Source organism: Benincasa hispida, chromosome 9 (assembly GCF_027475165.1).
Source record: "Benincasa hispida cultivar pf3 chromosome 9, pf3_genome.v1.1, whole genome shotgun sequence".
Taxonomy (NCBI): Eukaryota; Viridiplantae; Streptophyta; class Magnoliopsida; order Cucurbitales; family Cucurbitaceae; genus Benincasa; species Benincasa hispida.
Genome location: NC_143486.1, coordinates 65,663,988 through 65,736,076, shown reverse-complemented (window position 1 = coordinate 65,736,076; position 72,089 = coordinate 65,663,988). Strand labels below are relative to the sequence as shown.

The window sequence follows — 72,089 nt, the reverse complement described above, 5'->3', positions numbered from 1 at the left end:
CTCCAAAAGAGGAGGAAGTATAAAGACAGTAAATATGATTTATTGGTCTTGGATACGTGTTTGGTAGAAAATGATGATTCTGTTTGGATCCTTGATTCGGGTGCTACTAACTACGTCAGTTCCTCTTATCAAGGATTTAGTTCCTGGCAAACATTGCCACAAAGAGAGATGACTCTTCGAGTCGGTACTAGTGAGGTTGTTTCAGCTGTTGCTATAGGCAGGTTGAAGTTACTTTTGGACAAGAAACATTATCTGTTGTTGGATAATGTTTTTGTAGTTCCTCATATAAAGAGGAACTGAATCTCGGTTTCTTGTCTCATTGAACAAGGGTATACGTCTCCTTTTCTGAGAGTAAAGTGTTTATTTTCAAGAATGGAATGGATATTGGTTTTTGTTTTGGTTCAATGGAAAATAACTTGTATGAACTAAGGCCGTTAGTCATAAAAGCCTTGCTTAATACTGAAATGTTCAATACGGCGACAACAGCTAAAAGATCAAAGGTTTCTCCTAAAGAAAACTCCCATCTTTGGCATCTAAGGTTAGATCACATCAATCTCAATAGGATTGAGTTGTTAGTGAAATATGAACTTCTAAAGAGTTTAGAAGAAAACTCCTTGCCGGTATGTGAATCATGCTTCAAAGGCAAGATGACCAAACAACCTTTTACTGGAAAAGGTTATAGAGCCAAGAAAGCTTGAAGCTTGTACATTCAGACCTCTGCGGTCCGATGGGTGTTAGGGCTCAAAGTGGGTATGAATATTTCACCTCTTTCATAGATGATTATTCAAGGTACTAGTATCTTTACCTAATGCAATGTAAGTCTTAATTCCTTGACAAGTTCAAGGAGTAAAAGGCTGAAGTTGAATACTAGTTAGGTAAGAAGAGAAAAACACTACGATCTGATCGTGGTGGAGAGTATATGGACTTCAAATTCCAGGACTATATGATAGAACATGGAATTACGTCCCAACTCTCGGCCCCTGGTACACCTCAGCATAATGGTGTATCAAAAAGGAGAAACAGAACTCTGTTGGACACGATTCGGTCTATGATGAGTTATGCTCATCTTTCAGACTCGTTTTGGGGCTTTGCAGTAGAGACTACATGTTATATTCTAAACAACGTTCCCTCGAAAAATGTTTCTAAAACACCTTTTGGGTTGTGGAGAGGCCGTAATGGTAGTTTATGCCACTTCAGGATTTGGGGGTGTCCGGCCCATATGCTTGTGACTAACCCGAAGAAGTTGGAATTGCATTCGAAAGTTTGCCTCTTTATAGGCTACCCTAGGGAAACGAGGGGTGGATACTTCTGTGATCCGAGTGAGAATAATGTGTTTATTTCTACAAATGCTATATTTTTGGAAGAAGACCACATCAAGGATCATAAACCATGAAGCAAGCTTGTTTTACGTGAGACTTCCAGTGAGACAACTGAGGGTTCAACAAGAGTTGTTGAATAGACTGATAGATCAACAAGAGTTGTTGAGGTCGGTTCATCTAATCAACCATTTCAAGAGTTGAGACTACCTCGACGTAATGGGAGGGTTATGAACCCACCGAAATGCTACATGGGTTTGACTGAAGCCCAGAACATCATTTCTGATGATGGGGTCGAGGATCCGTTATCTTTTAAGCAAGCAATAGAGGATGTTGACAAAGATGAGTGGAATAAGGCCATCAACTAGGAAATGGAGTTTATGTACTTCAATAAAGTTTGGGAACTTATGGATCTACCTGATGGGGTAAAAGCTATAAGATGTAAGTGGATCTACAAGCGAAAACGAGGTGTAGATGGAAAGGTGCAAACCTTTAAGGCTAGACTCGTGGCAAAGGGTTATACCCAGGTCGAGGGAGTGGACTATGAGGAAACTTTCTCACCTGTTGTCATGTTGAAGTCCATCAGGATACTCCTACCTATAGCCACATTTTTTTGATTATGAGATATGGCAAATAAACGTCAAGACTGCCTTTCTTAATAATAATCTTAAGGAGACCATATACATGGTTGAACCAGAGGGGTTCATTGTTCCAGATCAAGAGCAAAGAGTTTGTAAGCTTAATAGGTCCATTTATGGGTTGAAACAAGTGTCTAGATCATGGAACATTAGATTTGATAGTACGGTCAAATCGTTTGGCTTTGATTAGAAGTTGATGAGCCTTTCGTTTACAAGAAGATCATCAACAACTCAGTAGCTTTCCTGGTACTGTATGTGGATGATATTCTACTCATTGGGAATGATGTAGGCTTTCTAACTGACATTAATAAATGGCTAGCCACCCAATTCCAAATAAAAGATTTGGGGGAGGCATAATATGTTCTAGGGATCCAGATCATTCGGGATCATAAGAACAAGAGGTTGGCCTAGTCTCAGGCATCATACATCGATCAAATGTTGGTCAGGTACAGGATGCAAGATTCCAAGAGGGGTTTATTACCCTTCAGGCATGGAATCGTTTTGTCTAAGGATCAATATCCTAAGGCACCTTAAGAGGTTGAGAAGATGAGACAGATTCCCTATGCTTCAGCTGTTGGAAGCTTAATATATGCAATGTTATGTACTAGACCTGACATTTGCTATGCAATAAGGATTGTCAATCGTTATCAGTCGAATCCAGGATTAAACCATTGGACGACGGTCAAAACGATCCTCAAGTATCTTTGGAGAACAGGGGACTACATGCTCCTGTATGAAAATAAGTATTTGATCCTTACAGAATACATAGAATCTAACTTTCAGATTGATAGAGATTCTCATAAATCGACATCGGGGTCAGTGTTCACTTTGAATGGAAGGGCTGTAGTATGGTGAAACATCAAGCAAGGATGCATCGCAGACTCCACTATGGAAGTCGAATACGTAGCCATTTGTGAAGCAGCTAAGGAGGTTGTTTGGCTGAGGAAATTCCTTACCGATTTGGAACTTGTTCCAAATATGTCTTTGCTGGTCACACCGTATTATGATAACAACAGGGGTGTGAAAAATTCGAAAGAACCTCAGAGTCATCGTAAAGGCAAGCATATAGAATGGAAATATCATCAGATGAGGGAGATTGTGCATCGCGGTGATGTGATAGTCACGAATATCGTGTCGGAACACAACGTTACTAATCCGTTTACAATGGCCCTCATGGCTAAAGTGTTCGAGGGTCATCTGAAGAGTTTAGGTCTACAAGACATACGACATCTTGACTAGGGTAAGTGGGAGATGATACTGTGGTATAGAGTATGCTCTAGTTTGTTGTATGTTGTACTTGTATTTTTCATGTATTGTACATTAGTCTCTCGAGGCATTAGGACAAGTAAGAGGTTGTAGGGATTGGTGTCCTAATTCTCTCGGAGTCTCGTGGTTTGTAAACACTATACACATTGTTATGAATAAAATAAGAGTTATTTTATTTTGCATTTACTCATAGCCAATAAACAAAGCTCCATGGTTTTTGTATGTAAACTTAAACATGTATATGAGATATATAAGTGGATCATGCCGTAAGTGATAACCTAAAAAGGTCCGTAGTATAAGGATTAAGGAGAGGTACCCGATCCTGGTGACACTACGGATACGACCCACTTTGTAGAGGTTTACAAATGTTGTGAACTACTATAGATGGTAGATCCTGACCATTCATGTGGAGACATGCAAGCAAGGGTGTCCTATACAAAGAGTTTGTATAAGACCAGACCACGAGATGACTAGTCTCTTTATATAACGCCATTGATACTTGAAACTTATATCTCACCTAAACGACCATAGGTGACATGACCTTAATCTTGAGTGTTTTGAAAACTCCTGCCTTTTTAAGCGATCCTTTGATTAGTATGAGTGAGAGTGGCCAAATTTCCAACTCAATAAACCTACCTTTTTGGGGATTTGTCTGATTTAGGAGCTGGGAACTTAGTTACACAAGATGGAATTCATCCTTCCCTGAAAAAGGGGTAAATAAATAGATTTCTCCCTTAAGGGATGATTTTGGGTCTTGAACATAGTGGCCTCAACTTCTCTTTGGAAAAGAGAACTCAATTATAATAGGACTATGACTTATGTTCATTAGAGGGATCAGTGGTACTTAAGAAGTTAGATGTAACTACAGGGGCATAACAGTAAATTGGTCCAGTTGTACTTACGAGCGATTTGTGAAGGGTTATCGCACTGTTGATTGGTTGATATGAACACAAAATATATCTGTAGTAAGAAGAGTGCAGCTGTCGATCTTTAGTGGAGTGCTCGACAGTTAATAGATGGTGGATCCCATGGCTAAAGAGTTTAGTCAGTTATTCACGTACCGTTGGAGCTTCAAGCTACAGGTTCATAAGATTAGCTTGGTAGCTCAATGGATTCAAGTTGAGAATCAGTTCTTGGGTTGATTTGAATTGTTCAAATTGACAAGAGGAAAATTCGATTATATATGATATAGACGGTGAAATGTATGAGATACATTAAGTGGAGGATTCATGTAAATATGATTTACATTAAGTACCATAAAAAAGAAAAAGAACTATGGTTTATATGTTTCATGAGATGAAATATTAAAACTATAGGTTATAAATATAATATGGTAAGTTGGTTATCATATTTATTTATAATAGTATTAATTATTTGATAATTATCTCTTTTACTCTAATAACCAATTGAGTGGGAGGTTATTGGTGGTTTTATGGTAACTGTGAGATAAAAGGAAAAATGTTTTCCTAATTTTGCAGAGTTGCTAGTTTCAGAAAGAAACTCATGACAAGGCTATCAAGTTAAATGGTTTCTCTAAGGATAGCTCATATAGAGACAAAATGATCAGGGAGTGCCACTATGTGATAGTTCACTTAGTTGGTCATAGCTAAACGATCGGGGGGCATTGTCTATACGATAGGCTATCATCTTCTACACGATTGACCATATCGTCTATACGATAGACTGTGTCATCTCACACTTGTTCAATCGTCTACATGATTGTTGTTCCTCCAGTCTCTTCCTCTAACCAAGTCCATACAGAGCCCACAACTCCTAGTTTCTCACACCGAGAATACCAAGGTAACCATTGTGGTGGTATCCTTACTCAACTCGATTAATTTCGAGGTTCTGAAGGCTGTTTGTTGGGTTCGTGATCGTTGAGTTCACTATGTTCGTGTTCGTTGTTGATCGTGCTATGTTGCGGTCGTTGTGTTTAAGCATTCGTGTATTGCTGTCTTGGACGCTTGGAACTCGATCGAGGGAGTTTGAAGAATGAGTCTTCAAACGTATGTATGATCTATCCCTTGATTATCTTGTCAACATGTTGTAATTTCTAGTTGTTGCATGACATGTTACTTTCCGTTTCTTGTACTGTAATTGTTTATATTCAATTTCGAATGGAATTTGGAACTTTCATTCCACTGCTCATGGAAATCCTCATGTCTGATTTCCTTCAAACTTGTCCTTCCTAAACAAAATAGTCAGAGCCCACCACTCCTGGGTTCTCACCATGAGAATACCAAGGACTCTTTATGGTTGTGTCCGGGTTTTGGTTCGAGAAAATCTTGAAAAAGGTCTTCAAGAAGTTGCTAATTTCATTCGAGAGAGGATACACGAAGAAAGGTTCTTCAAAGGTGATAATACTTGAACTATTTACTTGTAAAAGCATGCTATAGTTTAATGTAAATGCATATCAACTTGTATGTTTACTGTAAACTTAGTATTTGATAATTAATGGAATTTGGACGATCCGCTTCCACTCAAGGTTCTCCTTATACGAGTTCCTTCAATTACAAATTTAATTTTTTAATTAAGAATCCATTTAATCCTATTAACTGTTTAAAAGATTAAACTTTATTTCTAATCTTATTAAAAAAAGTGATCTTAGGTCTATATGAATCATATTTTAAAATTATTTAAAAAAAGATTTTACTCTAAGGTTTGCATACAATTCTGAATTATTAATTTTATTTTTTAGTTTCATTTAATTGTACTTTTATAAACAAATTAAATAAATTTAAATCATACAATTGCATTCATTGATATACTTAGTAAATTATAAAAATTATAAATTACCTAAAGTAATATCATGCTTCATGCAATTCAACATTTATATGATAAGGTAATGAAATATTTCATAACATTCATCTATCCATACATAAAAACTATATATTATAACATCTATAATATAAATGATGCATGACAATGTTATTAATGCATGGAAACATATAGTATAACATTTATATTATATGATGCATGAGCATGCAACATTAACTAAATCATGCACTATATATACTATACCACTTATATATAAATGATGCACGAAATTAAATGCATAAACTATGGTGGGATTTTATAATATATGACATACAATATGACATACATGTAAAAATTAAAATTCTATATCAAATGCATAATTAATAAAATAATTAATGGATCGGTATTGGACACCAAAAAAATTAATTAAATCAATATAACACTTATATTAATTTAATTAATCAAAGTAACTATCTATTACAAAATTAATGGTCAATGGTTCAAAACAAGCGAACCAGGCCCTGAGTCGCTCGAACCGAATCACCCAGCATCTGAACCCCTTGAACCGATCCAACTGCAAGCGAACCAAATGGATAAGAAACTGACCCGGGCGAGAATCAGTTTGTTCTTTCCGTCTTAGAGCATTGCAATGTTGTGCTCAGCGTTGGAACACTACGGAAAGAACAAATTGTTCTTCCCCAATGCTACAATACAGACAACACTGTACAATCGCAAACATGATTGGAAAATCTGCGATTTTGGTCCCGTCTTCTCCAGATTTCGACTGGAACTGTCGTGAACGACTCAAAACATTAAAATACAGACTTGATCACAAACAATTATGCCCAAAACAGGGGCTCTTACGAATTAAATTTGCAAAATTGAAAGCGATAATAAAAATGACCAATCCCGAAACATCCATTAATCATACATATTCATCAATAACAGATTCATCACATGAATAAAATGACAGAATGCATTCAACCACGAAACCGTAATTTTTTTTTTGGAAAATTTGGAAAAATTTGGGCAAAAAACACTGTTCTGATACCAATTGAAGGAACTGGTGAAGGTCCTTGAGCGGAAACGGGGATCGGACCCAAATCCCAATTTTACAAAAATGAACTTAACATAATGCATTTGATCACAAAAATGCAGCATGTTAAAATAAAATTAATAGAAATAGATAATTATTAGGAAAAATACTAACCCTTGAAGAATTTTTCTTCTTGTAAGATTTCTCCTCTACAAAATGACCACGAACTCGAAACCCTAATTTAACCCAAATGGCCACCACCACTAAGAGTCCTCTATATTCTCTGGGATGAGAATCGTAGGAGTTTTGTGGGCTTTGTAATTTTTGTGAGGGAAAGATTAGATTAGAGAGGAGAGGAGAAATTGGGAGAGAAAATTTCAGAACGCTTTTGTGTTCATTCCTCTGTCACAACCGATGAAGAAGGAGAAGATGCAACTCCTCCAACTACCCACATAATATGTGGGTTGAGAAAGAATAGGAGAGGGAAGTTATTTCATATATATATATATATATATATAACTATATTTTATATCATATATAACATATAACCTATGGTTTAATATTGCATTACATATAATATAACCTACTCTCAAAAATGTAATTTAGTATAAATTCTAGTTATATTAAATTTAAGCATATGAATCTAATTCACATAATTAATATTTGAATCATATTCAAATATTTATTTTCTTTTAAATAAACTTTATATTATAATGTGTCAAATACATTATAGTAATTATATCATATATATAATTAAATTAAATTAATTATATCACATAAAATTAATTCCCTCAATTAATTTGAATATTTAAAATTAATCCAAAACTGTTTCTCATTGAATCCCCATTGAACTATAGAGGAAACCTTATGGACTTGTAGCGTGAAGCTCCAATGGTACTTCAATAATTAATTAAACTCCTTTAATTATATTATTTAACATCTATTAATTGTTGGACACTCCACTAAAGACCGATAGCTGCACTCTTCGCAGATATATTTCTGTGTTCATTGGATAAAACTAATCAACAGTGCGATTGAAAGAACCATTGAAAGTTCGTGAGCGGAAACGGGATCGGACCCAAATCCTAATTTTTATAGAATTGAGAATTTTACAGAAACAAGAAACACAAACCATATGCATTTAATTGTTTTAAGCATGATAAGAGAAAAATACAGAAGAAAAAAAAAATGAGTTTTGAAAACCCTTACCTTTAAAGACCGATCTTTAAGAAAGAATCCCTCTAACCAATAGGACACTACCGTGAAAATTTTCTCAGTATTTTCTGGGTGAGAATCCATGAGTTTTGTGGCCTTTGGCTATTTTGAAAGAGAGAAATTTTTGAAATTTTTTACAGCAAGAATCCCTCTAATGATATGTAGCTTAAAAAAATAATTCCTCTAACGATAAATTTTTTATAGAACTATTTTGTAGCCTAAAAAACCATATGTGGAAGAAGATTAATAAAAAAAACCGATCACTACTACAAAAACAGTATTTCTTGACTTTTTTAACCGTTAAGAATGACTTTTCTTGACGTTTCTAAAAACATCAAGGAAGCTAGTGTCAAGAATGTTGATTTTCTTGATGTTTTAAAAACATCAAGAAAAGTGACACTTGACATTTAAAAAACGTCAAGAAATGCAGACACTTGACATGTTTGAAATGTCAAGAATATGGGCATTCTTGACAAGGAAAAAAAGTCAAGAAATTTTGTGAACTTGACATTTAAAAAACGTCAAGAAACATAGACACTGTCAAGAATATGGGCATTCTTGACAAGAAAAAAAAGTCAAGAAATTTTGTGTACTTGATATTTAAAAAACATCAAGAAATTTGCTTTTTGATTTTTTAAGAAAAATCTACAATGTCGATGTCTTTACCTATAATTGCTCCTGTATTTTGATCCAACAACCACATTTGGTATATATATGACATACACTCATCAATCAAGTAAACAATATATATGCATTGACAAGCTTATATATCAACAAAAAACCACCAATATCTCTTTATAAAAACTTAACTTCTTTAACATTGTCAATAGTACAACCTAAGGAACATAATTTTAACAATCAACCCATATGGATACTTCCAAAACAATATAAGAAACATAATTCTAACAGTCAACTCAATATGAACAGTTTTAAAAAATACATTTCCAAAACTTCTATCAAAACAATCCATCTACCCACATATGTACCAATCCAAAACTATCTACCCCTCCTCCCGTGCATATTTGAACAATACCAAAAGATATTTACACCTATATAGATATGAAATAAATACAGAAATTGATCAGATGGAACAAACACATCCAAAATGACCAACCACGATCACATGTAGCAACCTAAAAATTTAGCCAACTCTATCCACACCTCATCTAACTCGATTTGTGAGTACGGTTTCCTTGTAACAATCTATAAACATAAAAGGCAAATATTATAATGGATTCTATTTTTTCCTATGCTATTTGAAATGTCGAAATAACGATAACATACCATATCTGAGATGACAATGCTTCTTTTGGTCACAATATCTCTCATATACCTTATGACGTAGTATCCATATTCAGTGCTCCTAACATGTAGAGAACACTACAGAGAAAAAATCAGTAGTTAAGAATGAAGTAATCCTTACACACTAGATGTCTACTTAATATGATGAATAAGTAGTCATTGTTAATTTATACTTACCTTTAATATTCTCCATAATGTTTTCTTCCGACTTTTTTTAATATTCTTTTAAGATTGAAACATTGCAACTTCCCTATTTGTCAAGAAATAACCACAAATTTTAAAATAAAGTACACTTTAAAACAAACACTACAAATGAAAAAGGTTAACTTACGTGTTAGTTATATATCTTATATCTACCCATGATGTTGTCCTTATTGAGTCTAGGTAGTACACAGTATCATCGTATGCATTTATAGCAAGTATGACCACTAGTTAATAAAATATAATTAGTATTTTTATTGCTAATGAAAATTGATAAAAACAAAACGTGTTTTAACTCCGAGCAATAACTATTTGGCTTGCTTCTGAGACGATCAGTCTACTACACAAGTTTCAAGTTTTGAGTTCCTAAGAGTTATGTCCAGAGGAAATGAGAGATGGATGTACAAAAGTGTATTTTGAACTTTCCTTCGAATCAATAAAGGAGGAGTGCAAGTACCTACAAAAGATTTATAACATAAATATAGACAACCAAAATTGGAAAGAAATGTCAAAACTAAAGTTTACAAACGTAATAACATTATTTACCCCATGTAAGCCACTAAAGTCATTCTTGACTTCATCCGTGTTACAAAAGTTAATTATGTCCTCTCGTAGGGCACAACTCTTTCGACTGATGCCAAAAAGTCCAACTGGAAGTTGTAAAGAAATACTAGACTCTTTGGCAATTACCTTCTTAGCATATCTAAGAATGGATTTCAAAGATACCGGAAGAACCAATATTGAGTCACTAACTTCTTTTTTCTTAGCCATTTCCATTGAAGATTTCTCCTAATGCAGCAAAATCATAGCAACAAAAGTATATAAAGCAGAAAAATTAGACATTTGATGAACTTAATTGATTTTATTAGTGTCACTTATCTTAAATACTTTCAAATCTTCTACATTGCAATTTACATTCACCTTTATTTTGTCTCTTCGTTTCTCTGGGAACTTAATCTTCTCTTTCTATTTCTTTTTATATGCAGTCTTCATCTTGTCTTTTTGTTTATTTTGAGATCTGATCTCATCTGCTATAAATTGCTTGGAGCAACTTCCATGTCTAGAAAATGCTATAGAAGATGACATTTGAAGACGAGCTTCTAATTCTCTAACACGTTGATGAAGTACTTCATTCTCACTTACAATTTCCTTGTTTTCATCATTCCCATGTTTTGATTTTTGTTTCACTGTATGAAAGTAAGCCGTTGGAGTAGATCCACACACCGAGTTAAGTTGAGTGAGCAGACATGCACATGTAACAAGTGGCAAAGTTACGGAACCCCATGTTCCCATGCCATTGCAACATGTCTGTTGGTCTGGATTATTTGTACTACATAGAAGATTATTATAAGATTTCCACCTACTTGTCCTATTATTCACCTCAATTTGAGCCCATATAGAAGATGTTGGTCTGACCCAAACTTTTCCTTATTATCTGGATGAAACACGAGTAAGAAATGTTGGTAGACCATGTACTTCCTGGATACAAAATGAGATGGATTGGAGAGAGAAAGTAGTTAAGTCACATTGTATTGTTTGCAGACAAGAAGGGCATAATCGACGAAATTGTCCTTGATGATTTGTGAAAACCCTAGATGGAAGCAAGATCGTTCCCAATTTTTAATTTACATAGAAAGATAAAATTCATAAGCCTATTATGCATTGTACAAAGAAACTTACAGCATGTCCAAGAACAGTACATAGAGGATGGAATTAGGGTTCAAAGATACTGACCCTTGAAGTCCATAAATCTTCACGAAATCCTCTCCAATCGATTACAAACCCACCTTGGAACACAAACAAAATTAGTAACTCCACTGAATGCAAATACTACCACAAAAGAATCCTTGGTATTCTCTTTTGGGATTGAGAATCCAGAGGAGTTGTGGGCTCTGAATATTATTTTGGGAGAGGGAGAGAGTAATCTTTTGGGAGAAAAATTTTCAGTGAAAACTTAGGAGCAGAGAGATCGAGAAATCACACACACTATCTATTTTTTTTTGGAGAAGAAGAAGATCCAACTACCTTTCACATGTAAAAAAATTAGAGAGATCTGTGAAGGGAGTTACATAACTCCCTCCCAATTTTAATAAAAAAATATATATTAGCAATTAATATGTATATAACTAATCTTATGTTATATTAGAATATAACATATGTAACGTATCATTTATATAATATCACATATAATATAATATATAGTTTATTATCTCTCATTACATTATTTAATATAAATCAAATTTATATTAAAAATTAATTATATGAATCCAATTCATATAATTAATATTTGAATCATATTCAAAGATTTGTTCTCTCTCAAATAAATTTTATATTATAATGTATCAAATACATGGTAAGTATAACATACATAATTAATTTAAATTAATTATATACAAATAATTAATTTACTCAATTAATTTGAAAATTCAAATTAATCAAAAAATAATTTGATTTTCAACAACCTCAGTTGAGCTACCGAGGGGCCATTATGGACCTGTAGATTGAAGTTCCAATAGTATTTGGATAATTAATTAAACTCCTTTAATTAAATTACTCAACTTCCATTAACTATCGATCACTCCACTAAAGACTGACAGCTGCACTTTTCACACTACACATACATTTCTATGTCCATTGGATATAACCAGTCAACAGTGCGATGACCCTTCACAAATTACTCGTAAGTATAGCTAGACCAAAATTACCGTTTTTCCCCTATCATTACATCTAACTTCTTAAGTACCACTAATCTCTCTAATAAACAATAAGTCATAATCTAACTATTCCAAACCCCTCTCGGGCCAAGAGTGGATGTGGCGCCACAATATTCAAGCTCTGGAATCAGTCCTTAAGGGAGCAATTTATCTACTTACCCTGACGTTGGAGAAGGAGTGAATTTCGTCTTGTGTACCTGTGTTCTCAACTTCCCAATTAGACGAATCCCCAAAATGGTAGGCATATTGAGTCAGTGAACTAGCCAATCTCACCCATGCAAATCAAAGGACCGTCTTCATAGGCAGGAGTTCACAACTCACTCGGGATTCAGGTCATATCACCTATGGTCATCTGAGTGAAATGTAAGTCTCTACTATTAATGATGTTATATAATGAGACTATTCATTTCGTGGTCCGATCTTATACAAACCCTTTTGTAGAATTTTACAATAATTGTAACATCTATAAAGCGGATCGTATTTGTAATGTCACCAAGATAAGGTACTTGCCCTTATCCATCTACTATAGACCCTTCAGGTTATCACTTAAACACAACTCACCCGTATGTCTATACATATATCTTTAAGCTTCAAAAGATAACCTTAGATATTTGTTTATTGGTTTTGTGTGTTAATACTACTAAATGTCGAATAAAATATCCCAGATTTTATTAAATAAATAAATTGCTTGTACAATACAATTACAAACTACAGGACCCACAAGATTTAGGACATCAACCCCAACCGTCCTTATCGAGGTCATACTGCGACGTAATTAATGTTGATTGTAATTGTAATCTCATGTATCCAATGATTAAGATTGATTGTAATCTCATTCTAATTATTAATTTTCATTGTAATCTCTTACTACTTGCTAGTGTTAATTGTAATCTCGTGTACATGTATCGTTAGTGGTAGTTTGTACCTTATATTAGATAACTGAGGTAGTTTGTAGCTTATATTTGAATGAACGATTATTTGTCATTTTAGCCATTAAATCATAAAAAAATAACTAGTTAAACTAATATAAATTCAATAAATCCAAATAATAAAGAAAACATGAAATGTCTTGCTTCAGAAAGAAAGAAAATTATTTCAAAATGTTTACCAATTCTTCACTAAATAAAACATATTCAATACCTAAAACCAAAAGATCATTCTTTTATAATGTTTTGAACTAGTTATTTTAATATCATTTCTTAACTGAAAAAAAATATATATTAAAATAACTAGTTCAAAACATTATAAAAGAATGATCAATTGTAAATGTAATTTTAAAATTATATATATATATATATATATTTGGGTGAAAAATAAAAATAAAAAAATAAGAAAAAAAAAAACTAGAGAAAGAATAGAAGAGTAAAAAGATAAAGAAGATAATAACGAAAAACACGAAGAAAACAAAAATTAAAAAAATTGATTGAATGCGTCAAAAACACATTCATTAAACAAATGAAATGATTGAGTGCCCGGTTAAATTCTAAGTTGATCGATCAGCATTCCACTAAAAATTAGAAATATATATATATATATATATATATATATATATATATATATATATATTTATCCCTTTTGCCTAATTTTTTTTTCCAATCACCCTTTTTACGTTTTTTTTTTAATAACCCGAAAAGATACAATATAATGTTTAGAATCCCATAACAATGTAATCTTTGACCAAGGAGTGGAACTATGTTAGCGAAAATAATCTTCGTAAGCAAATTTAAATAACAAGTTAATTCTTAGATATTTTAAATTTGTTTTTATAAAATTCGCTCCCTAAATTTTTAAAAGGTTTGATATCAATATCAATTTTTTATCTAGTAGATCTTAAAACTTTAAAAATAGGTAATATCTCTATTTTCAATTCTGTGAATTATTTTGAACATTTATTAAAAAGTACGTAATAATGAAGTAATAGTGTTCAATATCTAATAATTCCTTAAACTAATAATTTTGACATCTTCTTAAAACTAGAATTCTATTAGATAGTTTTTTTTTTTTCTTTTGTCAAACAAACGTTTTTCTTTTCTTATATGCTAAGTATTGTAATTTTTATAAAATTTAAATGGCTTGAAGTTTGTATCAAGCATAAATAAACTGAAAGTTCAATAATTTAGGCTCCGTTTTGATAATATTTTTGTTTTGTGCTTTTTAGTTTCCTAATTTTTAAAAATTAGAAATAATAAATTCTTTAATATATGTTTCTATTTCTTATTTTTTGGAAGAGGAAAACAAATTTTGTTTGATAAGTATTTTTTATTTCTTTTTCCTTACATTTCCATTGCTTTAAGTATAAATATAACTTAATTAAAACAAAAAATATATGACAAACAATAAAATATTTACAAAAAAAAATTATATTATCAAATAAAATAAGTCCTTATGCAAAATTAACAGCAACATAATTATTTCTATTCTATAAATGTTGTTCAAATTTGATTTATAATATTATTTCTCATTCGAATGATTTGTTTTAAATGATATCGATTCAAATTCAACTCAATTAATAGTTGACTAACCAGGAATCAAACCGAGTGCCAAGTTGAAGATATGCTTGTATGTGCTTGCTAACAAACCAAAATACAGAGCTCTTTTTCTCCAATTTTGAAACCATATTTTATAAAATGGAAACATAGTTGGGAGAAACCATTTCTAGTAATTTCTAAATTTTAACTCAATTTTTAAAAATATTTTTCAAATTTTGAAAACAAGAAATATGATGGATTATCAAAGAACTCTGTTTTTCTTAAAAATGAAAACCAAAAATTGGAAAATGAAAACATTATCAGAACTCCTAATTGACACGCCAATGAAAGTTATTAAACGAATTAAAAGTTGGGACTTTTTTTTAGAATTAAATTATCAAAAACTGTGTTTTATAAAACTATTTGAAGCATTTAAAAATTCAAGAACTTCCTAGGTACACTTGTAATTTAACCGGTTGTTTAGATTAGGAGTGATCATCGGCCGGTCGGGGTCGATTTTCCGACCAGACCGACCCTAAACCGACCAGAATCTCCAAACCGGTCCCGGCCGGCAACTAAACGTAAACACGACCGACCGACCGGTCAGTCAGTTTTGATCGAGTTATGATTTTATTATTTTTTTAAAAAAAAATATTTAAAAACTTTTTTTGTTTTTGTTTTTTTTCTTCCTTTAAAAGAAATTATATTAATTTATTAAAATTCTAAGAAAAATTGATATTGAGTAGAAGTTATATTTAGTTATAAATCATTATTGTTATAAATAGTAATTTTTTAATACAAATAAAAAATCAACTATTTATTAACTTCCTTATCAATCATGTTTAGTTTTCTCTCTTAATTTGTGATTGTGAGTCAGAATTCAATATAATTCACATTTTATTATTTTAATACTTATGGAATAGAGCTAGCCTAGAGATATTAAAAATAAGATATTGATTTGATTTGATTTGATAACCCTTAATATTTAACAATTAACATGTCCATTGTTTGGGATTGTGTTACTGTTCGCTTCGCTTAATTGCTTAAAGAACCTCTAACACCTATTACATATATAATTGAAAACAAAACTAATATAAGAGTCGAGAGTGTACGTCACAAATAGAAATGTCACATGATACATACTCACCTACAATACAATCAAACTAGAAATTACAACATAAAGTCAATTGTCAAATACAACCCAATTACAATAAAACATCAAGTCAATTGCCAAATACAACAAAATTACAATAAAATCAAATGGTAAATGCTTAATTGCTAACTGACAACTTTGCAAAATATGGAAGGTCTTGAATGTTTTTTTAATTGTCCATAACCGCTCTGAATCCTATATAACTAAGATTAAGAAGAGAAAGACAACCTCATTAAGATTTTAATCTAACAAGTTATATCTACAAAATACAAATGATGAATAAATACCTTCTTCAAATAATGAAGCTTCTTCCATGTCATGCTGAACTTCAAGATCTATTGAACCAGAATTTAGCCAATTTTGAGTATAAATGAGAGCCTCCACTGTTTTTGGAGCCAATGAACAACATGATGAATCAACAACCTCTTATACTAAAAGCCGACTCAAATGTTACAGTAGATACTGGAATTGCCAAAATATCTCTAGCCATACGACTAAGAACCTCAAACCGATGATTGTTCCTCTTCCACTGGAATTGCCAAAATATCTCAAACAGTAGATACAGTAGATACTGGAATTGCCAAAATATCTCAAACCTTCATTCTTAACGTTCGCTTCCAACAAATAAATATCAATCTCTGACCCCTATTCGAAAGGTGTAGTCTTATCGCCTTCAAAATCAAGATCAATTGTATCATAGACAAAGTCATCACCCACCTTATCAGTTGGATCACAATCAATCATGATCTCCGAGGCTGAGACAATTGGTGTATTAGTAGTAGTACTCCCACTCCCACTCTCATTCTCACTCTGAGTATGAGTAATACTGTACTCATGAAAGAGACGTCTACGACATTGTTCCACTACATTTCCTATAGATTTGGCTACTTCTGGCCCAAAAAAATTTTTAAGGCAAAAAGATACAAACCTTAGCTTTTTTCGAGGATCTAGCACAATAGCAACATACACAATAGATTATTTTTTTCATTGTTCCCCCAATACTTCTGAAATTTGACCTTCATGTTATTGCCATTCCAACTAGCATTGAATTTGCACTACCAGAATTTAAACGTATATAATTCTGAACTATTGTAATCTAATGAAAAACTATATTCAAAGTGGTGTACAAAGACCCTGAAATTTTCAATGTCACATCATTAAAGGCTTTTAAAAACTTAATCAACATCTTAGCATTTGTCCAATCTTCCTTATTTGGTGACAAATCGTGTCTATAAGAAGCGTCTTCATCTTCTAATCTATCAAAAGCCTTTTCAAACTTCAAAGCTGCCTCAAACATCAAATATGTAGAGTTCCATCTAGTGGGAATATCAAGACACACATAACTCTTACAAGAAAGTTTTTCATTTTCAATGCACTTTTTAAATTTCAAAAAACGTGCAGGAGAAGATATTATAAACCGTAAAGCATATCGAATCCTTTCAATGCAATCATTATGTTCCTTACAAGTATTACATACTATGAGATTTAATACATGAGCACAACAACGAACATGCAGAAATTCTCTACCAAAAAATAATCCCCTATTGAATCTTTTGAAAAGATAAGCAGTGTCAGTGTCATTCGAACTTACATTATCAACAGTCAAAGTCATTACCCTTTCAATGCCCAAATTCTTCAAATTCTTTTCAATGGTTTTACCAATAGTATCACCTTTATGATTCTCAATTGGACAAAAACTAAGTATCCTTTTATGTAATCTCCAATCAGAATCTATGAAATGGGCAGTTAGTACCATGTAATTTATATTTTATCCCCATGTCCAACAATCCGTAGTGAGAGAAACTCTATATTTCTTGTTCACAAACATGTCTTTCAAACGCTTTTTTTCATTAACATACAACTTAAGCACATCTCTAGCCACAATAAATCGAGACGGAATAACAAATCTAGGTTGGCTTGCACATGTTAATCTATCAAAAAATTTCTTAAATCCTTTACCCTCCATAACTTGAATGGCGATTCGTCAACAATTACCATTTCAACCAACGCTTCCCAACAACTCTCTAAACTATATGACTCACATACAAGTTGTGACGTATTATCCCCAACATTGTCTTTGGCTTTAGTTTTGAAAGATAATGTCATTTGGGTTGGATCTCTCTTTTTCTGGTAAGGGTATTTTTTACAATTTTCTAAATGATTCTTCATAGTCCCAGTACCATTACGTTTGGAATGACATGCATAGACAACTCCACAGTACTTACATTGAGCATGAGGGTCTTTAGGATCACCTTTTAGCCTCTCAAAATGATCCCAAACCATAGATTTTTTCACCGCCTTCCTTCTTTTGGTGGATTTGGAACATCTGAGTCTCATTACTGAATCAACATCAATGATATTTGTATTGGCATCCGTTTCTTCTGTATCTAGTTCATTTTTTGAAGCATTAGTTGTAGTTCCAACAAACTCCATATTCGTTGAATCCATGTAGCTGAACCACAACATGACAGACGTCAGTATCACACAATTCACAAAAACTCAAAGGATTTCAGCTTTACATAAAATCAGCAAGATTGTTAAGTCAATCACAACCTACACATCCACAAATCAAACTAACCTCCATTGTTTTCAAACTCAAACTCCATATCCGTTGTTTTCAAACTAATTTCTATTTTTTTGGCCACTGTGTACAATCTACAATACATTATAATCAGTCATTCACTACCCACCACATCCATAAATCAAACTAATTTCCATTGAAACGGTTGGAATCTACAATCTACAATACATTAAAACGGTTGAAATAGAAGATATCAAGCTACGAATATACGGACCTGCGAAAGAAAGAAAAAAAATGACTTGAAGTCTATCGGGTGGACCACGTGCGTGCGGAGCGGAACGATGGCATTCGTGTGGAGCGGCTGGCGTAACGAAGAAAAGAAGATCGGCAAAGTGGCTAGCATAACCATAACGAAGAAAAGAAGATCGGTTGGCGTTCGTGCGGAGTGGCTGGAAGAACGAAGTCTACGATGCCGGCTGGAAGGATGGAGGCTCTAGATCGAGGACAAAACAATGAACTACGAAGAAAAGAAGAAAGAAGAAAGTTGGAACGATGTCCGGCTGGAAGCCCGAAGTCTGCAGTTGGAAGGAAGTCGTACAGAGCGGATGTGCGTTATGTGTGGTGACGACCTGCGGGTGTGGAAGAAAGAAGAAGCTAGAAAAGTAGAAAGAGTCAAAGATATAGACAATCCTAGGTCCCTAATAACTTATAATTTATATTATTATTTTTTAAAATATTTCGATCGAGTCGGGTCGATTCCTTAGGTTCGAAAAACCAAAAATCGACCCAGACTGTTTTGTTTAGATTTCCGACCGGCTGACTCTATTTCGGCCAGTTTGGGTCGGTCGTGTCGGTTTTTCGGTTGAACATACTCACCCCTAGTTTAGATCGTTGTTTTAGGGAGTTTATTAAAGGTTATTAAGTGTGAGGTTATTGATTTACTTATTAAGTTTTTTCTTTGATAAGAGATTCTAATTTATTAAAGAGGAATTCTTATAAATAAGAAAAAAATAAAAATAATTTCAATTTATAGCAAAAAAGAAATTCTAGTTTTCCTTTTTTTTAAATTATCAAAAATACCATTCTTCCTCACCGATTTTTCTTTTCTTGAAATTTCATTTGCCGCGCTCGCTCGCTGAACTCTGCTTCCTCGTCGATGTCGTGATTTTCCTCTTCGTCATTCTCAAATTACAAACACCGTATTGATGTTCTTCCTCGCTTATTCTCTTTCTCGACACCATGATTTTCCTCCTTGCCGATTTTCTTTTTCTTCAAATTTTATTTGTCGTGCTCATTAAACTCTATTCTTCTTTCTTCCTCGTCGAACGCATTGATCTTCTTTCTCGTTGAACGTTGTTTTCTTTTTCCTCGTCAAACGTCGTGACCTTCTTCCTCGCCCATTCTCCTTCTTGCCACCGTGATCTTCTTCCTCGCTAATCTTCTTCATCGAAATTCTTCCTTGACCACGGTATGATTTCTTTCTTCTATTTTTTTTGTGTAAGTGTACGTTTCTTCATCAAATTTATTTATAGTAATGGTTGGGTTTTTTTATCTGCATTGCATTTATGGGATAAGTTTTTGTGGATGAATTGTTGATGGATGTTTCGGGATAGAATTCTCATTTTAAGGCCTTCTTTAAATTTTACAAAGTTAATTTGTAAGGGCCTTTGCGTTTTTGGAATATAATTTTAAATTGAGTCTGTATTTTTTAAAATTTTGAGTCGCTCATGAGGCTTCAGAAGAAGGGTTGCAGTGCGTTTCGATGGAGAAGACGAAACGGAGGTTGCTGCATCGTATAGCTAAAGCTAAACAATCAGATAGCTTTGTTATACGATCATGATGAAAATGGACATTTTAAATTATGTTTCATGGCTATTGGTGCATCTATTGAGGTGTGAAGGTACTGTAGACCTACCATATTTGTTGATGGCACGTTTTTGAAGTCTGAGTTTGGTGGTACTCTACTATCAGCTTCCATACTGGATGGTAACAATAATATTTTCCCCTTGTGTTTGCTAATATAGGTTCTGAGAATGATGTATCAGGGAAATGGTTTTTCGAACATATACAAACTAGTTTAGGGGATAGAGAATATTTAGTCAATGTCTATGATTGACATTTGTGTAGGATTGTATCAACAGCAACAGAAGTACAAGGATCATCTAAGCATTCAAATTCACTAATTTTGGCAAAATATAAAGCATGCTTTTACAGAAAAAATGACTTTCAAGACATACCTCTTGTAGAACTTCTTCAAAGCTCCTTCAACAGCTACTATCTTCTCCAAATCTTGTTGTAGACCACCTCAAGATCTTCCCCAATATTCTCTTGGTGCTCTAGATTGAGTTGTGGAAATTAAAACAAGTTTGAATCAAGGGTAGAAGGAGAAAAGCTCACTGCAACAACCTTGTTGAAGAACCTTTCTTCAAACCAAATTTTCTCTAAAATTCTCTATGGATTGCATGCCCGATTTTCACTCCAATCTCTTCATTATATTGCAAATCAACATGCAAAGAGAAAAGTTGCATGAATTGCAGCTCATGCTTGGAGAAGACAAGACCAAGACATTGCTTCATGTGTGAGCTACTTAGGTGATGGATAATGAAAAAATCTTTTTTTGCATGTAAGTGTTTTGTTTTGTTTTCCTTTTTCAATTTTATCCCAAAAAATCAAAAATTGGTTTTATTAAATCTATTTTGATTTTAAAATGAAAAAATTAATTAATTTTATAAATTAATTATTAAATAAAACTTAGTTAATTTAATATCAAATAATAAATTAATTTTAACACATATCCATCTTTATATATTTAAATCATATTTAAATATATAAATTCTCCTATTCCGTTTAATTCTAAAATTAAACATATAATTATATCTTATATAATTACTAATTCCCTTAATTCTAATTTGAACGTTTCAAATTAACTTATCACACTATGCTAGAGTTAGTCCATTACGAGCAAGTAGGAGGACCTCGCGGACCTACAGATCATGGGCTCCAACAATCCGAGATTAATTGGCCAAACTCATTAGACCAAATCAACCCTCATTCATTAACTAATGGGTCATTCCACTAAAGCCCATAGTTGCACTCCCCTCACTGTAGATATATTATGTCCACATGATTTAACCATAATCAGCAAGTCGACCCTTCACAGGTTGTTTGTAATAACGGCTGGGTCAAATATTTATTTTACCCCCGAGATTACATCTTATTCCTCAAGTCCCTACTGATTCTCTAATGAACAACCGGTTTGTGATCCAATCACATAACCAAACTCTCTCAACACAGTTAGAGGGTGGGGCCCCTTGTTCAAGACCTGGATTTAATACTTGAGAGAACAACCTTTCTTCTATCCCTAAATCGGGTAGGTGTGAACTCTGTCTTGCACCCTATGTCCCTAGCTATCTATCTGGTCTTACCCCTGAAATGAGAGTCTTATTGAGCTGGTGTTATTGAGCCAACCCTCAACTATGCAAATCTAAAGGCAATCCCAAATAAACAGGAGTTCATAGTTAGCCTAGGATTAAGATCGAGTTACCTTGGCCATCTAGGTGAAATAGTCAGTCTTAAATAGTAAACAGTGTTATAAAGTAAGAGTGACTTATTTCTTGGTCCTGATCTTATGCAAACTCATTGCATAGGATGCCCCCACTCCTCATGTCATAACATGTACGAATTAGAATCACATTGTATGTAGCACTTTAAAACTCTTTGTAACAACTACAGAGTAGGCCGCATCCAATGGTGGTACCAGAATAAAGTACCCAGCCTCATTCATGTACCATAGATCATTTTGACTATTTACTCGAACCCGATCCACTCTTATCTCTCCACATAAATTTAAAGTACTCATATAATAGTCATGGGTCTTAGTTTATTGGATTTAGACTTTCGTACAATTTATTAAATCAATAACAAGTATATTGATTATAGAAAATGTTTATCATTTTACAAACTGTGAGTTTTTAGGACATCAAACCCAAAAATTTGAGCATTCTAAAGGGTTTTTTAAATGTGTTTAACAATATTGAGTATTGTGTGTGCATTCAACATGTTCTGCAAAATTTGAAAAAGTTGTTCAAGGATCCTTGGATTAACTAGTTTTACTTTAGTTGTGCTAAATCTTATATTGTTGATGACTTCGAGTTTAATATGAGATCTATGGATTTGAGAAGTGGTCTCAAGCATATTCTCAAAGAATAAGGTATGAAATGATGACAACAAACCCTTCAGAGTGTGTAAATTCTTTTTTGAAAGAGAATATGAACTTACCGGTTGCAAGTTTACTCGATGCAATTAGAGGTTTACTACAAAAATGGTTTCATGATCGAAGGAAAACTAGTTTGTCAATGACAACAATTTTGACTCCTTGGGCAGTGAATATATTTTGCAACCAACATGAACAAGCAAGAAGTTTCATGGTAAGTATTCTTTATAAAATTGATAGAAAAATGGTATTCAGTATGATAGACAGTGATACTGTCTATCACTGTCTATCATTGATAGACCATGATAAAAGTCTATCACTCTAACATTCATAGATTTCTACAACTTTTTATTTATTTGTATATTTGGTATGTTTGTAATGTACTAATTTCTTTTCTCATTTTTATTTATTAGGTTCAACCTATTGACAATGTTTAATACTCAGAATGGATGGTGATAAACAATTTCTAGTAAAGCTTAATTTAGGATCTTGTAGCTGTCGAGTATGGGATTTTGAAGAAATTCCATGCTCTCACGCGCTTGCTATTCTTTGGCTGCTTAACATGGATATTTATTCCTATATATCTAATTATTATTACTCAAGTGCATTTTCATGGACATATATAGGTTATATTTGACCTGTTGAAGTCCATTCAAATTGGAGGGTTTTAGATGATTGTATTAGAGCATTACCTCCTATTTTTAAACGTTCAGCAGGAAGGCCTGAAAAACAAAGGTTTCCATCTATAGGTGAAGCTAAAAGTACTTCATTAAGATGTAGTCGTTGTCATTCTAAATGTCACAATTCTAGGACTTGCAAACTTCGCCTAATTAGCCAATGATGTAATCATTATAGTTCATTTTTCCCTTGTATTGCCAAATAGATTGATAATGGAACACTATCTTTATAGGATAAAATTCTTGAATTTCTTTGTTTATATTTCTTTTCTAGATTGAAACATGTGATATACCTATTTATACAAATACTAACATATACTGATAGACACTAATAGATTTATATCAGTGTCTATCATTTATATATATTGATATACTATTGTGTTGATATCCACTGATATCTTTCAATAAGTGTATACCATTGCTATTCTGAAAATGAAGATACTTGATGAACTGATCATGGATATTGATAATGAACTTGTCTAATGGTCAATTTGAAAGTCAATGTTTCTTCTTTACCATCTAATACAGTATATTAGTTTTGGTTATTAAAATTTATATATTGATTTCATTTTTTATGTAAAAGTTGTTGCAATATTAGGATGAAGCATGGTTAATTCATTTTTTGGCATCAAAACTAGAAGCATTATAGCATTATAGTAATTGAGTTGAGAGTTGATAGACACTGATAGATGTCAATCAATGTCTATGAGTAAACTATGGAATTGATAGACTTCAAAACTATATAATATATATTTAAACATAGATAGACACTGATAGTAGTTTAAAATCAAAAAATAATTTGAGATACGCAAATTGACAATATCAACATCCAAACTCTTGCAAAATGTTCCAAAGGACTGCTTAAACTCTTGTAAATAGCTCAAGCAAAAAGTGGTGGTTCAACTTCCTCATTCTTCGTACACAAAATAAACCAGAAACAAAAATGGTGGTTCAACTTTCTTCTTCAGTTTCTACCTCAACAACTTATTCTTCAACATGCACAGTGGACGTAGGCCTTTGGCCGAACCATTTTAACTCCCATGTCTTTTCTTTCTAACTCTACGATCGTTTAGAATTTACTAAAGTATCGTTTACACAATCATGTAGTTCCTATCGCATCGTGTACTTGATCGTTTAGCTCCGCGTCCAATCGTCTATACGATCATTTAGCTCATCAGCTGTCGTCTACTCGATCGTCTAGCTCCAGTCAACTGCGTCTACATGATCGTTTAGTGTTTCATCCAATCGTTTACATAATTGAACTATCATTTAGTTCTTAAAGTTTCGTCTACATGATCGAGCTACCATTTGGTAAACGACAGAAGAATTTCAAGCCTCAACATATTACCTCTCCTGACTCTTGAATTGTTATTGACCGTTAAATCTCGAATGTTTTGTGATTGTGAATGTGAAGATCATAGTCATTTGGGACAACGAGTGTTATCAGAGCTCAGTGAGCAGTAAGTAAAATGGAGTTTACAATCATGTTCTTTTTTAATAGACCATCACTAATAGAAATTTATAGACTTCTATTATTGTCTATCAATGATAGAATTCATGATGTACCTAATAGAATTACATTAGACACATATTTGATAGTAGTTTATTTATTATGTACCTGATAGTATTTTATCCAACACATATTCAAAAGTTTATAAAGCTGATACAATCACAGCAGATAACATCATTAGTATAAACTAGAATTCTTATAGATGTAGTTCTACCATCAATGTTCATTGTCACTTTTAACATTCACAAAATATCACTCACAAGATAACATAGATCATTGTTAATAGTATTGTAGTCTTTTTCAATAACATTCTAAAATCAAGTTCTAACATTAAGTTTGAGATGTTTGAGATTCAGATTGAGAAGGTTGAGATTGAGTTTGAGAGTTTAGTTGAGAGATGTTTAAGCTGAAGCTTGGAGCACTATCCATCAATGAAGTCGTTTCGGTCTTTTTCTTCTTTTTAGGAGATACTTTTTTCATTTCCTTTGTCTTTGTTGTTTGTTTCCTTTCTCTCTTGGGCCTCTCATTGACAATTTTTTTGTCATCATCTAATATTTTTGATCTAAACTTTGTACGTTTTCTTTTTCCTGCAGCTTTAACAACCTAAAATAATAGTAACAAGAAATGGACCTAAATAGAAAAATGTTGGAGAAGATCAATCAACTCCGATCAAAGAAGCGTCGTGAAGTAGTATGATGGAAAATAACCAAGTCGACATGAAGCAGCATGATGGAAGAAGAAGAAAAAGAATAAGAAGGAGAAGAAGAAGAAGAGTGAACGAAATCGGCTGAAGAAGATGAACAGTTAATCGCTGAAGAAGGAGATGAAATGTTGGAGGGAAAAATCGACTGAAGAAGAAAAGTCAGGCTAGGCTTTTTTGGTATTTCACATCATTTTTGGGCTTTGGTTGGACTGCAACTTTCCTTAATTTTTTTTTATTTTTTTTTTGCGACAGATTGTAATTATTTTGGCCCAATTTTTTATATTTAAAAATCCCCCTTTGTTAAACTCAAACTTATTACAACGTGTAATTGGTTGGTAAATTTGGATGCTAATAAGGAAAATTTTTAAAAATAGAAAAATAATAAAAACTATTTATACAAAATAGCAAAATTTTAATGTTATAGAAACTGATAGAAGTCTATCATTGATAATTTATCAACATCTATTAGTTTTTTTTTTTTTTTGTTATTTCGGTAAATAGTTTGACATATCTTTTATCAGTAAAATTTTTTCAAAAAATAAAATAATAATATGATTTTTATATCCGTCCAAGATATTGGATTCCGAAAAAATTGAGATTTAGATAAATGAACCTATTAAATTTAGCATTGTTTAATGTGTTCCGGTATTGAATTTACAATATTTTACCTTTGATAATGTACTTGTTAACACAAATTTTTGTAAATTAATAGCTATTATTTTATGAGTGAATAATTTGTTTTTCTGACTCATCATAAAGATCGAGTTATCAAAGTTTAATATCTATTCAAATGTACTACCATACAAACCTTTCAATATCTTTTAACAGCACAACATTCTCGCATCGTAGAAGGAAAATTAAACTAACATATTAAAAAAAGTGAGAAATAACATGATGTTTAGTAATCTATAAAATATACAAACTATTCACATAAAACGCAATAGGTAATAAAGCAAAAATATCCTTAACATAACAAATAAAGTTTATGAAACATCGCTTAAGATGCAACCCATCACTAACCCAAAAATATAGGATATACCATCTCAGGTTAGACCTCAAACAACCCAAAAATTATGAAACATCGCTTAAGACGCAACCCATCACCAAATTAACCCATCTGGCACAAAAGCCTATATGTCGTCCTCAAAAGTTATTGTTGATCCGATTTTAATAACTATTTTCAAAAATAAATATCTAATCGATCCAAAACATAAAAGTTTATAGACAAATTTATATAGTTTTTAAATTGAGTTAACTTGGTCAAATTCATATTTTCAATTTTAACCTAAGGTATTTATTATAAAACTAGTATTGATTAATTTTTAAATATTTGACCAACACATTTTATTAAAAAACTAAGTAATTTTAGATTGTATAATAAAGAGAATATATCTTACAGAACAAATTTGAGAGACAATAAGGTATCATACTAAATTTAATTAGTAAAGGGGCATTCGACTTCTAAGTTGAGTTGGGTTGGGTAGACAAAAAAAGCCCACATAACGTCATCCTAAAATATCTTCTGATTTCTCAACTCTCCTTATTTACTCACTCTCACGTGTTTTTACCTCTGGCGTCTCACACGTTTGTTCACATTACTCCTTCCACCTTCTTTCATCTCTCACATCTTCTCTCTTCTTTCACTTGTCTTGTTCGTCTTCTTCTTCATCTCGTTTGATTTCTTTTTCTCATATTCTCTATTCTCTCTCACTTGCATGGACTGTTTTTTAGGTTTCTTTCTATCTATGAAGATCTCTCTTTTCTCTGGTTCGTATGCTTCTTAGGGGTTGTGTTTTTTTTTTTATTATTATTTGTTTTAGATCTACTAGATATGTGGTTATTTTTGTAGATTTGAATATTTTTCTTTTTCTGCTTTTTTCTTTTTTTTTTAAGATTTGCATTTTTTTGGAGTTTTCTTTTGTGTGTTTGGATATGCCTTCTAGTGTTTGCCCCTGATATTTTACTATTCCTTCACTACTATAAAATTGGGTTTTAATGTTGGTTTAAAACTGAGATTATAGGGGTCCAATGTCAATTGCAAACTAACATCGAAGATCGTATTATAAAAGGTCTTTAATGTCGGTTGTTTTTAATGTCGAATTTAAACAGATATTATAGACATTAAAGACAACTAACATTAAACACCTTAAATAACACATTCTTCAATGTTGGTAGTCTTTAATGTTGATTTTATATTGACATTAAAGATAATGAAGACAACCAACATTAAATACTTCAAATAACACCTTCTTCAATGTCAATTGCCTTTAATATCAGTTGACATTAAAAGTCTATTTTTTGTGACAAGTATTGACTATCATCGTTATGGTACTTCAAAACTAATAGACATATTTTGCTTGCGCATGTGCAAATCAATAGTATTTCTCTTACCTATACATGTACAAAATAAAATCTTAATTGCTTTTAAATATACAGCTCAACTTTATTGAAATACAAAAAATTAACTAATACACAACAAAGAAAGTGACAAGTTGTTTAACTAAGAATAGGTTAACTAGTATCCGAATGTGTTAGAAACCACGAGGTTAGCAGTTCAAATCCCCCTACTTAATTGTAGGTACTAAAAAAAAATCATATCGATCAATATATAAATAGAACTCTAAAGTCTAAAGATTGAGAGAGTTTGTTGTCTACTTTGGAGGGTCTGAATTAGTCCAAAATCCACCATAAACCTTAACTAATTATTCGAATTAGTCCAAACCTACAACCAATAATAACCTTTCAGATTTTGCAAGGTTTGTAAACCAAAACTAATCCAAAGTTACAAAGAGAAGCTTCAAGTGTTATAGATTATATGACTATCGAGGGCTCGAAGTCAAAGAAATTGTTGAGCTCGAATGCGTAAGGTTGACTCATATTAGCAAAATAAACCAACATATTCAAAATATTACAAAGATAAAAGAATCTTAAAAGTATGTCAATAGTATAATTGAGGTGGCCTATAGATGCAAAAGAATAATAATCTCATAAAATTTGTTTATGAAAGAAGAAAACTTACTCAGGAGGGGCAAAGAAATAGATTTAAGGATACAATATAGAAGCAGTGGGAAGTCCAATGGCACCCAGAAGAAGCAAATTCATGAAAAATAATAATAATAATAATCATGGCCAGCAAGGAATTCTACTATTTTGGCATAGACAGCTGAGTATTTGTATTCAAAACCAAATTCTATACAAAAAGGGAGGCGTTAATGAATCCCCCATCATGGGGAAGAAATTCTTGGCAGTTGACTGAGAAAAACCCCAATTCCAATTCTACAGCACTATCACTTCTAATCTAAACTTCCCCACATACATTCAAGGGATGAAAACTCTAAGAGACACAGCAGAAGTCAAAACACATAATCATTTTTTTTTTAGTTTGCATTTAAAATCAAAACAATTTTGCATTAGTATAACAGGTAATAACGATTAAACATTCTATTCCGAAAAAGACTAATCATACAAGGGAAGATACCCTACCATGCAAACCTTTTTCGTAGAATTTCTCGAATTGGGATTGGGTACCACCACTTGGAAACCTCCCTATTCTTGTAGGGAATTGAAGCTATGAAGAATTGTGAGATTCTTTTTATTGGGATTTGAGAACATCACATAACGATTTTTTCTTTCTTTTCTGAGAAAGAAAAAACACACAGAGAGCTTGACAGCCCACTTTCTCCCACTGCAAAACAAAACCCTTTTTTTAGAGTGAGAGAGGGAGAGAAAAACGTGGGATTGATCACATGTTTTCTCGTAATTTCCCTAAAGGGAGTTGATTTATTTAAATTAAATTTATTTATTAAATCATATTTAATTAAATGATCATTTAAATCATATTTAAATGATTCCTCTCACGTAACCTATAGTTTTCCTCTCACATAACCTATAGTTTTAATGTGCATCTAATGTACATTAAATTTAACCTATAGTTTTGATTTAATCAATTTAATTAATTTCAATTTTTAATTAAATTAAATAATTAATTAATTCTTCAATTAATTAATCATCCAATTAAATATCATATATTTAATTTAATTTCCTATTTGAATCATATTCAAAAACATTTCTCTCATTTAACCTATAATTTTAATACGCATCCAATGCACATTATTTTTAACCTATAGTTTTCAATATGAATCTTATTCATATTAAATTAATATATGAACTCCTTTCAGATATTTCATTCTCTCAATTAAATCATATCAAACATTAATAATAAAGTCTAAAATTGAACTTTATATTAAAATGTATCAACATACAATATAAAATTTCCAATTCTAAATTTGAACATTTCAAATTCAATTTAATGACAAATTACTTCAATACCTTTTAAAAGCTAGGAAGGGGACCTAATAGACCTGCAGATCAATGAAGGAACTCTTACTCAAGAGAACCAGCAAGATATTTCAAAACCCATTGTGCAAGAATAAATGTATTCACAAACATACAAGAATAGTTATGCATTATAAAGAAAATTACAGCATGCTTTCTTAACTAAATACAACAGGAATTGACAGACATACCTTTGAAGAACTCTTATTCTGGAAATATCTCGCTCTCATGAGTAATCACACAGTAATATCTCGCTCTCGTGAGCAATCTTCTAGCCAATCTCTCACTGTCGTTACAATCACGAACAGTCTGCTCCTTGAACAACAACACTTCGATACTACCACTCGGCAACCTTGGTATTCTTGGAGTGAGAATTCGGGAGGTGTGGGCTCTGTGTGAATTTGGTAGAGGGAAGGAGGAAGTATACTGTCGAATTACACGATCAAGTAAATGGGAGAAAGGTTTTGTCTATTGCATAGACTGAGAATACTTGATCGTTTAGTAATCTCTCGCTCTCGTGAGACTCGTTAGCCAATCATCTAGTAATATCTCGCTATCGTGAGCAATCTCCTAGACGATCGTTTAATCTCTCGCTCAATCATTTAGACGATCGTCTATCAAATCCCACTCGATCGTTTAATCTCTCGTGAGGGCTATTGTGTAGTCTCTCGTGTGTAAACGATTAGTGAAGCAATTAATGAAGCAATCATTTATAAAAAGAAAACTCTTTTCATTTTATCCTTCAATTATTCAAAACTGAAATTAATCCCCACTTGCACGGTTAATGGAGAAAATAAATAACTAAACAATTATCTCATAATTGTTTTTATTATAAATAAATATAATAACTAACTTATCATATTATATTTATAACATATCGTTTTAATATCACATCATATGTAATATTTAAATCATAGTTCTTTTCTCCTTTATTTAATATAAATCATATTTATATCAATTTCTCCAATTAATGTATCTAATACATCAAATCAATTATATCACATATAATCGAACCAATTCAATTATATCATATATAATCAAATTCTCTCTTGTTAATTTGAACACTTCAAACTAACCCAAAAACTGATTCTCAACTTAAATCCATTGAGTTACCAAGGGGACCTCATGGACCTGTAGTTTGAAGCTTCAACGGTATATGAATAACTGACTAAACTCTTTAGTCACGAGATCCACCATCCGTTAACTGTTGGTCACTCCACTAAATACCGACAGTTGCAGTCTTCGCACTACAGATATATTTCTGTGTCCATATAAACAATCAACAGTGCGATGACCCTTCACAAATCGCTCGTAAATACAACTGGATCAATTTACTATTTTGCCCCTATAGTTACATCTAACTTCTTAAGTACCACAGATTCCTCTAATGAACAATAAGTCATAGTCCTACTATGACTGAGTCCTCTTTTCCAAAGAAAGGGTGTGGCCACTATGTTCAAAACCCGGAATCAGCCCTTAAGAGAGCAATTTATCTACTTACCCCTACTTCGGGAAAGGAGTGAATTTCGTCTTGTGTAACTGAGTTCTCAGCTTCCCAATCAGACGAATCCCAAAAAAGGTAGACTTGTTAAGTTGCCAATCTGGTCACTCTCACCCATACTAATAAAAGGACCGCTCTCATAGGCAGAAGTTTCCAACTCACTCAGGATTAAGGTCATGTCACCTATGGTCATTTTAGTGAAATATAAGTCTCAATTATTAACGACATTATATAAATAGACTAATCATTTTGTGGTCTGGTCTTATATAAACTCTTTGTATAGGATACCCTCGCTCACATGTCTCCACATGAATGGTCAGGATTAGACCATTTGTAGCACTTTACAACACTTGCAACATTTACAAAGCGGGTCGTATTCGTAGTGTCACCAGGATAAGGTATCCCTCCTTCACTACAAGAAATTTGGGCTTTAATGTCGGTTGGAAAAAGTGAAACCAGATGTATAATGTCAATTTTTTAAAAAAAGAAAAAAAACGGATCTTTAATGTCGGTTTTAAACCGACATTAAAGGTCTAAATTTATTTTTTTCTTACTTTATTAAAAAACATATCTTTCATTTTAACCAAACCTTCTATCTCCTTTCACCCTCTCTTCTCCTTGGCCGTTTGAATCCCCAAAGTTTTCATTGTTCCGATCGTTGTCGTCACCAGAGTTGTTGGGTCTCTATCGTTGTTGGTGGTTGGTCTCTGTTATCCGATCATTGTTGTGGGCGTTGTTCGATCCTTTCCGTGGGCGTTGTCGTGGGTCTCTGTCATCTTCAACAACGTTGTCCAGTCGTTGTTGTGGTCTCTATCACCGACATTGGTTGAATCTGTAGATTTGGGTCACCGGCATTGGTGGGTCGTCATCGGCGTAGTGGAGTTCGCCGTTCGTAGATTCTGTCAGTGGTGGAGTTCTTTCTTCTTTTTGGATCTGTAGATTCCGGTGAGTCAGCTCGCTATCCGTCTAGCTTGTTCTGGTCGTGGAGGTGGGTCGCCGGCGTTGGATCTACTCGTGGGTCTTCCAATCTGGTTTTTCTTCTGTTGTAACTTGGCTTTTCGTTAGGTTGCTATCATTCATTTTAAGAATTACATTGCTAAGAACTGGTCCCCCGTTGACCCAGTACTAGATATGTTTGTTGAATTGTTATTGGAATCGTTGGCTTGTTTTGGTGGCTTAATTGTTCTTGTTGAAATGATGTACATGAACAACAGAAGATTTCTGAGAGTAATAAAGATGCAGTCTAGAAGAACATTCTTCCATTCTTGTCACAGGTTCCATCTTTTTTGAGGTAAGTGTTTGTTGTCTATTTATGTATGATGTAAAATAGGGGTTGAAGACTGCCTTTTTGAATATTTTGTGTATAATAGGAGTTTGGGAAACTCGTTGTTCTATGAACAATCTTTTTAAATTTGGTAACTTCCAAAAATAATTGACTATGACATGTGTGGAACTGAATTCTTTCTGTTGCTTCAACATTGTGCATATGCAGGGGTAAAGCTTTGGGAGTGCTTAAAGTCTATCATTCATGCTGATTAACTGGAGCAATGGTCGTGTCTTCTTGATTGAGTGAAAGAAAATTTACAAGCTCCAAACATTTATGGGGCTTTATTTGTGTAGTGAATTCTCGCTAGAAAAATATGAGTGAGTATATTATGTTTTTTAATTGTGGGCTTTTCCGATCCAGTCGTCTATTTGTCTGATCTACGGGCTTTATTTGTGTTGTGAATTCTCCCTAGAAAATATGAGTGAGTATATTATGTTTTTTAGTTGTGGGCTTTTCCGATCCAGTCGTCTATTTGTCTGATCCACGGGCTTTATTTGTGTTGTGAATTCTCCCTAGAAAATATGAGTGAGTATATTATGTTTTTTAGTTGTGGGCTTTTCCGATCTAGTCGTCTATTTATCTAATCTATTCATGGGTCTTCTGATCTGGTTTTTCTTCTATGTAGTTTGAATTTTCTTTAGTTATGAAGTAATAGCAATGTGAATAAGTTTAAATTTACAACCCAAACAATGAGAATCTGATGCTAAGTTTAGAACTGAGTGCAATTTCTTTTAATATTTTTTAATGGAGTTTCTTTTTTTTTTTTTTTTTTTTGTGCTAATGAATGATGCTTGATTCTATGTTATTGTGGGGAACGTATACTCCAAGGCCACTAGGAATAATTCTCCATTAGAAAGGTTCTTCAAAGGTGATAATACTTGAACTCTTTAATTGTAAAAGCATGTTGTAGTTTAATGTAAATGCATGTTTACTGTAAACTTAGTATTTGATAATGAATGGAATTTGGATGATCCGCTTCCGCTCAAGGTTCTCCTCACACAGATTCCTCAATTGGTATCAAGCTAGGTTTTTGGTTTCTGATTCCAAATTCCATTCTTGTATTGAATCGTTTACCGTACTAGTGGGTTTTATAATCTGCATTGCGTTTATGTGATAAATGTTTGTGAATATATTGTTGATGGATGTTTCAGGAAAGAAATCTCAGTTTAAGTCTTTCTATTTATTTTAAAAGGTTGGTTTGTAAAGGGCCCCTGCGTTCTTGGGCATTAAACATTGCAATCGAGTCTGTATTTTTTTAGTTTTGAGTCACTCGTGAGGCTTCAAAGAAAGGTTGCAATGCAGTCGTTTCGATGGAGAAGACGAAACAGAGATTATCGTATCGTGTAGCTAGAGCTAAACGATCGGATAACTTTTGTTATGTGTCATAACAACCAATGGAACGTCACCACATTTTTTCAACAATTTAATTTTCATTTTCTCTAAATTTCGAGGATCATCAGAGAACAAATCTCTATTTTTCACTAATTTTTGTTGGAAAATGTTCCAGGAAAAAAAATTTCATTTTATGGTTTTTTTTTTTTTTTTGTTATATGTTATATACTTTTCAACTACATACATACTTTTTGTCTAAATATTTTTAACACTCATTTGATATGTGAATCCAATCAAATAAAAAATATTTTTTACAAATTCTTACGTATAAATATTACACTTAATGTAGACCAAATAATATTTTTTATATAATCAACAACTCTACAACATACATTAACAATCATCATTTTTATAGTAGTCAAAAGTGGTTGTTAAAGTTTATTACCGAAGATGATTTTTGCTGGAATTTGTAGCTACAGGTGGTTGTTATAGCCTGAAGTTTTTAACACATTTGATATGTGAATTCAATTAAATAAAAAATATTTTTTACAAATTCTAACGTATAAATATTACACTTAATGTAGACAAAATAAAATTTTTTATATAATCAACAACTCTACAACATACTTTAACAATCATCATTCTTATAGTAGTCAGAAGTGGTTGTCGAAGTTTATTACCGAAGATGATTTTTGCTGGAATTTGTAGTTGCAGGTGGTTGTTATAGCCTGAAGTTGGTTGCATGAAGGTGTATTGGAGTTGGTTGTAAAAGTTTTTCATTGGAGGTGGTTTTTGAATCCAAGAGTTGGTCGGGTGAAAGTGGTCGTCAAAGTGATCATCGAAGATGATTTTCGCTAGACATTGTAGTCGAAGGTGATTGTCGGAGCCCGAAGTTAGTCGCATGAAGGTGGTATTAGAGTTGGTTATCAAAGTTTTTCGTCGAAGGTGGTTGTCAAAGCCCCGAGTTGGTCGTCGGAGTTTCTTTCTAAAAGGTGATCATCGAAGGTGATTTTCATCAAAGATTGTGGTTGGAACTGGTAATCGAAGTTCGTAGCATGAAGGTGGTCATCGGAGTTCGGTCACCGTAGGTGGTCATCAAAGTTGGGTCACCGCAGGTGGTTGTTGAAGGCAAGAATTTGTTGTCGGAGCTCGGAGTTGGTCACTAGAGCTGTCATCGGAGGTGGTTGTCGGAGTCCGAATTTCATCACCAGAATTGTCATCGAAGGTGGTTGTTGGAGCCCGGAGTTGGTCACCAGATTGTCATCAGAGGTGGTTGTCAGAGCCTGAGTTGGTCGTCGGAGTTGTCATTGGAGGTGGTTGTCAGAACCCGGGGTTAGTTCTCGGAATGTGACAATGGTCGATGGGTAGAGCCACTGAAAATATAGGAAGAAAGGAGATTTGGGGTGATTTGGTAAAATATACCAACTCAACTCCACCAATATTAAAGTTGGTGGGCCAAACAACGAGATGGTATATTATACTAACTCAACTCAACTCATGTTGGTGAGCCAAACACCCCCTAAAATGCATGTGGTGAGTACATTGTGCAGAAGATGTACTTATTTCTAAGGAATATCTCCTCTTGCTTTATGAGTTCCAAATCTAAATTCTTTCAAACTCAGGTTAAATTTACTTAGAACAATCTTTCAATTTATTTAAGTAACGCATATAAGTACACATAAAACAAGTTGATCGCATAATTCTCTTATTGCTTAGTAGTGTTAGCTACATACTTCTCAACCCATTAGACAAATTAGCTACGCATGATGGTGATGGATAAGATAAACAGAGGATAGAATGAATATGTATTCATATTGTAACGTTTGAATTGTCAAAGTTAAAATTACAATGCAAATACACTTTAAGAGAAAGAAAGGGATAAAGATCAACTCGTGGTGTGCAATGTCTTGCTCCCTCTGGCTCTACTGGAGACTACTTCACGTAGATTATCAAACAAGGTTGTCCCTCCTTTTCTTTCATAGGAATCCTGAGTTCTCGCTAAGGTATTTCTATGGCTGAATGGTCAAGTTTTTTAGCAGAGTTTTTCTTCTCATAATTTTTCTTTTCTTCTCTGCATGGCAATTGCATGGGTATTTATAGTCGTCTGAGAATGCTTTTCTTTTCTCTTAGTCATGATTGTGCTGATGGAGCATATTAAATTTCATACCCTGACGCGCCATCTGCAACGCGTCAGAAGTTCATTGAATATTCAACGAAGTTCTCTTGTCAGCCACCAACTCAATCTATGATTTGACTCCTACCGCCCTTGTCATGCTTCATCGTCATAGCTGATTATAGAATTGTATGTTTGTATCTGATAGCTTTTGCTTGATCGCACCAGTGAGTGCTTGGTTCATGTGATCATGTGTTTGCTTGGTGCTGGCGAGTTTTATTCATAAATATAGCAATAACAGCCCGTAATTCAAATATATCAAATGTTGAAGTTGTATGATCGCATACTTTGATTTTTATATGAATTCTTTGGTACAAGTGTCATAATTTCATACCTTTTTCCTATACTTTTAAATAAAAGAGATACAATAATTTGTATTTCTACAAGTTATCATTGGCGTAAACTAGCTTTACGACCATTCTATAATTCCAAATGCGTTCTAGTAACACTCTTGGATGGAACATAGTTTAAAATATAAATTATAGTCTGTACTACATAACCCCAAAACAAGTCAGGTAAGGAAGCATAACTCATCATAGACCGAACCATGTTTAACAGGGTTCGATTTCTCCTTTCTGATATACCATTCTGCTGAAGTGTACCAGGTATTGAGAGTTAGGATACTATTTCATGCACTATCAAATAGTTCTTCAATGTACGATCCAAAAACTCTCCACCTCGATTAGATCAAAATGTTTTAATTGTTTTATTTAATGCATTTTTAACTTCATTCTTAAACTCTTTGAACTTTCCAAGAGCTTCAGACTTCTTTTGCATTAAATAAATATACTCATATTTAGAATAATCATTAGTAAAAGTGATGAAATATTCAAACCTTCCACTTGTTTTAAAATTTATCGGACCACAGAGGTCTGAATGTACAAGCTCTAAGGGTACTCTGACCCTATGACCTTTTCCAGTAAAAGATCTTTTAGTCATTTTGCCTTCAAGACGTAACTTACGCACTAGTAAAGAATTTTTTTCTAACTCACTTTGAAGTATATTCTTGACCAATCTCTCAATCCTATTAAGATTGATGTGTCCTAACCTTAGGTGCCAAAGACAGGCATTTTCTTTAGGAGAAATTTTAAGTCTTTTATTTTAAGTTACTGTAATTTTAAACACTTTAGTGTTAATGAGAGTTTTAGCTGCTAATGGTCTTAGCACATCTAAATTATGTTTCAGCTTAGCAAAATAAATATTAATACTACTCTTGGAAATAAACACTTTATTCATAGAGAATTGTATAGAATAATTTTGTTATAATAAACACTTTACATAAATTAAGTTCCTCTTCAAACAAGGAACAACAAATACATTTTCAAGTAAAATATATTTATTCTAAAGTTAGCGAGAGTTCTCTCACTGCCACAGCTGAGATGATGTCTCCAATTTCAACACGCATCGTTATCTCCCCAGGATCCAATTTTTTCCAAGAACTAATTCCCTGAAATGAAGAACAAACATGGTTAGTGGCGCTTAAATCAATTATCCAGACAGAATCATCATTCTCCACCAAACAGGTCTCCAATATAAGTAAATCATATTTACCTTGCTTGGCCTTCTTCTTTTCTACCAAGTATTTGGGACAGTTCCTTTTTCAATATTCCTCGTGGTTGCGATGGAAACAAATTCCCTTTGCAGCCTTGGCCTTCTTGCCCTTCTAGGCAGCAACTGGTAGGTTAGCTTTCCCTTTTCCACCTTTCTTCTTCTTCCATTTTTTGGTGCCAGAAGAACAAGACACAGACTTAGGTCCAGAGGACGATCCTCTGTAGAACTTCTTTAAGGATAAAGCAACATTTTCCTCGCCCTTTTGTTCCTTGATTTTCATCAAGGATTGGAAGGTCTATAGCTCGTTGAACAAGGTAGTCATGTTGTAGTCAATCCTGTTTATAACCTATTGTTGGGGTTGATGCCCTAAATCTCATAGGGTTCTGTAGTTTGTAAACATCTGTATGAACAAACGCTTGTGATGTAATAATGTGAGATATTTTCTTCACTGTTATCTATGAAATATGAGATATTTTAGTTTCATTTACCACAAACCAATAAACTAAGATCCCTGTTTATCATCATGACTTAAGCATGTCTATGGAGACATATAAGTGGATCATGCCTTAAGTGATAACCTAAATGGTCTGTAGTATATGGATAAAAGAGGGAAACCTTATCCTGGTGACACTACGGATACGACCCACTTTGTAGATGTTACAAGTATTGTAAAGTACTACAGATGGTCTGATCCAGATCATTCATGTAGAGACATGTGAGCGAGGGTGTCCTATACAAAGGAGTTTGTATAAGACCGAACCACGAAATGTTTAGTCTCGTTATATAACGTCGTTCATGACAAAGACTTTAATTTAACTAAGATGACCATAGGTAACATGATCTTAATCCTGAGTGAGTTGGGAACTCCTACCTATAAGGGCGGTCCTTTGATTTGCATGAGTGCGAGTGGCCAGATTGCCGACTCTGAAGGATCTCAAAATGAAAGTTCCATGAGCGGGTTTAGATCGCTCCAATTTCATAGTGACTGGAATATAAACGATATACATTCTATACTAACAGTTATGCATATTAAACTCAATAACAGCATGCTCAGAATACTATAAAACGTAGAAAAAGGGGTTTATACCAAAGGAAGAGGATTTTCGTTTATGTGAACCCACAGCAGCGGAAAACTCCATCAATCTACCAGCACCCGGCGACTGTTACTGCACGATCCGAACGTACACAAATAAGAATTCGGGGACAACACCACCACCAGGGAAACCCAGGTAGCCTCGGCGTCAAAAATCCAAAGTGTGGGCTTTGGTGAGTTTGGTAGAGGACGGAGGAAAAGGTATCGTGTAGACGACAAGCGCGCACAAGAAGAACGCTACTATCGTATAGCGGGGACGCATATCGTATAGTTAAACTACACGATCGTTTAGGAAAAACTGGATGATTGTTTAGGAAAGTGGTATACAATCGTTTAGGGAATGTGTGAACTATACAATCATTTAGACGAAAGAGAATCTATCATATAGGCTCTCGACGATCGATCTTTCACGGTTTCCTTTTGGCACGCGGGATATCGAATAGCACAAATGAATTATTTCCAAAAAAGAAAACAATTTTCAAATTTTAAACCGCGGTTACCTTAACCTTCGCGGCCCACGTTCTCACGTTCATATGTGAAAAAATTGGTTAATTATTAAATAATTAATCAATTCATTTATTTAATAAATATAATCATATTATATTTATATCCTATAGTTTGATATCATATATCTACTATAGTATTTTTCCTTTACTTGATATAAATCATATTTATATCTAATGTCCTCCAAAATAATGTATCTCATACATTTAGCCAATTATATCATCTATAATTAACCAGTTCAATTGTATCATATATAATTGAACTTCCTCTTGTCAATTTGAACATTTTAAATTAACCCAAACATTGGTTCTCGAATTATCCAAGCTACCCAGGTGACCTAATGGACCTATGGCTCGAAGCTCCAACGGTACGTGAATGACTGACTAAACTCTTTAGCCACGAGATTCACCATCTGTTAACTGTTAGTGATTCCACTAAAGACCAACAGCTGAACTCTTCTTACCACAGATATATTTCTGTGTCCATCTTACCACAGATATATTTCTGTGTCCATTGAATATAACCAATCATGAGTACGATGACCCTTCACAGATGCTCGTAAGTACAGCTGGGCCAATTTACCGTTTTGCCCTTATAGTTACATCTCACTCCTTAAGTACCACCGATCCCTCTAATGAACAATACAACATAGTCCAACTATGTGTGAACACCTCTCGAGCCAAGAGAATGTGTGTGGTGCCACATCGTTCAAGCCCCGGAATCAGCCCTTAAATGAGCCATCTATCTACTTACCCCTGCCTCAGGGAATGAGTGAATTCCGTCTTGTGTAATTGAGTTCCCAGCTCCCAAATCAGACGTATCCCCAAAATGGTAGGTTTGAATCGGCGACTTGGCCACTCGCACCCATACAAATTAAAGAACCTCCCTCAATAGCAGGAATTCCCAACTCACTCAGAATTGAGGTCAAGTTACCTATGGTCATCTTAGTGAAGTGAAGTCTCTGTCATGAACGGTGTTATATAACGAGACATTAGCACTTTGTGGTCAGGTCTTATACAAACTCTTTGTATAGGACGCCTCCACTCGCATGTCCCAAACACAAATGATCAGGATCAGATCATCTGTGGCAAATCACAACACTTGTGACCATTCCACAAAACAGGCTGCGTCCGTAATATTACCAGGATAAGGTTTCCCTCCTATATCTATATGCTACAGACCATTTTAGTTATCACTCAAGACATGATCCACTTGTATGTCACCACATACATGCTTAAGTCACATACAGATAACCAGGAATTTTATGTTTATTGGTTTGTGGTAAAGCAAATAAAACACGTAAATGAATAAAATAACAAAATGTGAAGTAAATATCATATATTAACAATCACATATGTTCATATATACTATTTACAAACTACAGGATACGAGACTTTAGGGCATCAACCCCAACAGACTCAAACCTAGCACTTTAGGGATTCATCTGATTGGGGAGCTAGAAACTCAGCTACACAAGATGGAATTCACTCTTTCCCTGAAGCAGGGGTAAGTAGATAGATTGCTCCCTTAAGAGTTGATTCTGGGGGTTGAACGATGTGGCGCCACACACTTTCTCATGGCTCGAAAGGTGTTCACTCATAGTAGGACTATAATGTATTGTTCATTAAAGGAATCAGTGGTACTTAAGGAGTTAGATGTAACTATAGGGGCAAAACGGTAAATTGGCCCAGGTGTACTTACGAGCGATCTATGAAGGATTATCGTACTGTTGATTGGTTATATCCAATGGACATATAAATATATCTGTATTGAGAAGAGTGTAGCTGTCGATTTTTAGTGGAATGCCCGGCAGTTAACAGAGGGTAGATTTCGTGATTAAAGAATTTAGTCAGCTATTCACGTATCGTTGGAGCTTTAAACTACAGATCCATAAGGTCCTTTGGTAGCTCAATGGATTCAAGTTAAGAATCAGTTTTTGGGTTAGTTTGAAGTGTTCAAATTAACAAGAGGGAGTTTAATTATATAATATAATTATATAATTAAACTCGTTCGATTATATGTGATATAATTATATAATTAAACTCATTCGATTATATGTGATATAATTGATATGATGTATGAGATACATTAATTAGAGGATTTTGATATAAATATAATTTATATTTAATAAAGGAGAAAAGAACTATGGTTTAAATATTACATATCATGTGATATTAAAACTATAAGTTATAAATATAATATGATAAGTTAGTTATTGTATTTATTTATAATTGAACAATTATGAGATAATTGTGGTTGGTTATTTTCTCCTTTAATAGTGAAAGTGAGAGGTTATGTTCAGTTTTCATAACTGAAGGATAAAATGAAAAGAGTTTTCATTTTGTCAAGACATCGCTTCATTAGTTGTTTACTTATTGTTTACCTCACGAGAGACTACACAATAGCCTTCAAGTGAAAGCCTAAACGATCATGTAAAGCGATTTACTAAATGATCATGTAAAGCGATTTACTGAACGATCGTGTAAAGCAATTTACTAAACGATCGCGTGCTAAGCGAGATTTACTAAATGATCATGTAGATGATCCAGCGTGTTTTACTAAATGATCGTGTACTTAGCAAGATTGACTAAACGATCAAGGATACACAGTCTACGCGATAGACAGTACATTCTCCCACTTGTTTGATCGTATAATTCGATTGTTGCCTTCCTCCATCCCTCCACCAAATCCAACAGAGCCCACATCTCCTGGATTCTCACTTCGAGAATGCCAAGGTTGTCGAGTGGTGGTGTCGAATAGTGCTTATTCGTGGAGAAGACTATTCGTGATTATTTGACGATTGGGTAGGCGATCAGAACGAAAGAGAGAGGTTGTTGTCCACTTGTTGACGAGAGCGAGAGATTCATAGAAGAAGAGTTCTTCAAAGGTATGTCTCTCGTTGCTTTTGTATTTAATTACTAAAGCATGCTGTAATTTGTTCTAATATGCATAATTGTTCTGTTTGTTTGTGAATGCTTTTAATTCTTTCACAATGGGCTTGGAAAGATCTTGCTTCCACTCACTGGTTCTCTTGAATAAGAGTTCCTTCGCATTGAAGTAGACCATCATGTTGAGAACATGTTCTCTAACAAATACCCCTTCTTGCATATAGGTATTTAAGATGAATTTAAAAGCATCGTGTCTAAGCTTTGTGGACTATTGTCTGAACATTCCCCTCAGGGACTCCATGATCACACGAGTCTTGAACATGAGTTCATGCTTCTTGGCCAAGACTTCTAAAAGGCTTGTCAAGATATACGCCCAGGCCTTCTCGTTTGCTTATGTCCATCGCCCGTATGCCTCTTGAACGTTTCGAGCAGCATTTGGAGCAGGAATAGAAGGACAATCCTCCATAAAGAAAAAAATGCAGATCATCGATAATCAGTATTGTGTTGATTGTGCTTTTCCACATTGTATATTTTTCGCTCGTAAGTTTATGGGTGGCGAGAAAATTTAAAGTCGTGGAAGTCATGATTAATAAATTATTGAAACCATGCAAATTATTTATATTAGTACTCTTTGCATTAACCCACTTGGAAAAAAAATCAAATTTAGCAAAATAATCTAATGCACCCTAAGTGACATCTATTTTGCAATGATACTTTAGTGAGACAGGACAAAAGCCACCATACCGTGATCAGGTACCCTTTCACTGAAATGAGACTATCTCAACCAATAGACAAAATAACTCCTTGTTACTGTAACTATCAGTCATCATTGTTCAGTCCAGAAATTGCTAAACTCACTTATCATTTTCTTGTAAGTGTAACCCCTCATTTTAGATTCTAGAGTTCTGCCCCAATGAGCGAACCTAGGAAAAAAATTGATTGGGGCAAAAACTAAAGTAATCCCACCTTTACCACTGCCTTATAGGAGGAACTTAGATAAATATTAGTCTATAAGTGACATCCATGTATTTTTTATATCAATGATATCATTGATAAAAACTATATCAGTGATATCATTTATAAAATGTGTGTAGTTAGTTGATAGCACAATTATCACAAAATTTCAATTAGTGATATTATATGACTTTGGCATTTCATAGATACATCTTTTCTATTTTTTTGTAGTAATTTGAAATCATGGTTAAAAAAAAAATCTTCAACCATACTATATAGCGATGTCTCACCTGATGTGACTACAATTTTTAGAACAATCAAAAAATAAAGCAATAAGCTGAAATAAACAAAACACAATTTTTGTTAATCTAGGGGGCAGTATGCCCATAGAAAGATACTTTTACTAATATGAAGTACTTAAACAATTACAACATTGTACTTATTTGTAAATAGATGATAAGAATAGTGACACACGAATAGCTTCACTCACTAGAAGAACACTTAGGTTCCCACTAAGCGTAAGACTTCATCTCAAAGAAACTTCGACTTCTCCTAAGTTCAATATTAGTCAACTATCTCTTAGACTCCTCCAAGAGTGAGAACTCTTCTCAATGATAATCTTTCCACCTTGTTGTGAATACCTCTTCACATAACGAACTTAAACTCCTTCTAAGTTAGAGAATCACTTCTCCAGTCTTAAAGAAATCACTACAACAAAATATATAATCCATGACACATGAACAGCCCACATATAGAGGAGAGAGTGGGAAAAAAAAAAAACAATCATAAAAGCTCATTTTATGCGTTTTTGGTAGGAAAAAAATGGAGTTTGTCATATTTTTTGCAATTATGATAGTTTTTGTGTCACAAATGTATGAATGTAAAATCGAGGCATTAAATGTAGGAAAATGAAAAATGTGCGATTTTGACGAGAAAAGATGAAAATTTTCGTATCTTTTTTATTACTATGATAGTTTTCTTGTATTAATAATTAATGTCTATAATTAACAGTCATTAAATAGTGACACTTCTTCATAATCATTAAATTGTAAAAATAAAATTAAAAAATCACTTTTGGCGGAAAAATTAAATTGCAAATGAAAATTTTGATTGAGATTTTGAATTTTGACTTTTTTATTTTATTTTTTAGAAGGAAAAGGGAAAGAAATGTATATATATGTATATTAGGGCTTCATTTTACTTTACATATATATATATATACGTACGTACATACATACATATACACATATATAAATATGTATATAAATACATGTATATCTATACATATATACATATATACATACATATATACACATACATATATATACATATATACATACATATATACATATGTATATATTGGAGTTGGAAAAAGAAAGGAAAAGAAAAGAAGATCAAGTCTCTCCCTCTCTCTCTCGTGCAAAACCACCCCTCTTTCCATTAGTGTCTCTCTCAGTCGTGCACTAGAGAACCCTAGCGCTACCAATCTCCACTATCGTCTGCGAGCCGCCAGTCTTTGATCAGGGACATCGTCGTCATTGGTCGTTGCAGATCATGTCGCTACAATCCGTCATCAAGCATTCCCATTCATTTGCTATCTTTCTCTCTCTCTCTTGTCTCTCACCTCTATCTGCACGAGCCCACACTACTAGCTTAGGCCACCCACTACTCTACCATCGCTCACATGGTCAACCACCTAGCCTCGCATGTCGTCAATCGTTGTTCTTCTGCATGCCCAGGTGTCAGTAGGCTCCGGTTGGTCGCGCGTCCACCGTTAATTTCACGTTAGACTTTAGCCCCCCCCCCCCCAATTGACTGACCTCATTCGATTTCTGGTTGTTCGTTCAATAGCCTCTATCGTCGTCGTCTAGTGGGTTTCGTCGGAGTTTTCATTTGGGTAAGGATTTTGTTATTTTCGGTAGATTTCATGATCTATCTTAAATACCCAAGAAGTTTCTTTGGCTTAAATCTTTGGATCTGGATGTTTGCAGGTTGGATTACATGCAGTTTTAGAAGGAATTGAGGTGTTGTCCAGCAGGTTTGCGATCGATTTTGACAAGTTTTGAGTAAGCTGTTGAGTTTATTAAATCTTTTGGATTGTTAGTAGGGGCTATATTTTGAGTTCTGGCTCTTGAAATTTTAGTGTTTGGAGTGGAATCACATCGAATTAAAAGGTGGGAGGTAGATGCGAAGCAAATCACATTTTGGATAAAATTACTTAGAGTTATTTGGTTATATACTTTTTAAGTAGTTTTGAGAGTTAAATTGTCACTTAAGCACATTTAGGATTTTTATATGTGATTTTCATTGTCAAAATGACACTTATGAACTTTCTAGAATGTAAAGTTTGTTGGAACATTGAATACAATTTGAGACTTTGATTTTCTTTGAAGTGTACACAATTATTTATAGGTTTTGGTCAAAGATGTTGTGAATGGTCTAGTTCTTGTTGATATTATCAATAACTTCTAGATTGTTGGACTCTGATAATATTCTGAGTTACAAAATCATGCTCTTTGTTATGTTCTAACTTTTCTATTTTGTGATTATACTACTCTTGATCTATTATGTTTATATTTTGAGCGGAATGTTTTGTGAAATGAGTGGATTCAAGAAATAAGTTTTGAGTCATCGTCATGTATTATTTTGAATTTTGCTTGTGGATGTGCACTCTTACTTTTGTTTATTTTAGTTCTAAACCCATATGAATTATTAGTCGTGCTGAAAGTTGGGTTCAAATTGTTAATATTTTGACTTTTAACTTAGGATTTGTTGATTTGGATGGTTGGAGGTAGTTTCAAATATTTGGTAATTATTATTATTATAAATTTGAGGTGAGTTTTATGTTTGCAATTAAGTCCTAAAGATCGGAGTACTTAAGTTTGACTATGATTTATATTAAGGATTTTATCTAAGATTATTCTAATCCAAGGAAGAAGATAAATTGTTAACCATCTTATTCTCAAGGTAAGTGGTACTGCTGAAAAGTTTTATTTGAAAATGTTTTAGCTTGCCAACCAAAATATTTAAATTACATATCTATGCATATTTTCATGTGATTTATTTTAAGATTATGAATGTATGTCGTGGGAACTATTATGAATTTAATAATCTTTTGACTTTTTATTAAATTTGATTGTAGTTTGAAATTTCTAATTGTGTCTTAAACTCTTTGTTTGTACTTAAAAATTGTTTAAAAGTGTTCGAACGAAGTTTTAAGGCTCTTGTTAAGGTAAAGACATTTTCCTTGAGCATGAGAATTTTTTGTCTATGTGTTTTGAGTGTTAGATATATTATTATATTTTAGTGTGGCATAAATGATGGATGAGACTTATATATATTTTTCCCCTTAGTCTCTAAAAAATATGAGAGCAATGCTATGTGGAAAGAGTATGTTCAAGAAAAAGAAGTTTTGAATTGGGAGTATTTTTTGGTGATATGTTTACTCTTGATCTATTATATTTATATTTTGAGAGAAATATTTTTTTTTTTTTTTTTTGGCATCTAAGAAGTATATCGTATTACATTTTTTTGCTGTCTAAGAAAGAACTTCTCTTTTGAGCATGAAGGATGTCTTTTTTGTACGGTGTATTATAAGTATTATATTTTGACTATATGACATCAATGAAACTTTGTCGGATTGTTAGTAGATGAAAAATATTGACATCAATATTTTCTTGGTATTATACTTTCTTTATGTCATTTAACAAGTTGGGAAGATTTCGCACATTAAAAGGGTATAACATATGAATATTGTTACAATAGTTGACAATGACGTATTAACTTGAGTTCTAAAATGAATATTGTTGTTTTTTTTACTAGGGATTGGACAAACACATTTAAACGAGGAAACCACTAAGTAAATTATTTATATGTGTTTTTTTGTTGGGATTGTGCTAACACTTAGTTGTATTTAGTTTCTTTGTAAACAACTTATATAAGAAATATTGTTTTTCGCAACGAAACGATGTTTAGATCGTCACAAGTTTAGCGATGAAATTCAAATTTCGTCTCTAATGTTTGCGAAGGAACTACCATACGTCACATATCGACGACTAGTTAAGTTTTTGTGACATTCACTTGCGACGAAACATTCATTTCGTCCCAATTATTTGCCACAAAATGTCGAATCATCACACGTTTTTCTAAGACAAAGTTACCAAATGTCACAAATAGGGACGAAAAGACACAAACATTGCAAGCTCAATTAAATAGGTGGGATAATGAGCGCGCGTTTTAAAGCTTGGAGACGAGTTGAGCTTTGTCACAAGGCTTTTTTTTTCACCCCCACTTTTACTAATCTAGGGTTTTGTCATTTACATAATTTTTTCAAGCTGCTTGGAGGGAGAGTTTCATTCGTGAGCATCAGTCATTTGTAGAAGGGAGAAGCACCAACATTCATAGAAGAGGAGGAGGACAAGTGTCGTCGATGGTCTGAAGAGCGTTTGAAGATAGGGGGAGAAATAGGGGAGGGGGGCATTGGTTTCAAGGAGAAGTGAATGAGGGAAGCAGCCTTCAAAGAAAAATCCTCTTAACTGTAACTGTAATCTCACCGTCTCTTTCCCCAAACACTTTTGAAATCAAACGAATCAATTCAAAGATTAAAGGTGAAATTCTTTTTTGAGTTTTCTAAGAATCTTACCTTTTTTTTTTCAGTTTCAGTTGATTAAGTAACTATTTCTTCCATTTTTTATTATTTTCATTGTGCAAATATTACCATGGATCTCTAGAAAATTGCTTGATTAAAATCGTCATTTAATTTTACTTCACATTGCTTCTGATTCAGCATTTGGAATTCACAAGTGAATCTACAGATTTTTCTCTTGCATTTCAACCTATTTTCAGTTATATTTTCTACTTAATTTGTGTCGTTTGGATTTCCTGCCTAACTATGCGAATAGCATAAGATTCCCACTATGTGTTTGTAAATTATCGCATTTACCTATGAAATAGCTTCTACGATTCAGATGTGTATGCAAAGAATGGAACTAATTAGTTACATTTGGAATATTCTATGGATTGCTCTTATAATTTGTGGCTTTTATTGATTTTATACCAAATGAAGGAGTACATTAAATCTTTATATATAATATTTGGGATAATTAAATGATTCAATTATAGAAATCAATTTTTTTTTTTGTTTGCAATAAATAAATTGTGATTTGGATGCTATTTATGATGATTGAGCGTAGATTATTGCTTAAACTTTGATTTTTGAGAATATTTGTGTTATTAAAGTGCAAATAATTGTATGTTCAATTTTTGATTGAAGTATGTTTATGTGAACAAAGTTTTATTTGGAGCTTATTGCATGGTAAGAAGTTTGTTATTCAACTTTTAAAGTTAAAAAGTAGATGATCTTATTTTCATAGTTGGAGTTCATTCACATACTTTTTGTTTCTTTTGTTTAGAGATTTTGTTCGGAAGTTGAGTTTCTTCTTGGTTAAGCTCTTTGCATTTTTGCATTTGATTTTTTAGCATCCTTGCATTTAATTTTTAGTTGAAGCTTTGTGTTGATAAAATACTTTGATATTATTATTTGTTTAAATCATGAAAGAAGGTTTAGTCAAATTAGTGAGATTTTAGAAAAAAAAAACTATTGTAGCAAGATCATCTTTTAATAAGGTAATTTTATAACTTTAGACTTATGTTCATATTCTCTCTCTATCTCTCTCTCTATATATATATATATTAATCTAGTCTTTCTGATTATCTTTGTGAGAGTTTCTGAACCTAACTTAGATGGCCAAACAGAACGCAAACAATCAGCAGAAATAAATCAAAAGCAATAAAAAATACCAAGATATATAGTAGTTCGACCAGTTTGGTCTACATCCACTTTGAGAACCAGCTTGAATTAATTTATTAATGAGCAATAAAGGAATTTTACAAATTACAGATAATCAACGAAATCACCAATCTGTAATTTAAGTATCCACTGATACCAAGAGATCTGCACACAACGTCACCTCTGAAAACTGAGAATAACCCGCTGCAAAACAAACCAAAACTGTGTGCTACCCGCCTCTGACCGGCAAACCACCAAAACCAGATCTGCAGCAAACCCACCTGAACCGGAACTGTCTGACCACTTGCTTAGAACCGGACTGCCCAGATCGATACGATCTCCAACCTGTCACCCACGCTCACGCCGCAGGTACTGCCTTCAATCTCGCCACAACCGAGACCACCTGTCACTCTGATAAACTCGTCGGATGGAACTGAGCTACAAATGGCTGCTTTCGTCTACAAGCCAACCAAGGGGCACGATTTCGGCTTCAGCAAAAAACCTCAGGCGACTGCTTCGGTTTTTTTCTTCTCGGGCGGCTGTTTTCCGGTTTTGTTTCTCCCTTGCGGCTGCCTTTCTCTCCTGCTAAAAGAGATACACGAAAATCCCTAATTTTGGAGAAGAAAGGGATAATTACAAGTTTGCCATTGTTCAATAATTACGATAATGCCATTGGGCTTTTAATTTTTCCAAAAATCCAATAAAACCCACTTAAATACCTTGTTATTTTTCTACAAATCTCCCTCATAACAATAATATTTTAGTGCCAAGCTAATTCTCCAATCTTCTTATCATCTAGATTTAATATTCAGCTCATCGAATAGGTATTTAAACCTATGGGCTGGAGAAACCTTGGTTAACATATCTGAAAAATTCTCAACTGTATGAACCTTGACCAGTTCAACATCTTTCTGAGCCAGAACTTCTCTGATAAAATGAAATTTGACATCGATATGCTTAGACCGTTTGTGATGAGATGGATTATTTGCAAGATGAATAGCACTCTGGCTATCACAACGGACGATAGGAATGAACTCCTGCGACAACAACTCACCAACTATTCTTTTCAACCACACTACCTCTTTCACAGCTTCACCCACTGAAATATACTCTGACTCAGTAGTAGACAAGGCAACAACTGACTGTAGAGCAACCTTCCAACTGACCACATTACCAAACAAATGAAAAATGTGACCTGATAGAGACCTTCTTTTGTCAGGGTCCACAGCATAATTTGCATCTGTGAAGCCTTCCAACAGTGATGATTTATCACAATCCCTGTTAAAACACAATGATACACTGGCATTACCTTTCAAATATCGAAGCACCCATTTAACTGCATTCCAATGCTCCTTCCTAGGATTTGACATAAACCTACTTATCATACTCATAACATATCCCAAGTCAGGCCTAGTACAAATCATCAAATACATAATACTTCCAACAGCATTATAATAGGGAATATTAGCCATCTCTAACCTTTCTTATTCAGTAACAGGACACTGAGATGAAGAAAACCTAAAATGAGATTCTAAGGGTATCCAAATTGCCTTTCAACAAGACATATTATATTTCTCAAGCAGTTTATGCACATAACTCTCCTACGAAATGGTTAATAAACCTTTCTCCCTATCTCTTTTCACATCCATGCCTAGGATCCTTTTCAGTTCACCTAAATCTTTCATCTCAAATTCATTACTCAATTGTTTCTTGAGATCACAGATTTCAGAATAATCCTTAGACACCAGAATCATATCATCTACATACAGAAGTATATAAGTATATGTACCTTTCTGAGATAGTTTCTAGTACAGGTATCATATAAGCTCCTGTGAAACCCCTACTTCAGAATAAAGGTGTCAAACCTGATATACCATTGTCTGGGCGATTGCTTCAGTCCATAGATGGACCTGTGAAGACGAAAAACCATGTCTTCCTTTCCTTTCACCTCATAGCCCTTAGGTTGAGCCATGTAGATCACTTCCTCCAATTCACCATGAAGGAAAGCTGTGGTGACGTCCATCTGTTCAACAAACATATTAAAGTGAACGGCAATAGATAAAATTAATAAAATGGACGAATGCCTCACCACCGGAGAGAAAATCTCATGAAAGTAAACTCCTTCCTTTTGAGTGTAGCCCTTGGCTACCAGTCTAGCCTTATACCTAGGCTTGCTGTCACCTCTTGTACCTGGCTTGATTTTATAAATCCACTTTGACTGAATAAGTTTCTGATTATGAGGCCTTGGAACCAATGACCATGTCTGATTCTTCTGTAATGAGAACAATTCTACTTCCATAGCATCCTTCCACTGTTCCTTCGAAACAGATACAATAGCCTCCTCAAAAGTAAGAGGCTCTGCTTCAATACTGTCAGTTGCACAAGTAAGAGCATAAGCAACTAAATCAACATAACCATACCTCGTAGGAGTTTGCCTCACCCGCTGAGACATGTCACGTGTAAGCTGATAGTTCTGTAGGTCACTGCTACTTGAGCTTTCTTCACCAAAAGATCCCTCATCAATCAAAGTCCTCTATAGTTGAGGATGTCTACCATCAGAACTAGATGACTGATCACGGGAATCACCTGAACTAACTGATGGTTGTGCTTTAGAATCAATTCTAATCTCTGCCTCAACTTGATCAACTGTCTGCTGTTTCTGCTGCTCTTTGACACGAAATGGCATCTCTGTTTCATTAAAGGTCACATCTCTGCTGATAATGCATTTATTTCTGCCCTCTTCCAAGCACCAAAGCTTATATCCTTTAACACCTTGAGGATAGCCAATAAACATACATTTCAGTGCCCTCTTATTCAGCTTCCCTTCCTTGACATGAGCATAAGCTGAACATCCAAACACTCTGAGATGATCCAAGCTTGGAGCTTTTTCTGTCCATATCTCCTTAGGAGTTTTTAGGCCTAAAGCGGAAGACGGACTCCTATTAATAAGATAACAGGCTGTTTGGGCAACTTCCCCCAAAAATTTCAAAGGTAATGAAGCATTTGTTAAGAGACATCTTGTACGCTCCATAATTGTTCTGTTGAACCTCTCAGCTAAACCATTTTGTTGTGGAGTGTACGTAATAATGCCTCGTAATTCCCTCAGATTTACAAAGTTTATCAAATTTGTGATTCACAAATTCCAAACCATTGTCTGTCCTCAAATACTTTACCTTCCGGCCTGTCTGGTTCTCAACCTGCTTTTTCCATTCAAGAAATTTCCTAAAAGCTTCATCCTTCTGTTTCAGTGGATAAATCCACACCTTTCTTGAAAAGTCATCAATGATCGACATAAAGTATCTCAAACCTCCCATAGAAGGTACCTGTGTAGGACCCCATAAATCTAAATGAATATAATCCAAAATTCCTTTGGTAGAATGCTTTCATTTCCCAAACTTCACTCTAGTAGACTTTCCCATTATGCAATGTTCACAAAATAGGAGTTCAATGTCTTTAATTCCTCTAAGCAAACCTTGTTCTGAAAGAGCTTGAAGACCTCTTTCACTGACATGCACTAGTCTGTTATGCCATAACATAGATTTATCTGTTTCTTTCCCAGATGCAACAGTAGCACTACCTGAAACTGCAGTACCCTCCAACACATAAAGACCATTCCTCAAAATCCCCCTCAGCTAAACCAAAGAGCCCTTGATAACCTTCAGAACTCCATTCTCAGATTTATAAGAATAACCTGGTCTATCTAATTCGTCCAGAGAAATTAGATTTCGTTTGAGTTCTAAAAATTACCTTACATTTGTAAGAATTATGATCATACCATCATGTGTTGCAATTCGAACTGACCCAATTCACTTTATATCACAAGCACCATTATCACCAAGTAGAATTGATCCCCATCATTTTCTTGAAAGTCAATCAAGAAATCTCGATTACGAGTCATGTAAAACGTGCACCCTGAATCCATGATCCAAGCATTCTGAATGTCCCTGCTGAACATCATCAAAACCTTTGTTGAATCATACCCATCAGTAATATTTGCTGCACTAGAATCCCCTGCATACTTGCTACTTGAGGCTTCCTTGCTCTTATTCAAAGGGCAATTCTTTCTAAAGTGTCCTTCTTTATGACATAGGAAACACTTTTCGCTTTTTCCCTTTGATTTCGACTTGGATCTCGACTTTTTTCCTTTTCCGTTCTTTTTCTCATTTCTGCCTCTGGCCATGAGTAACTCTTCATCCTTGCGTTCCTTTTTAATCTCGAGATTTCTCGTTCTCAAGGCATCCAACACTATATCTATGGACAATGAATTCCATCCATATTTAATAGCTGTCTTAACTTCTCGATACGATTCTGGCAAAGAATTCAGAAGAATAACTGCTTGATTTTCATTCGACATCTTCTCACCGATGTTATTGAAATCAACTATAATCTTCTGGAATTCATCTAGGTCCTTTTCTAAGCCTTTACTTGAGTCCATCTTATATCCAAAGAATTTCTCCTTTAGATATAATTTATTTGGAAAGGACTTAGTCAAATAAAGACTTTCCAATTTCTTCCACAACTCCGCTATAGTAGTGGCCTCATCTACTAGCCTAAGCACTCAATCTGACAGATACAGAATTATCGTCGAATAGGCCATCTCATCCATATCCCTTTTTTCAGCTTCTATAATTGTTGGTGGAAGGTTATCTTCGTCTAAGATTTTGGCTACCTTTTGTTGTACCAGAATAGCCCTAATCTTTTTCCTCCATAGCCCGAAATCACCTTTCCCATCGAATTTAACAACTTCGAACCGTGTAGACATCGAAGACATCTATCAAATTAATTCCAACAAAAAATCCTAAACAAATAATATGTCAACACACACTACCACACACCCTCCTTGGATCAACTGGAGCTCTGATACCACTTGTGAGAGTTTTTGAACCTAACTTAGATGGCCAAACAGAATGCAAACAATCAGCAGAAATAAATCGAAAGCAGTAAAGAATACCAAGATATATAGTGGTTCGACCACTTTGGTCTACATCCACTTTGAGAACCAGCTTGAATTAATTTATTAATAAGCAATAAAGGAATTTTACAAATTACAGATAATCAACGAAATCACGAATCTGTAATTTAAATATCCACTGATACTGAGAGATCCACACACAATGTCGCATCTGAAAACTGAGAACAACCCACTGCAAAACAGCCCAAAACTGTGTGCTACCTGCCTCTGACCGGAAACCACCAAAACCAGATCTATAGCAAACCCATGTTGAACCGAAACTATCCGACCACTTGCTCGGAACCGGACTGCCCAGATCGATACGATCTCCAACCCGTCACCCACGCTCACGTCGCGGTTACTGCCTTCAGTCTCGCCGGAACCGAGACCACCTATCTCTCTGACAAACTCGCCGGACGGAACTGAGCTACAAGCAGCTGCTTTCGTCTACAAGCCAACCAAGGGGTACGATTTCGGCTTCGGCAAAAAACCTCAGGCGATTGCTTCAGTTTTTTCTTCTCAGGCTGCTGTTTTCCGATTTTGTTTCTCCCTTGCGGCTGCCTTTCTCTCCTGCTAAAAGAGTTAACACAAAAATCCCCTAAGTTTGGAGAAGAAAGGGATAATTACAAGTTTGCCATTGTTCAATAATTATGATAATGTCATTGGGCCTTTAATTTTTTCAAAAACCCAATAAAACCCACTTAAATACCTTGTTATTTTCTACAATATTGTTGATAGCCGCTCTGTTATTATAGGTTGGAAGAAGTATTTAAATTTGGATGAAAATAAAATTGCAAGTTTTTGTAATTATTTTGTTCATTGTGTCATCTTTGATTCGATTTAAGAATTATGACTCTATAAATAGAATCGCAAGTTATCATGAGGTTGAGAAGAGTATTTAAATAATTTGTTGATGTGGGTTGTGGGTTTTGAAATTTAGGTCCAAGCAAATTTACTTTCGAGTATGTGTGACAAGTTTTTGTATCTATGAATAAGAGTTGCAAGGAATATTTAAATTTGTTGTGAAGAGTGGGATAGAAGTAGAATGAATAGTGTTTGAGTATTTACTTTTGATTGTGTGTGGTTGAATTGACGATGTAGTGAGTTTTATAATGATTGGGTTTGAGACTTGGATTATTGTGACCGGTTAATTTCGTGATAATTATGTAACATATGATTTGATATCGAGAGAGGTGATTAATATTTGTTGTATCGATTTTAACTATATTTAAAGTTTAACAACGTTTTTGATAGTATTATGTTACTTATGGTTTGAATATTTACTTCTAATATTGATGTGCGACAATTATGTCCATACGTGTAGGGTTAAATCGATCTTTGTTGGTGGCTATAACAAATGAATTATCATTGTCATCCCATACTTTTTCGGGTGGTTAAATATTGTGTACACAAACCAACTAGTATATGTCCTTTGGTTTTAGGTTGATAACTTTTTTAAAAAAAATTTAACATATTTATATATTCATGGAAACTTTCAAGCTTATTTGTTTCATGTGTATACAATCTTTACTATCAATACCAGATATTAGCATGTGTATACAATATTTACTATATAATTTTATTTGTTTCATTCAAGAACAAAACTTAAAAAGGTCTTAAATGCATCAAATTTTCTTTTGAAACAAAATTAAAATATTGCAACGAAAACAAAAATCATTGCATCAACCATTGTGACGAAACAACAAATCATTGCAAAGTTACTACTTGGGTAAAAGTGACTTTTTAAAAAAAATTCGTCGCAATTTGCGATAATTTAGCATGTAACGAAAATGTTAACGTCGTTACTTTCTTGTGACTTATCTAGTAATTTCGTCGTAATTTGTGACGATTTTGAAAATTCATCCCTAAAAATCTTCACCGACATTCCATCCGATGAGTGTTTTTTCATCCCTATAGATTATGTGCAACAAAACTAGAACATTAGCAACGTTTTTTTTTTCATCTCTAACAGAATTCAAACTTAAATCTCCTAACAAAAATAAGCTAATACTACGGGAGGATATCTCTCTTCGGTAGCTAATTGGTGCACAAAATCCAAGCTATATTATAATTATGATATTTTTACTGTTTTCCTCGATTGAGAGGCTTTACTCTAACTTATATTTTGTACTCTCTTATTATCAAAGAAGCTTGATTAAAAAAAAATTAAAAAATATGCATTCATTTTTATGCATCCCACTCCTATCAACTCACATTTAAAAAAATCAAAATATTTCAAAGAAGAAGTAAGAAAATTTTGACATATGTCAAGTTATGATTAAACAATTTGGTAAAATGCATAAAGATAGGTACAGTCCGAAATACATTTAAGTATATATTTTGCATTAATATGTGTATACCTGTAGAATTGAGATGCTGTACTTGAAGGAGAAAAAAGTATACATACATTTTTTACTACTAATTTATCTGTATCCAATTAAATTAAAAATACCTTCCAGGGAAGGAAATTTACTTATGGAACAAAACAGATCAGAAAATAAGAATAATGTGAAGCTGTATCCAACGGATAATTAACAAATACATGAGCTGATTAATGTTAATGGATCAAACTTGGTCCATTTCTGCCATCTATCCATTGGTTTAAACAGACTGACCAAATTTGCTCCATTAATTCATACAACCCTACTAGTCTTTAATTAGAGAAGCTTTCTTAAACTTTTTCCCAATAAATATATTTAATTATATTAATTAAGAAGTTCCTCCATTAAACCCCGATGGCGGCCAAATTCCGCCGCCACCGCCGCCGTCGCCGGTCACGTAAGACAAGCACCCCAATGGAACCAAACACAGCCCTCTACTTCTGAGATCTCGATTTTGCGCCCCTTCATTTCCGTCCTCCACCGAACTCTATCAAAATATAATTAATAATACACAAATTTAAATTCGGAGAGAAGAAAAATTTAGGGTTAAGATCTCAAAAATTTTCGGTCACGATAATAATTTAGTCCTTGTACTCTCCTTAAATTTCTAATAATTTATGTTTTTAAACTTGAATAAATAACTATTTAATCTTTAACTTTAAAACTTGTATCAATTTAATTCTTATTATAAAAAATTTCTTCAAAATTAAATGTCAACGGTATTATGTAACAACTTAGTCATTATCATTTTTAAAAAAAAAAAAGAATTTCTATCAATTTATCAATCTATATGCGTAAAAAATTCTATTAAAAATAAAAACTAAGTTGACATAAATTTAAAATATGAGACTAAATCATACAAACTAAAATTTGAAGACTACAATATAATTTTTACGAAATTTTAAGTCAACCAAATTTTTAAAAAAAATAATAATAATAAAATATAAATTATTAATATTATGGAAAATTATTATAAATATAAAATTGTTGAAAATATTTACAAATAATAGTAAAATATCTATAAATATCTGTGATAGAAGTCTAGACAGTAAAATTCTACCATATCTATAAATATTTAGATTCATTTTTCAGTATTTAAAAATCATCTTAATATTAATTATTTATTTTTACCCGATGTGTGGGCTTAGTGGTTTTGTTGCAAGCGGGTTTCATGTATGGAACGCTCAATGTCTGCAAATTTAAAGGAATAATTAGTTTATTTGAAACAACACGAGGATAATTAATTAATTAATGAATTAAAAGGGAAATATATGAAGGGAAAAAAGAAGTACCTCAACCTGATTTTGAAGGAATTTTATGTATCCGATGGCCTCCATTAACACAGATGCTGTGTCTGTCTGCAACATCAGAGCATTACACGTCATTATAAAACCTATGTTTTTATAACAACGACGACGACACAACAAACAAACAAAACAGTGTCCAATCCTATAAACAGCTACCTACAAACTCTATAAAGCATCTAGGATTGGTCATTCACAAATCCCTGCGAGTCAAATCATTCCTAATTTGTAGACAATTGAATATTAATTGTAGAAATAGCTTCAACATAGACTTAATCATACCGTGTCAAATCATCAATCAATTCAAAATTTTAAGTCAACAATTTATAGTAAGTTTAGGATAAATTTTCTTTTATGTTATTAGATTTGTCGAGTTTAACACATATATGATTGATAGATAATTTGAATTTCATTTCTAAAAAATGATTTTAGTTTGTGTGATTAGAAAGTATAATTTTTGGAGGAAAAAACATATTTACATTTTAGTGTATCCATATTTTCAATTTCACAATTTTAAAATACATAATTATATTAAATAAAGATTAAAAAAATGTTTAGAAATATAGTAGGTCATATTATAAACTCAATATTAAAATAGGTGATATGTAATGTATTCTAAATTATAATTATACAAAAAATCCAACAAAATTAAGAATAGTGTAGATTTAATATTTAATAGGTAACTACAACTAATTTTATGGTTAGTATCAAATACATTAGATATAATTGTTTAAATTATAACTTTTGAATCTATTATTAAACATATATGATGAATATATGTAGAACTCTATTTTGATTGAATCTCCTGTTTTGTTTCAAATTCCATTGCAAGAGGGCTGAGTCCTTAACCATTAAATCTTATTTAAAAAAGTGTTAATATAAACATAGTGGAACTTATGTACCATATATTATTTTAAATAATATACCTTGCCAAAGGGTGCCACCAATTGTTGGAGGGCTGCAATTCTATCACCCAATTTCTCTTTCCTAACCTGGCAATTAAAAGAAAACCCATGCAAAAATATATATATATATATATTCACTTTTCATCAATACTTTTATTATTATTATTAATATCATTAAATATATATATATATAAAATGAAAAAAAAAAAAAAAAAAAAAAAAAAAAGATGTCGGGAAACCTTAAATGGTGGGCAAGGAGCGCGTGTGTCCAATCGCGATTTCTTGAGAGGAGGAGATTGTTGATTCATTCTGGGCTCCATGGAGTTACAAGGTCGTTTTGGTTCAGTTACTTCACCACTGCTGAATGTTGTCATCTTTAAGAATCCAAAAAAAAGAAAAAAGAAAAAAAGAAAAAAAAGAGGAATCAGAAAAGAAAATTGAAAAAGAAAAGAAAGTAAAAGAGAAAAAGAAAGGGAAAGTAGTTGACTGGGAAAGCAGATGCATTTACAATTACAATTGTATAAAGCTGAAAGTACCTTCCTTCCTGCAAAAAGACACCCCTCCCCCGCTCTCTTACTACTTACTACTACTGCATGCTCTAATTTAATTTCCCCATTTAAATTTGTTACGAATTCAACCAATACAAAACGTAGAAGACGTAAAATAGTAAGAGAATCGACACACAAATTTATATGATTCACTATAGTGTATTAACTACATCTACAAGATAGAGAGTGTATAATTTTATTAGAGAGAATGTTACATAATACAAAATGAATATGTCTCTAGGGTTTAGAGAATTTATCTAGCGCACTTCTCTGAATCCTAAAGTCACAGATATAAAGTAAGATTTCGTACTTAGTCGTTCAAAATGCAAGATATCAAATTCAAGACCTTTCAACAAAATTAATTTCCATTTAAATTAATAATAATAATAAATACTTACTTTACTTGGAATGCATGGGAGGTTTGCCGACGGAGGTTGAATCTGATCGTGGAAATCGGAGAGTGTTTCTTTAAAAATACCGAAATTATCCTGGCTGAAATTTCCGGCCAACATATCGGCGGGAGTTTGTAAGTTCAAGTCTAAGGAATTCGAGAATGAAGGCGGCGGTGGTGCCGGAGATGAGAGGTTCCAATTAGAGACATTAATACTAGGGTATATGTGAGAGAAATGGGGTCTAATATTATTTGATCTTGAGATGATAGGATCAGCACCGTTGATTTGACAGCCGGATGAAATGAGGGTTTTGATCAAGAGCTTGTGAGTGAGATCATTCAGATCCGAATCATTGTTGTTGTTAATATTGATCTTTGTAGAAGGAAAATGATGGAAATAAGCTTGAACATTTGTACATGAAGAAGGGCTGTTGTTCAAGATTTCTGTGAATTTGGGGAAAGATTGATCGTCAGGTTTGGCTGAGGAGATTTCTTCTTTGATTTTTTCAGCTTGTGGGTCTTCATGGAGAGATTGAGTGAAAAAATTCCCTGTATTTACATCACCATTCCATTCATAATTACCCAAATCTTGAAGCATTATTGAAGAACTGTTTGTATTTTTCTGCCCACAATCTGATCTAATTGAATGTGAAGAATTAGTTACTCCATTGAATATTCTTGGGTTGTAGATGCAACTAGTATTATTCCTGTCACGACACAACACCCAAAAATAAAGTTAAAAATTGCAAACCCTAATCAGGCTCCATAATTATAGCAATTAAATGGGGTCTTATGGAAGTTCGAAATGTCTCAATTATTGTTGGTTTAAAAGCATATAATAAATCAATCAGTAGCACTTAAACTTTATTCCCCCATCCCCCTCCCTTTCTTTCTTTCTTTCTTTCTTTCTTTTTTCTTCTTTTAATTGAAAAAGAACAAAATATCTAAAGAATTCAAGAACATTTATCAAAAACTAAGTCAAAACATAAATCTGAAAAGCCCCCAAAATATAATGCTTATATTGACATGAAAAAGAGAGAGAAAAAAAAAAGTGAACTTACATAGAGATATTAGAAGTCCAAGCATGGCTGCTTCCAAGGCCAAAACAAGAAGGAATAATAGACAAAGAAGAAGAAGAAGAAGAAGAAGAAGAAGAAGAAGAAGAAGAAGAAGAAGAAGAAGAAGAAGAAGAAGAAGAAGGAAGAAGCTGGTCTTGAAGCTGATGCTGGTGGTGATGGAGATTAGCTGTAGACTCCATATACACAACAACTGAAATTGGATACTAATATATATATATATATAAACCAAAAAAAAAAAGGGAAAAGAAAAAGAAAAGAAAAAGGGAGCTTGAAAATCCCAAGAAGAGTAGAAGATGATATGGGCAATATAATCAAAACAAAAAACAAGTAGGAGGTGAATTAAGGAAGGCCCCCAAGTAGCTTTGTTCTAAGTGTTAAGAATCTCTTCATTGAAACAAAGCCCAGATAAGGTAACACAAACCAGCACATCATATTTTGCTTTTACCCTCACTTTTGATCCCTCTATTTTTTTTTTTAATTTAATATATATAATAATAATAATTATTATTATCATTATTTTAAAATTTTTTATTTTCTTTACTCTGTTTAAGTTTGCACCCCTCACTAAAGTAGCCTTGAAAAGAAAGAAAGAGAGAGCGTGGGGTTATTCATCCCCATACCCTTCTGACTAACTTTAATTATTTATTCTTTTTCTTTTGTATTTAGGGCTTTTTCGAATTATCTGCAATTACAGGAAGATGATTACTTCCTCTATGAATCTGATTAACAAAAACCCAGCTGCCTTCAATCCCAAGGCTTTCCAAAATTAAAACAACTTTGTCAACTGAAATCATACCAACCATATGCTTTAATCTCATCTATATATATAATTTATTTTCCCCTTTTTTCCATCCTTCGCTTGCTATTACCATTTTCTATAATAATAATTATAATATCGTCTTCATATAATAATTGTATTAGAGGACTAATTGTGTCATATCTTTCTGTCTATTCAAAGATTAAAATGATTCACTTTTTGATCATTTTTCTAATAATTCACAATACCGTTAACGTTAATGTTAGAGCAATTAAAAGAGTATGTAGAAACAATAGGAGAGATTACTTCGAAGGTATACATACGCTTTCTCTAAAGCTTTGATCCTAATTGCAAACTGGAAGATCAGATTGATGACTCTTGTATACACAGATGACAAACGGCTTGATTTCAAGTACCAAAACCTTTACGTTATACCACACCTTTTACTCTCCTTTTTTTTTATCTCTTATAATATATGCTATTCATATATCATTTTTTTTTTTCAACTTTTTTTATTGTTTTGAGTAAAAATTTAAAAAATAATAATAATAAATAAAAGTGCAGTTAAAAAAACTAGGAGAGGGAGGGAAGGAAAAAAAAAGACTAGAGGAGATCATATACATAAACTTTTAAAAAAAAATTTGGCTTTCTAATGATAAAATTGTGGACCTTTGAAGTTGAAGATTGAGAATTATGTGGACATAATTTTATTATCCACAAGGGCCGATGTTCTGTAAGAGTGTCCCATGGCCATCATTGTTAGTAGCATGCATTAAAAGTAGTTCTCTCTCAGCAATCCCTCAAGCCACGTCAAAGTCTAGCCTTGAAGGCCGAAATAAATATCAATATTTGTCGGACTAATTAAAAATAAAAATAGAAACCTACATTTCAACAATAAGCATGGTCATAAAACCTTATATTCTTTCACTTTTAATTTTAGCGATTAAATTAAATCTCTAATGTCAAATCAGCATAGCTAAATTAACTAATATTTCTACTATTAATTTCGAGATTAGAAGTTCGATTTTTCCACCCTATATATTTAGGCCATATCTACCCCAGTGAAAACATAATAAATCAACGGTAATATAGAAAGTTGGCCCTATTTGATTATCTTTAGTACTGTTTACTTGTATCCTATATTTGTATTGACACATGAGATCTACTACCAAATATGTAATAAAAAAATGCAAATTGATTGACAATCGGAACATGCCCAATCCAATTGTGTCGAAAAATTACGTCGTATTGTTACCGTTACTATTGGTTGACCATTACAAGTAACGGTAACAGTAAATGTGACAAAATTCATAATTTTAGGTATTTTCGATTCATGCTCGTTATAATTAATCCATCAATAGAATTCCATTACGATTACACCAATTTTCATTATGATTTGGTAAGTGTGGCCTTAATCTAATGCCTTTGTAATAAATAAATAAATAAATAAATAAACCTCTAATTCTATTTGTTGAAGGTTGTCCAAGACAAAATTCAAAGCCCACAAATGGGTCCAAGAGCTCCAAGTGTATCCCATGCATCCAAAAGAGAAAAATCAATGTCTTAGAACTAGCGCCTACGACAATACAAGAAGAATGATATTATAAATAGCTTCATTCTACTATCCCAAAGAGGAAAAATAACCTAAAAAAGAGAGTTCTGGTCTTACTTATCATGTACTTAGCAGAACTACACTTCATGTACTCATGTTTCTTACATAAGTTAGTTTGAAATGTGATACAAGATCAGAAAAATCGGGTCAAAGTTCAAGCCTGCGAGGAGCTCACACTGATAACAAACGCGGACGAGATCCAAGCACCAATATCATTAATTGAAATAATTTAAAAGTGTCAGATGATATTTATTACTCAAATTAGATATTGTTTTATAATAATGAGGACCCGAGGAATTCAGAATCACAAACATTTTGATTATCAGGCGTCAACATATATTTATACCAGTTGAACTATATTTATTGTGTGATTCAAGGAGCTGGCATATTAATTCTAAATTAGCTTAGGAGTGGAGTTTTAACATTTTTTAAAAATATATATATTACATATGTCCATGGACATGATCTACTTTATTTTATTTAGGTTAGGTCCCATATATCTTATTCTTCCTTCTTTTCTGTCTCTCTCTTCCCATTGAAAATCAAAACTAAAACGAAAAAGAGAATAATGATAAAAATAATAATAATAATAATAATCAAGGGAGAAATTTACCTTTATGCCACGTTTGCTCCCGATGAGTGGGGTATCTAATTAATATACCTTTTTTGGGGGGGATAATAAGAAAAAGAAAGAATTAATTTGATTAATAATAGTTTGTTTGTGTAGGTTGGATGACACAGCAACTTTTCAAAGCAAATTTGACTAACGCATTTCTATTTCTTAGAATTTTCTGATTTAAACTTATCGCCAAAAGGTGAGAGCTTTACAATGGTAACTTCTACCTCCCCACCAACGTCCATCCTTCACTTCTTTCGAGGGAAAATCGTAGTCAAAAAGAAAATAAAAATAAATGAATAATTATTTTTAATAATCATTAAATATACTTAATTAAAATCCAATTCAAATGTAGAACTATGTGAAAATATTTTTCATATAAATTCATCACATATCTAGCAATCAAATGAAGCAACGTGATCCTCCTTAGGAAAATTATGATCAAGCACCAATTTGAGTTAAGATTGTAGATATTTTATGAAATTAAGGCATATTTATACAAGTGTATTAGATTGCTTTTTGTTTTTATCTTTATTTTATTTTTATAATTTATAGTAAAGCATATAAGAATGTCGACAAGATGTTACTTAGTACAAGAAAACTAAATAATAATAATAATAATAATAATAATAATAATAATAACAACAACTTCTTATTTAAAAATAATAAAAATAAAACTAGGGTGGGTGATTTCTTCTTTTTGTTCCTTTTACTAATAATAACAAAACTAGACCTTTAAACTTCCAAACTAACTAATATCAACAAACTTATTATAATTAATACTTTTATTTTTCTTTTAAATTTGACATATAGTGTGTGTGATTTTATTATTTTCTAATTTTATCTTTTTTATGACATATTTAGTAAGTGTATTTTTGTCATGTTTCTATGATATATACTATGGTATTAGTAGGTTCATTAGAAGACTATTTAAAATCTTGTTATTATGTTGTTTTAACAGATTAGATGAATCAATTATGTTTCTTTTAAGTTTAGCTAAGAGCGCTTCTTGAATTTTGCAGTTCATATATTGAATTGTATGTCAAGAACATTCAATTAAATTAGTTTTAGATTTTAGTGTTTGAGAATTAGAACTTGTTAATTCAAAAATGTTCATGAATAGCAAATCTAAGCTATTTTGGTCAGTGTGGGGGTATGAGGGGCCACGAAACAAACACCTTTTGATTTCAAAACCTTGATTATGATGCTATAGAAAATTTTGAATTTTGTCACACCCATATACCACCTAAATGGCAAGCAGCATATTTATTACTTTCTAACCTACAAACTATATTGATGACATAAAATAACCGACATATTGTCGGTTTTTCTGAAAAAAAAAAAAAGTAATTTATTTGGTAGGTTATATTGATCATGAATCTACAACAAATGCAATGAACTTAGAAATGAAGAGAAATTGAAGAAATAACCTTAAATGAATCTGAATGGAAGGAGATTATTTGAAATTTAAAAGTGAAATAAATCAGTTTAGCTATAAATAATATATAATTTGATGTATTACATTTTACCATATCACTCACCTATTGTTTTAGCAACAATATATATATATACTTTGAGAATATGCACCTCATCTAATTTCCCATGCTTTACTTGACACTCATTTCATTGAGATGGATTGAAAGAAAGAAAGTAATATAAAAATAGTCTTCATGCTAATCTTTTTCAAAGAAAAATATGTCAACTATATATGGTAACTAATTAAAGTATATTGAAGTGAGATATCCTCAATTTTAATCTTTATCCGTTATTTAGTTCAATGATATATATGAGTAAGAGACATTCAAACTTCTAATCTTTTAGTCGAACACATATACCTTAATAATTTGAACTATATGTTCAAGTTCGTCTTTACCATTTTTTTCTCTCTCCTTCAATATTAATAATCATGTGCCAATCTTGTAAATGACTCATGCATATGAGGGTAACACTAAAAAGAGACTAAAAGAGATTGGATTGATCATATTGATCTTCTAGTCTTTTTTAAGTGAGATTAAAAGTATTTTTTTAAATGTTAATAAAATAAAAAAAATTAAAACTTAGAGTAGTTTTAATTTCTTTATAAAAAAAAATACTTGAGAGATGAATTATCTAACAAGTAACTTTGAAAGGATGATAGAATATTTTAAATTATGTACGAACGAAAAAAAACGTAACTGTAACTAATGGAAACATTTATAAATGTCATGCAATCAAACAAAATTATTATCTAAAATACGGTTTTAAAATGTAAGATATAAAAATACTTCGATTAAAAATAGTTTTAAGCAACCTCTCACTAAAGTGATTTTTTTTTTTATTTATCATGGTAAAAAGAGGACTCAAACATACGATATGATTGAGAGGGGTAAATCTTTTAACCATTTGTATGATAGAAATATTCATGTTGGCCTTTTCAGTGAATATTACTCTAATGATGCTGGTGCTTCTTTATATGCTTCTTCTTTGATGGTAAGTGTAGTAATTATGAGAGAAAGTTAAAAAGAGATAAGTTAATTAGTTATGATTCACCTTATAGGAAAAGGGCAATAGTAATTAAATGAGTTAATTAAGTATATAATTCACCCTAAAGAAAATAAAGAGCTATAATAATTTGATAAGGTCCACTAAGGATCACATCAAACTAAAAAGTTGATGGAGGATGTAAGATCAGAGTATGGGCAAGCCCTCTCCCTCTCTCCTCTCCCCTATATCTGCACATTTTGTACATTAATTAATATGCCTTCAATTCATTTAATAGTTTTTTTTTTTTTTTTTAATTTCTTATATATATTTATATATATATTTGACTATTTATATATCTTTTTATTCTTTAAAGCTTTTCTTCTTTTTATATAGATCTTTTTACCTTTTTTGCCCCTTTACTTATCTTAGCAGCAACTTCTTATGTTATACTAAAATAAACATTCATTCCCACTAAAGCTTTCTGTATTTCTAGATATATATTAATGTAAGTTGCATTAAAAACCTTCCAATCCTTTAATCTCACTTTCTGATCTGCTGTACTGGAAAGATTCCTCCCCTTCAAATAAAAAAGTTTAGTTTACACTCATAAACATTTGGTTTTTAATTCTTTAGATTTTGTTTTGTAATCCTTTCGTTTTTTTAAAAAAAAAAAAATAAAGTATATTTTTCTTTCTTATTTTCTCCCTATGATTTGTGTCAATCTTAAGTAGAAGAATTGCATTTATAACCAAATTTCAAAAATAAAAATAGATTTTTAAAAACTACTTTTTTTAGTTTTTAAATTAAACTTGATTTTTTAAAATATAGATAAAAAGTAGATATTAAATTAAGAAATTTAGATGTGGAAAAGGTGTTTATAGGTTCAATTTTGAAAATTTTAAAACTAAAAACTAAGGCTCCGTTTGGTAATCATTTTGCTTTTTGTTTTTGTTTTTGAAAATTAAGTCTATAGACACTACTTCCACCTCCAAATTTCTTCCTTTATTATCTACTTTTCATCAATTGTTTAAAAAATCAAGCTAAATTTTGAGAATTAAAAAAAGTAGCTTTCAAAAAATTATTTTTGTTTTTGAAATTTAGCTAATAATTCAACCATTGTAATTAAGAAAGATGCTAATCATGGTAAGAAATGTAGATGATATAGGCTTAATTTTTAAAAATAAAAACGAAAAACAAAATAGTCACCAAATAGACCTAAATAATTACCAAACAAGGTTTTAGTTTACAACGTTTTTCCTGTGATTTTATCACAGTTTATTTTTTTTTTCACTCCCAACAAAGTAGATAACAAACCAAAAAAGCTAATAGATCGATGTAGCATTTATAAGCTTGATTTTCAAAACCAAATGATTATCAAACAAAGACCTTAACTTTTAGGCCCTGTTTGGTAATGGTCGTTTGGTTTTTAGTTTTTTAAAATTAAACCTATAAACACTTCTTTGCATCTAAATTTCTTGCTTTTTTATATACTTTTTACCAATGTTTTCATCAAACTAAATTTTGAAAATGAAAAAAATTATATATTTTTTTTAAAAAAATGATTTTTGTTTTTAAAATTGTGCTAAAATTATCGTAAGAAATTAAAAAGAAATAAGCTTAAATTTAAAAAAAAAAAATAGTTATCCGTTGTCTTAATTAGTTTTTAGTTTTTTAAATTAAGCTTACAAAATTATTTCCTTAAAAAAAATTGTGTGTATTGTTATGCACTTCCTAGATACCAATGTTTTTGGGGGAAAAAAGTCAAGGTCTAAATGGAAAATTAATAATTTTTTAAAAACAAGAAAAAACGAGCATAAATTTCAAAATCATCGCAAAAGTAATAACAAAGTTTATGGTAAATTTTTTCTTTGGCATGTTTTAATATATTTTTTTCACTCTTTTTCACCTTATAAAAGAATTCAATATTAAGTTTGACCTACAAAATCCTACGGTAAACTATTCAAACGAAATGAAGTTCAATATTTTGTAATTTGAAGCATGATTTCAAATCGCTAAAAACTAGTTATATTAGACTAAAATTATTTCATTTTGTTTCAAGTTCGAACTTTTCAGACATAAAAATAATTTGAATGAAAGATAACTAAGTTTATAGATTAATATAATGGAAATAAAAGTTTAGATACCCAAATAACCAATATGTCAATTGGACCACACACAAAACATTGAAAAATAAATTCATATAATTAAAATTAAAATGTAGATACCCAAATAAAATCATATAAACTTTGAGTTAACAACATGTAATTTGAATTAACTGATCAAAACAGTGAAAAACAGTAAAAAGTTTATTTAAATACATGCATGTAGACAGATTATGAGGCAGCTGCAGGTTTAATTATATATATATATAAAAAATATATATATATATACCAACAACAACTTTACAGAATATATATTATCTTTGAATTAGACTTGGTTAAATGGTTAAGCTATGGTTTGTAGATTTGCTTATTGTGAAGGGTTTTTCTTTTTTTCCCCCTTAGATTTTAGGGTTTTGAAAGTGGTAACTTTTCCCTCTTTACTCATTTTTTTTTTATCTTTTAGCTTCTTTCAATGAGCAATTACACAAATAGTTTCCCTTATAGTACCACCAAGCTTTTACATGTCTCTTCTTTCTGCCAGGAAGTTGCTTTTTATAAGTGTGTGAGCGTGCAGCAAAATAAGATGTCCTATTATTTTTAGTTCCCCTTAATAATGATTTCGTTTTTTGAAATTTAATTTTGTTTGGATTAAAATGATATTAAAGGGAAAAATAAGTCATTAAGTTTTGTGTTTACTTTCAATTTGGTCCATAAATTTCAAAGTGTTACACATTTAATTCAAAAGCTATGAGTTTGTTTTCAATTTAGTCTCTAGGTTTCAAAATGTTACAATTTTACCTTTGAGATTTTTTTTGTTACAAGATATAAAAGAAAGTGGGATCAGGAGGTATCTCAACTAGGTTAACACATACTCAACACCCTCATCATATTTTGTTGCCTATAACAATATGTTCATTCAAAAAGATAGAAGGTTCAATACGTATATGAAGAACTAGAGATTAGCTCAAAATAGAGTAAGCAGAAAAAGGCTAGAGGAAAGTCTTTCAGTTAAGAGTAAATACTAGAAATTAAATATCATAATTACAAAATAGGGTTAATTTAGTACTCCAAAGAATTATCAATGATATAGTATCAATTTGATCTCTAAGTTTGTCAATTTTAACCACGTTTATTACTAAATACTCATTTGTTGTCTTTAGTGTTACTATCTGTTAATTAATTTAAAATAATTATAGTAATTATAATTAATTAAGTTTCACTATTTTTCGTTATTATTAAAATTAAATTTAAAATTTCATTTCATATTTATTTAAAATTAATTAATAAACATTGATGTCATTGACTAAAAGTGAATATTTCATGAAAAATATATCAAGGTTAAAGTGTAAAATCTTGAAATCTATTGACCAAATTGAAACAAAATTCAAATTTCAAGAATAAAATTGTAACATTTTGAAATTTAGAAACTAAATTGAAATCTTAAATTAAAATCAAACTCAAAATTTAAGGACTAAATATGTAACATTTCGAAACTTGAGAATAAAAAAAAAAAAGTAATTTTTGCAAAGATAAATCAATGCTTATAAATTAAATTTTAGAAGGGAAAAAAAAAAGTTTGAAATTCAGTTAAGAATTTAAAGATACTTTTTGAAAGGTGAAGATGCAAAATGAATTGATTGGAAATTATTTAATTACCTAGGAGTTAATAATATTGAACTCGTTGACAACGCTAGCTAATTCTCATAATATTCCATTTTGAATATAATAATAATAATTAAAGATGTGGTTTTTTTATAATTTTTTAAATTTTTAGTCTTTTTGGGGCACAGCCCTTAAAAGAAGGGTTTAAAGTAGTAGGAGATGTAAAGGTGGGTTTTTTTAGAAGAAGACAAAACATTGGAACAGGAGAATATTTGCTTTCTAAAATTTAGGGCAAAGGGAAAAAACCTATTTAAATGCTTAGGGGCCATACCCCTCCCCCTTTTCCTTTCTTTTTACACTATTTTATAGATCCAAAGAACCTTGTTTCTTACTATATTATATTTTTTTTTAGCTATACATAGAGAATATGATAGAACTCATTCATATATACTCATTCTTTTTGCTTCTCCTCTTTTATAATATTTATCATCATTCTCTTAAATTCATAGAATTTTTGTAATAATACTACTAAATTTGATGATATAATGGAGTGACCAAAGTCCGTTGTTTTAAATGACAAAACTGTCGTAAATATTTTTAAATATAGCATAATATCATTTTTTATCTATGATGCTAATAGAGTATCTATTAGTGTCTATCACTATTTATCATTGATAGACAGTAATATTTTGTTATACTTATAAATAAGTTGACTCATTTTTCTGTATTTGAAAACACCTCTTAAATCAATTATGAATATTAATTTGTTTTCCTTTATAAAGAAAGAAATATCTCTATTATATGATGGAATAAAAAAAACATATATAGCTAGTTTTTTTTTAATATATATATATATATATATATATAGGGGAGAATTCATACTCTTACTCTAAGATTTGATAGTATATATTTTATGTCATTTCAGCTTTATTCATGTTGGCAATGAGTAACACTTTTAAAATTAATAATAAGAGTATAGCAAACGTTTTAATTGCAAATATAACAATTTTTCCAAATCTCTTTATTTATTTTATTTTTGTTCTTATTGTACTTTTTTTTTTTCTTTCTAAGTTCAACGACCTGTGATATAGGGAGTTTCTATACTTAATACTCTATCCTCTTGGTTTGGAATTTTTTTTTTCATACTTATTGTTTTTGTTCATCTTATTTCTCATTCTTAATTAACATATATTGATTTTTTTTATTTTGTCATTCCTTTCCTTTCACTTTCATTAGATGCTTAATTACTCACAATATTCTCTTTCTTTAGTTATATATAGTTTTTCATTGGTTTTTCTCTTCTTAAAAATTCTTTTTCCCCCTCTCTCGTTATTTTATTGGTATTTATCATTATATTTTTTTAATACCAAAATTATGGGATTCGAACTTTTGACTTTTTTTAATCAAAAGTCTATGTCTTATGCATGTTGAATTATGCTCATATTGATTATTATCACTATAGATTTTTTCTTAATTAGAAGTCTATCACTAACATTCTTTTAATTCACAACACATATCTATTAATAATATACTGTTATGACCAATAGACAATTACAATGCACAATTAACATATATTCTATCTCTGATAGATTATTCAAAACAAATGTTTTTTCCCTCCATTTTCTCACTTTCTTCCTACAATTTGTTTTCTCCATCTCTTTCATTGATAGTTCAACAAAATATTCAAAGTAATTTGATGCAATCTCTTTTTCAAAGAAACCATAAGGACTAGAGCAACTAAATTGTAATTAAACTATTTATGATTAAAGCTTAAAAATATGTAATAAAAGTGAAGTAGACTATAATAGATTATTATCTGTATCTATTTATATCATGATAGACACAAATAGTAGTCTATCGCGGTTTATCAGTGATAGATTATAAAATTTTGCTGTTATTTGTAAATATTTTATGCAGTTTTATCATTTAAAATAATTTTTTTAAATTATTACAAAATTAATTTTAATAAAAAGAAACTAAATTCAGGAACAAACTGGAATTTTAACTAAAAAGAAAAGAAAAGAAAAGAAAATTGGTAATATTTTAATTTAATGATAATAATTATTGAAAGAAACATAGGCATGTTGAGAATGTTTTGTAGTGTCTTTCCTTAACGAAGTATGGTACAGACATGTTCTTCCCTTTGGTTTTGATTTTTTTCAAGTTCCAAACAAAAGAAAAAGAGGCTTTACTCATTAATGGCAGAAGAGTTAAAAGAAATCCTGCTTCTTAAAAACATATC

The 72,089-nt window shown here is 32.3% G+C and overlaps 1 protein-coding gene and 1 pseudogene across 2 annotated transcripts; both read right to left on the bottom strand.

Annotated features, from left to right (window-relative positions):
• Nucleotides 1-16,184: 16,184 nt before the first annotated feature.
• LOC150034008 (zinc finger BED domain-containing protein RICESLEEPER 2-like) lies at nt 16,185-54,725 on the bottom strand (annotated as a pseudogene).
• A 1,860-nt stretch (nt 54,726-56,585) lies between these two features.
• LOC120085117 (basic helix-loop-helix (bHLH) DNA-binding superfamily protein) lies at nt 56,586-61,156 on the bottom strand. Of its 2 annotated transcripts, none has more exons than XM_090317321.1 (7): nt 60,678-61,156; nt 59,624-60,323; nt 58,917-59,051; nt 58,699-58,764; nt 57,761-57,826; nt 57,600-57,659; nt 56,586-56,955 (listed from the first exon to the last, which is right to left on the bottom strand). In XM_090317321.1, exons 1-7 carry the CDS (start codon nt 60,872-60,874, stop codon nt 56,797-56,799), a joined length of 1,383 nt encoding a protein of 460 aa, XP_090173447.1. In that variant the 5' UTR covers nt 60,875-61,156; the 3' UTR covers nt 56,586-56,796. The 2 variants fall into 2 exon arrangements, with proteins under 2 accessions (XP_090173447.1, XP_090173448.1); XM_090317322.1 differs by having other exon boundaries at nt 57,767-57,826.
• Nucleotides 61,157-72,089: the final 10,933 nt, after the last annotated feature.

Bases quoted from the DNA above. Each gene is read 5' to 3' on its own strand.
- LOC120085117 (XM_090317321.1), bottom strand. From the start codon at position 60,874: ATGGAGTCTACAGCTAATCTCCATCACCACCAGCATCAGCTTCAAGAC. The intron at 57,827-58,698 runs GTATATTATTTA...CTGATGTTGCAG, and splicing joins TGGTGGCACCCTTTGGCAAG to ACAGACACAGCATCTGTGTT. The intron at 56,956-57,599 runs GTAAAAATAAAT...ATATTTTGATAG, and splicing joins CCACTAAGCCCACACATCGG to AGTTCGGTGGAGGACGGAAA.